The sequence below is a fragment of the Alnus glutinosa genome, chromosome 5 (genome assembly GCF_958979055.1).
Source record: "Alnus glutinosa chromosome 5, dhAlnGlut1.1, whole genome shotgun sequence".
In the NCBI taxonomy this organism is placed as follows: Eukaryota; Viridiplantae; Streptophyta; class Magnoliopsida; order Fagales; family Betulaceae; genus Alnus; species Alnus glutinosa.
In genome coordinates, this window is record NC_084890.1 from 30,585,816 (window position 1) to 30,657,904 (window position 72,089).

General features: G+C 35.4%; 6 protein-coding genes across 6 annotated transcripts; 3 read left to right on the top strand and 3 right to left on the bottom strand.

Moving 5' to 3' along the window:
* Positions 1-1,560: 1,560 nt before the first annotated feature.
* On the top strand, positions 1,561-18,475 carry LOC133868439 (uncharacterized). The gene is made up of 8 exons (XM_062305338.1): positions 1,561-1,565; positions 1,750-1,813; positions 1,975-2,040; positions 3,351-3,437; positions 3,759-3,927; positions 4,188-4,301; positions 8,925-9,074; positions 16,031-18,475. Exons 5-8 carry the CDS (start codon positions 3,762-3,764, stop codon positions 16,222-16,224), a joined length of 624 nt encoding a protein of 207 aa, XP_062161322.1. The 5' UTR covers positions 1,561-1,565; positions 1,750-1,813; positions 1,975-2,040; positions 3,351-3,437; positions 3,759-3,761; the 3' UTR covers positions 16,225-18,475.
* Positions 18,476-23,248: 4,773 nt separating this feature from the next.
* Positions 23,249-28,175, bottom strand: LOC133869302 (uncharacterized). The gene is made up of 5 exons (XM_062306257.1): positions 27,797-28,175; positions 26,243-26,636; positions 25,714-25,942; positions 24,251-24,766; positions 23,249-23,598 (listed from the first exon to the last, which is right to left on the bottom strand). Exons 1-5 carry the CDS (start codon positions 28,062-28,064, stop codon positions 23,461-23,463), a joined length of 1,545 nt encoding a protein of 514 aa, XP_062162241.1. The 5' UTR covers positions 28,065-28,175; the 3' UTR covers positions 23,249-23,460.
* A 3,915-nt stretch (positions 28,176-32,090) lies between these two features.
* LOC133869664 (transcription repressor OFP5) lies at positions 32,091-33,655 on the top strand. The gene has a single exon (XM_062306722.1). The coding sequence runs from the start codon at positions 32,161-32,163 to the stop codon at positions 33,493-33,495; it is 1,335 nt and encodes a 444-aa protein (XP_062162706.1). The 5' UTR covers positions 32,091-32,160; the 3' UTR covers positions 33,496-33,655.
* Positions 33,656-41,738: 8,083 nt separating this feature from the next.
* LOC133868066 (heat stress transcription factor A-4a-like) lies at positions 41,739-43,946 on the bottom strand. The gene is given in 3 exon segments (XM_062304868.1): positions 41,739-41,958; positions 41,961-42,852; positions 42,970-43,946. Coding segments are annotated over 3 exon segments (1,158 nt in total). The 5' UTR covers positions 43,186-43,946; the 3' UTR covers positions 41,739-41,908.
* An 11,619-nt stretch (positions 43,947-55,565) lies between these two features.
* LOC133868398 (BES1/BZR1 homolog protein 4) lies at positions 55,566-60,290 on the top strand. The gene is made up of 3 exons (XM_062305286.1): positions 55,566-55,959; positions 59,175-59,938; positions 60,044-60,290. The coding sequence occupies exons 1-3, from the start codon at positions 55,744-55,746 to the stop codon at positions 60,045-60,047; spliced, it is 984 nt and encodes a 327-aa protein (XP_062161270.1). The 5' UTR covers positions 55,566-55,743; the 3' UTR covers positions 60,048-60,290.
* Positions 60,291-63,740: 3,450 nt separating this feature from the next.
* On the bottom strand, positions 63,741-67,695 carry LOC133868618 (uncharacterized). Its single transcript, XM_062305550.1, has 5 exons — positions 67,435-67,695; positions 65,914-66,834; positions 65,328-65,516; positions 64,383-64,578; positions 63,741-64,260 (listed from the first exon to the last, which is right to left on the bottom strand). The coding sequence occupies exons 1-5, from the start codon at positions 67,570-67,572 to the stop codon at positions 64,061-64,063; spliced, it is 1,644 nt and encodes a 547-aa protein (XP_062161534.1). The 5' UTR covers positions 67,573-67,695; the 3' UTR covers positions 63,741-64,060.
* Positions 67,696-72,089: the final 4,394 nt, after the last annotated feature.

Here is a 72,089-nt window from a genome sequence, read left to right on the forward strand (position 1 = left end):
GGCGTTAGGCTACGTAATCTGATGGAGTTGGCATTTTGTTGTTTTGCTTCGCTACTTTAACTAAAAGGAGGAAATGGCTCATCTGCTGGGAGTGCTCTGAGGAGAGTAGTAAATTCACTTGGAATTAAATACATCTTGTTCTTCTTTTCTTTTCTTCCCAACCGAGAGAGAGAGATTAGAGAGAGACCGAGAGAATCAGAGAGAACTTGAGGTAGGCGTGCGGTGGGCTAACCACCGTTTGGGGCGGGCGACGGCGCCGGGGCCGGTGGGTCACGGCCCAACGCCAGTGAGGCCAAAAAGTTTGAGTTCTGGCATTTTCTCGGTACCCAAACAGTAGAAAATCCTTTTTTTTTTTGGTAAGTAAAATTTTTAGGCTTGATTTCTTGATTTTTGTTTTGATTTGGGTTGTTTTGTGAAGATTTTCGGTAGAGAATCTGAATGGGTATTGTAATTTTTTTTTGGATCGTTTTCGTTCTTGGACAACTATTCCAGTTTCATCGATAAGCCCCTCTCCTCATGGTCCGCTTCCGATGTCGATGAGTTCGTTGCTTCGGACCCTGTTCACGGCCCCACTGTAACTCTCTCTCTCTCTCTCTCTCTCTCTCTCTCTATTACTCTTTTCTATTTTGGGATTTTACATTTCGGCGTGTCTTTGATTTGGCGTTTTGTTTCACTTTGTGGATCCGTTTTGTTTTGTTTCTTGCGCTATTAATCTTTTTTGTTGGTTTTTCTAGATTGTTTTTGCCTTTTGTTTAGGGTGTTCATCTGGATATTGCTTATTTGATTCTGGGTTTGATTTATTTTTCACATTCTTAATCCATTTTCTATTCTGTTCTTTTCTAATTATTTCTGATTGATTTTGGCTCTGAGTAGAGAATATTCTTGTGGCTAGGTCTTATTTTTGGTTTTTTCCTCTTCATTTTATGCTTTACATTTTGTTTTGTTTTTTGTTTTTTTGTTTTTTTTTGTTTTCATGTTATACGTCCTTTTCCATAACTGATGGTGATGGATACATTTTTGTATATTTAGTGATTTTTGTTGGGTATTTTGTGGGAAGAGAAGAATATATTTTAAATGAGACTGCTAAGATTTGTTCTTAATAAATTATTGCATGCTCTGAAATTTTTTATCAATAAACTTTAGTGATATATAATCATCGGTAATCTTCGCCAACTAATAATTCATGCAGTGTTTCTTTTATTTTTGTTACTTTTTTTATAATCTGCTTGTAAGGCTGCCCATTTATAGCCTTTCCCCTTTCTGTTTCAGTGAATGTCTATGATCCCAAGGATAGAGTGACAAACCTGGATCAAGGATATGGATTTGTGGAGTTCTGGAGTGAAGAAGATGCTGACTATGTTAGTGTTGATCACGTACTCTGGTCATGCTATCTGTAAAACTTTAGAGTATGTTAAGATTATGGCTTAACTGCGAAGTTTTACTTTCAGCTTCATTCGTTGGTTCTTTACTTTTGACTAATGATTTTGTCCCCTTTGATAACTATGCAGGCCATCAAGGTGCTAAACATGATTAAACTGTATGGAAAGCCAATTCGTGTAAATAAGGTATGTTTTCTTTTATCTAATTGTTTTACTGCTTTTTTATGTTTTGTGCTGCATACAATTTATGAAGCATTATTATATTTGGAAAGGTTTATTGGCCATTATGTCCTGATGTTTTGTATCTGTTCTATGAGATTTGATGAATTACTAAGATGTGATTTTTTTTTTTTTTTTTTTTTTTTTCCAGGAATCCCAAGATAAAAAAAAGTCTGGATGTGGGAGCAAACCTTTTCATTGGGAACATTGACCCTGTAAGTTAAAATCTATCAGAGTTATGCTTGCTAGCGCAAGCTAGATCATTGATTTTAACTTTGTCATTATCTTGATAGGTTAAATTCTATCAGAGTTATGCTTGCTAACGCAATCTAGATCACTGATTTTAACCTTTTCATTATCTTGATATTCTTTGCAGGATGTGGATGAGAAGATTCTATACGATACTTTCAGGGCATTTGGAGTCATTGTTACAAATCCTAAGGTTAAATTTTTGGCTTTTCTGTAGAAAGATTTTGTGCAAACTTCCAACTTGCTAATATGGATGTTGGTGTTCTTATTTTAAAGTTAAATAGGAAGCTGCTAATGATCTTTCAGCCGTTAGAGTTTCTATGACATCATTTATGCATATAATTTTTTCCTTTGTTTAATTGTTTGGCATCGAACTGTAATATTTATCTTTGCTTGCCTATGCATAGAGGGTGTGTTTCTTGGCAATATGTAGTAATTTTGCTTATCATTTCTGAAACTGCTCTCTCTCTCTCTCTCTCTCTCTCTCTCTCTCTCTCTCTCAGTTATTTTTAGTAGAGGAATTATGGAAGTTCTGTGAACTCTAGGTGTATTTGTTATACTACCTTTGTGACTTCATACATCTTATTATAGCAGGTTGCAGGGTGGCTTTGAAAGTTTGCTTTGTCTAGGAAGGGGAACTGAATCTATGAGTTTTATTTGATATAGTTTTTTTTTTTTTGATAAGTAAATTTTATTTGATATAGTTAATCCATCAAAGGGAAAATCATTGGAGTAAGCGAGTATTTTTGGTTAGATCCTGCTTTCTTCTACTCATGGGGGCAATCCTCTAATCCTTGAAAGATTGAAGGCCAGCTTTGTCTTCTTAACTCGCTTTCGTATGCATGTGCTTCATGTTCCGCTCCTTGCATTGACATAGAAACTGGTTTCGATAGATGCTCCTTTAATAGCTTTAGCTAAATTGGTATTGGCGGTTTCCTTATTTAGACTTTTTGAAAGGGCATATAGATAGTAATCACAAAATGGTATGTTTAGTTAAGGTTTTTTGCAAGACCAAACTACAATTTAAATTGTAACTTAAAGGCTACCTTATCACATTCTAACTTCTAACAAAGCCGCCTGTAATGTGGTATATTAGCCTATCCCCTTTGTTCCATTTTATGGGGTGAGGTAGCACGTTCTGTTTCAGTACTACATAACGTTATGATATACATTCTAGATGGGACAGACCGCGATCTTCCTTAGGTTAAATGTAATGGTACTTTGATATTGGAAAATCTTAGAGCTACTTGATGAGCGTTTTTACATGGCCTTCAACTCTTCATGTTGGTTTTCTTGTAAGATTTTAATTTTGTTTTAGGAGAACTGGATGTAAATACCTCGTTAGTGGATTCTGATCTCTTCTTGCCTGTCTCTGCATGGGACAAGTTGTGGGCTCAAACATTTGTACTGAATGCATAAAAATTCATTTTAGAATGTATGTTTTCTACCTATTAAGAATTTGATGCTTCTGTTAGCTGGATTCTGATCACTTCTCTTGTCCAGATCATTAGAGATCCAGAATCTGGAAATTCACGTGGTTTAGGATTTATTAGCTATGATTCTTTCGAGGCATTTGATGTTGCTAGTGAGGTATGTGTCTTTTGCTTATACTTTCATATTCTCCAAATATGCTAGAGAAACATGAGGTTCAAGTATACAAGAATTAGATGACTTATCAGTTTTGTTATTTGGTCATAGCTTAATGCCAAGTCTACACATGATCATTGAGTCCATATTATTCATTTTGGAACTTAGTTGTGCCTCTAGGCTCTTATTTTGATTACATTGTAAAAGATATAATAGTAACTTCTAAATTGTTGTAACATGTAAGACATGAGCTACCCCATGACACTAGCATTATATTTTGATTATACATGGAGTTGATCTGCTAGTGATCTTTTGAATTTACAGGCAATGAATGGCCAATATCTTTGCAACCGTCAAATTACAGTGTCATATGTAAAGGGGAGCGCCATGGTACTCCAGCAGGTTAGACTTTTAAGTTGTCGTTTGGACATTTGGACAGGAAGTTGCAAACCACTAGATGCAACTTTACAGGCTGGACACCTTGGCTGCGCAGGTATTACCCAAAAAAAAAGAAGAAAGAAAATTAATGATATATTTTAAATTTTGTTTATTTAGAGTCGTTTTAGGGACTTAGGGTCTAAAACAACTAAAAAAAAATAATAATGATTTTTATTATTTAATTTTTTTATTTTTTTTTTCCTTTCTTAATTTTGAGCCGTTTTAGTGCTAAAATAGCTCAAACCAGGTTTTAATACGCTATTATGTTGAGCCGTTTTCAAAACAATGATTTTTTTTTTTTTTTGGTTGTTGTAGTGGCTTCAGCTATCTTCGGGTGGTGGTTACCAAGTGGGGGTACAGATGGGCTTGCCTTACTTTGTACCCCTTTATCTTTTTTAACCGTCTTGTGCGGCCTTTTGAGAGGATCGGGTCACTTGTTTGACCTATTTTTTACCTTTTATAATTATTTCAGCATTGTTTTAGTCTATTGTTGGGAAACCTATCCCTTTTTCATTTGTAGGATAGTCCACTTTTTCTTCCTTTTGGATCAGAAGTGGGAAGGATCCTCTCTTGTAACCCTTTCCCGTATTCAATTAAAAAAAAAAAAAGAAAAAAAAAATTTAGCATGACCATATAAATAAACAGAATTTTCTTACAAATTGGCCTTTAAAAGTGACATGTCTTTAATATGTGAGAAACACATGTTTTTTTAATAGCATGTGCTTTCGGTTTATAGGAGTTTCTTATAAATCAGTTCGTAGAAAATTTGTGTCCATATAAATTCAATTATATACCTTGAAAAAATAGAGTTACCTTTAAAGACATGTTACACCTCCATCTCTTAACCATCTTATATCCGTCTCTTTTTCAAATTTACCATTGCATCCATAGGACCAACATATGGATCTTACATATTGATTTAAAAAAGGGGTGGAGGTAGAAAATTAGCATTTCTATTTTCAAATTTTATAGCTAGCTCATGACATTATTTTGGGTCTAATTTATAACAGTTTAACTAGTGTGACCATACATGAATTCAATCATATGACTAGTTAGAAATAACATTAACATGAATTCAATCATATACTACTACATGAAAAACGGGCTTTAATAATAATGAAATTAATAGCGATGTAAAAAAATAAAATTAAAATGGTCGCAAAAAGCAATCAAATTGCGATGACATTTTTCCCGTCGATGCTATAATGCTATTGTTGTGCAAAATATAACAATTGCGAGAAATAAGACAAAACAATCACACAATGCAAGTTATGTTCATAGGCGAAGGCGATCAATAATAAATTTATTATCAAAAGATGGAATATAAAATAGTGAAAAGAAAACCACTGTTAAATTAACACTTTTCTTAAGAACATGAATTGATAGGAAGATGTAAATTTAATTATTAAATCAACACTTCAACACTCTCTCATGTGTGGGCTCAAACTTATTTAATAAAAATTATTCATTAACATGATTCGAACTTGGGACCTTTGCTCTGATACCACTTTTTCTTAAAGTTTTAAGCTGATAGGAATAAATAAATTTAATTAATACATTTTTTTTTTTATTATTTTTATAGGTAAGAAGCAACTTTATTAAGAAAGCGTTAGGTGTCTCTACGTATATAGGCTGTATACAATATAGCTCTTACAATACCCAAAATCCAAGAATAGAGCCCGAAAACTGCAACGATCCCAACTATCAGTGGGATATTAGCTTCTTCCGAGCGGCCCACGATTGGGAGGTGGATGTTTTGGCTTCTTTTTTCTCTTTGCTGTATTCAACTAGAGTGAATTGTGATGGGGAAGATCAGCTCCGGTGGTATCCTTCTCACAAAGGGAAATTTGATGTTAGATCTTTCTACAAGGCTCTTGTTTGCAAAGAGGCTATCCAGTTTCCTTGGAAAAGTATTTGGCGGACCAAGGTTCCCTTGAAAGTGGCTTTCTTTGCTTGGACGGCAGCGCAAGGGAAGATCCTCACCTTGGACAACCTCAGGAAGAAGCGTGTCATAGTGATTGATAGATGTTGCATGTGCAATACGAATGGGGAAACGGTGGATCACCTTCTTCTCCATTGCGAGGTTGCACGCGCTCTATGGAATGCCTTTTTTAGTCGCTTCAGTTTGTCTTGGGTTATGCCTCTGCGAGTGGTAGATTTATTCGCTTGTTGGTGGACGGGTGGACGTTCTCAGAGTGCAGCTGCGTGGAAGATGGTCCCTTGTTGCATTCTGTGGTGCTTGTGGAGGGAACGCAATGACAGGCAGTTTGAGGACAAAGAAAGATCCATTGAGGAACTCATTTCCTTTTTCTTTCATTCCTTGTATTCTTGGGTGGCGGCGTTCCTCGCACCTTTACCTCTTAGTTTTAATGATTTCCTTGTTCTGTTTTCTTTTTCTTCCTAGCTGCTTTTCTTGTATACTTCCTGTGTACTTGATTGCGCTTTGCGCTTTTTAATGATATCTCTCTTACTTATCAAAAAAAAAAAAAAACAATTACTCGAAACACCCAAAGAGCACCCACAAGAACCAAAACCTAGACAACACCCACAACAAAACCCAAAGCAAACCCAAAATACAAATCAAATTCAAAATACAACGGAAAGGCCAGAGTTGCAAGGAAAAAAAAAATTGTAGTGGAGTCGGTGCGTGACAGCCACGTGTTCTGGCGGTGCAGCTCGGAATCAGCCGGAGAAGCCAACGAAGCGGTGCATTTGTGGAGTAAATGTCCCAAACATCATAGATCTAACACCCAATCTTTCGGATCTCACTCGGCCACACGCGGCAGCGTCGACGGCGGGGAAGAGTCGTACGATGACGGAGATTCCACCAGTGAGGTGCGTGCACGGAGAGGACCCAAACATCGTATTTCTACACCCCAAGAAGCAAAAGCCACATACGTTGGTGCGGCAGCCAACCACAAAAACATCGATGACGGAACAAACCAGAGTAAGCCGGTGAAGCCTTGGAGGGGACGCGTGAGCGCAGACGAAGACCCAGCTGTCGCAGATCTACACCCAAAAGCATAGGAAAAAGGACCAAAAGGAAGAAGAGAAATTACTAGATCTAAATAGGAAGAGAATCGGATGAGAAGGATAGAGGACCCTAGACAAAATTAGAGAAGAGACCTAGGGGTTTTTGGTAGAGAGGGAGGCGAGGGAGAGATACATTGTGTGCTATTGTTCAAGCAGATATATTGTATTATTTAATCAATACCTTAACACTCATAACTCAAACGTTTCAATATACCCAAATTTCGCTTTCACAAAAAATAGTTTTTTTTCTTAATAAAGAAAACAAAAGTACAAATTTCTATTTTGTTGAGATAAATGGTGGCTGATCTCTCTCACTAACACGACGAGGCCTTCTTTTTCTTTCTCTTACGGTGCGACGCCAAGAAGAAAGAAAAATATGCAAGCTTTCTTGACTTTGTCATGTGTTACTCTCTTTCTCGTTTAGTGGATTTATTCCATATTAATGCTCCGTTTGTTTGGGCATAAATTTTATTTTATTTTTAGTGTTTAGTGCAATTGAAAATGATGGTCAACGAAAATTATTTTCAGTATGACTGTAGAAATTTCTTTAATTTTTGAAAAATGATTCTAATAGAACTTAGGAATAATTGGACCTGAAACTATGCTCATTAAGGTGAGCTTTCATTGATATTTATAGAGGCTTAAAAGTGTTCATGATAAACATTAATTCCCAGAATATAGCCCAGGGTTTCTACCTTTACATAGCTGAATTAGAACTCTTTTTGACTTGATTTCTTATCTATCTATCACAGAACTGAACTAGGACTCTCCTTAGTACAATAGTTCTTCGGATGGGAATATAGTTCTTTTAACTAGAGTCCAGATTGGACTGTGCCTTGGATTGTGCAATACAAGACTCATGCCGGGACTATTGAGTCTTGTGCGGGAGTTTCGTTAATAGATTCACAGTTTTAAAAATTATAAATCATTTTCTGGATTTAAATTCTTCATTCTTGTAGCCCTGTTTGTGGGAATCCGCCACCGTCGAGTATTGGAGTTTGTTAGTAGCTACTAGTCCGAATCTATCGTCGAAGGTCCTCGAATTTTGGTATCTGTTCGTCAAATTCTGGTGCCGGCGACCAAGTTCCACCTAAATTGGCTGGAATCTGTCCAGTATGGCCAGAATCCAGCTATACTATGCCAGATTTCGGCCACTTTGGCTGAAATCCGGCCAATTCAAATTCCTGCGAAACTGAATTTGATGCCTTTTTCATAACTCAACTCATTTAATCAAACATGTCAAACTCCTAAATCTTAACTTGTTAGATTCACAAATTGTATAAAAAATTGCCTACGTGCTACCCACAAGAATTACGACCTTTCCACTTCTACGATTCCTTAAATTCACATGTAAATTTTTAAGAAAACAAAACTCTGTTTTTGTGAACACTATAATTTTCGAACGGGCTTCCATTTCTCATCATTTGTAAAACTCAAAGTCAATATCGAGCTTCTTTACATTGGTTCTGTAAGTCCTTTAGTAGTATCACATATCCATTTTTGCAAACTGCATGCATTCCTGCCTCTGCTTAAATGAGCTATGCATTCAAAAGCTCTGTTTTTCCATTTATAGTCATCGTTGTTAGAGGATGGTGTTTGTTAGAGTAAGACTGCCTTGGACCATTATTGCTGTAAAATCCTCTAGAAATTTGTGATTGAAATAGTTAGTGCACTAGGTCGTATGCATTACAATTTTTATAGAAATTAAGGAGATTAGTTGACATGTGAAATTAAACCACTACTTTTGCCTTAGAGAAACTCTATGGGTTAGTTGCATGGTTTTATCTTTTTTGTAACACAAATTTCTTATAACTTTTTTGTAAGGATAAGAAATTCAAGCTTGTGTGCTGACTTATATGTCTTACATCTCACTGAATGTGGGTTTTAGACAATTAACGCATTGAAATTTCATAAAGTTACTTAATCATTCTACATTGTGGCTCAACTTTGATGATGAGTTTTAAGAAATACTTCTTAATATCGACACTAATCATCAAATTGTGCTGTTTTGGTGAACAGATATAGAAAAGGCAATTTTGACAAAGGCTTCAACTTTAGCAATAGTCAAGGATGAAAATGGGCGTATAGCATTGGAACAGTTCGCAAGGAAATCTTTTTCAATTAGCAGTGGAAGTCAAATGCCAGTATGGGAAAGATGCATAGGCTCCTGTTAGTTTTTCTCCAATCCAAAATCTCTTTCCTTGCATAATCAAATATATCTCTCCATATTTCTCTCTCTCTCTCTTTCTTAGTAATGTTAGGGGACTATATTTTTATTCTTTAAAGTTTGATGTGCTTTTTAAAATTATCGTTGGATTTGAAATTGATCATTATTGTATTTTGATATAATGGTGATTTTAAAAGGTACATCAACTTTAGGAAGATAAAAAGATGGTTACTAGAATTACTCACTCTAAATCTAAATTAGTCGTTTTTTTTTTGATAAGTAAGAGAATTTTATTAAAAAACGCAAAGCGCAATCAAGTATACAGGGGGTATACAAGAGAGACAATTAAGAAGAAGAAGAAAGCAATACAAGGAAATCGTTATAACTAATCCCTAGAGGTGCGAGATACGCAGCCGTCCGGGAGTACAAAGAATGAATAAAAAAGGAAATGAGCTTCTCTATGGTTCTTTCTTTGTCCTCAAACTGTCTATCGTTGCGTTCCGTCCACAAGCACCACATAAGACAACAAGGAGCCATTTTCCACACGACCGCGCTTCGGGAGTGTCCCCCCGGCCACCAACAGGCAAATAAGTCTATCACCGGAAAAGGCATCACCCAAGACAGACCGAAGCGACTGAGAATGACATACCAAAGAGCGCGTGCAACCTCGCAATGAAGAAGAAGGTGATCCATAGTCTCCCCGGTCATTTTACACATGCAGCATCTATCAATCACAATGACACGCTTCTTTCTGAGATTGTCCAAGGTGAGGATTTTCCCTAGCGCTGCCGTCCAAGCGAAGAAGGCCACTTTCAATGGAGCCTTGGTCCGCCAAATGCTTTTCCAGGGAAATAAAATAGCTCCTTTGCAAGCAAGAGCCTTATAGAAAGATCTAACATCAAAAGACCCTTTGTGAGAAAGGGACCACCAGAGCCGGTCTCCCCCATCTTGAGCAACCTTGGAGGAATACAGTAAGGAGAAAAAGGAAGCCATGACGTCCACCTCCCAATCGTGTACGTCACGAAAAAATTTGACATCCCACTGATAGGATCCACTTACCACTACCAAGTGGTCTGCTACCAAAGTATCCTTGGCACAAGCTATATCATACAGAACTGGAAAAGCTTCCTTGAGGGACATCTCTCCACACCATACATCATCCCAAAAACGTATCCTGGACCCATTACCCAAGATAAGTCTGGTATAGCTACAAAACAAGCTCCACCCCTTCCTAATGTTCTTCCAAATCCCCACACCGTGAGACCCAGGGGGATCTAAGGAACACCAACTAGCCCTAGTAGAACCATACTTTGCATCCACCACAGATTTCCACAAAGCCTCTCTCTCATAAGCATAACGCCACAACCACTTCCCTAAAAGCGCCTTATTGAAAATTCTCAAGTTCCGGATGCCCAAACCACCTTCGGAAATAGGATAACAAACCTTGGACCAACTAACCAAGTGATATTTGAATTCATCGCCTATGCCACCTCACAAGAAGTCTCGATGCAACTTCTCAATACGACTAGCAACACTAGATGGAATAGGGAAAAGAGAGAGAAAATACGTAGGAAGGTTGGAGAGAGTACTCTTTATAAGGGTAACCCTGCCCCCCTTCGACAGGTACAACCGCTTCCAGCTAGCCAACCGCCTCTCAATCTTCCGTACAACTTCATCCCAACAAGACTTAGCCTTGAAAGGAGCTCCCAACGGAAGACCAAGATACTTTATAGGAAGAGAGGAAACTCCACAGCCCAATATGCTAGCCAGACCGTCCATATTAGCCACATCACCGACAGGAACCATAACAGATTTAGACAGATTAATCTTCAGTCCTGACACAGCTTCAAAAGATATAAGAAGCATACAAAGATAATGAAGATGATCAGAATTAGCCCCGCAAAAGACTAAAGTATCGTCTGCGAACAATAGATGAGAAATGTTAATCGCTTCACTGTTGCCAGAACCCACAGAAAACCCTGATAGGTAGCCCTTTTGGGCAGTAGCGAAGAATAACTTACTAAGAGCCTCCATCACAATAACAAACCAGAGGGGTGACAGTGGATCACCCTGTCTAAGGCCACGAGAGCTGCTGAAAAAACCAGTTGGGGAGCCATTCACCAACACAGAGAACCGCACCGTAGAAATACAATGCGCTATCCAGGAACACCATCTCTCTCCAAAGCCACATCTTCTCAACATATACAATAAGAAATCCCAGTTGACATGATCGTAGGCCTTCTCAACATCCAACTTACAAAGTAACCCTGGTTTACCGGATTTGATTCGACTATCCAAGCACTCATTGGCTATAAGAACTGAATCAAGAATTTGCCTACCTTTCACAAAAGCATTTTGAGGGGACGATATAATCTTCTCCACAACCTTTTTAAGTCTATTTGCAAGGACTTTTGCAATGATCTTGTACACACCACTTACAAGACTGATAGGACAAAAGTCCTTTAGATCCACAGCCCCAGACTTCTTCGGAATTAAGGCAATAAAAGTGGCGTTAACACTTTTGACAAACTTGCTTTGAGAGTGAAAGTCCCAGAATACCCTTATAAGATCTGTCTTGATCACATCCCAGCAGTCTTGGAAAAATGCAAGAGAAAACCCATCAGGACTAGGTGCCTTGTCTCGATTCATGCATTTCACCACTTCTAAGACCTCCATTTCCTCGAAAGGAAGTTCTAAGGAAGAGGCCTCAGCTGCATCCAAGGTGTCGAAAGCAATATTATCCATTCTAGGTCTCCATGGGAGAGGTTCTGTAAAGAGAGACTCATAGAATTGAGCAACATGTTCCCTGATAACCTGCTGGTCGGAAGAAATAGAGCCATTGATAGAGAGCGACTATGGAATTAGACCTCCTGTTCGAGTTAGCAATTTGATGAAAAAATTTAGTGCATTTATCACCCTCCTTCAGCCAAAGAACCCTAGACTTCTGTCTCCAACTAATTTCTTCCTGTAAGATAGAGTTCTCCAAGTCTCTGATGACCACACATTTCCTCTCCTTTTCTTCGGAAGATAAACCTTGTTGTTCCTCCAACCTATCAAGAGTACATAACTCTTCCATGTGCATTTTTTTGCGAAACTCCACATTACCAAACTCCTGTTCGTTCCATCTCTTGAGATCAGCCTTTAAGGCCTTAAGCTTTTGAGTGAAGATGAAGCTAGGAGAACCCTGAAAGCGATAAGACGCCCACCAAAGCCGAACCCTATCCACAAACCCTTCAGCCTTCAACCACATATTCTCAAACTTGAACGGTCTGGAACCCCATTGAATGCCACCACAATCCAGGAGGATAGGAAAATTATCAGAACACAATCTAGGAAGCCTTTTCTGAATAGACCCTGGAAACTTGACCTCCCAATCTGGAGAAACAAGAAATCTGTCAAGACGAGACCAAGAAGGATTCTCCTGATTATTGGACCACGTGAAAGTCCCTCCAGCAAGAGGAAAGTCCATGAGGCCCTGCTCAAAAATAAAGTCTGAGAACTCCATCATAGCAGCGTTAAGACGAACTTTCCTAGACCTTTCAGCAGGAAAGCGAGTGACATTGAAGTCACCTCCAATACACCAAGGCATCTCCCACCAAGAAGCAAGGCCAGCCAGCTCGTCCCAGAGCGAGCTTCTTAAAAAATAAAAGTTAGGACCGTATACCCCAGCAAAGGCCCAAGTAAAGTCATCGGCAACGCTCCTGAAGGAACAAGCAACAACAAACTCCCCCACATACAAATCTAATTTCTCAACAACCCTTCTATCCCACATGATTAGGATACCACCAGAGGCCCCGCATGAGGGTAAGTAGCACCAATCAACGAAGTGACATCCCCAAAGGCTCCTCACTAAGCTGTTGGAGATAAACTCCAATTTGGTTTCTTGCAAGCAAATAATGTCTGCCTTTCATTGTCTAATTAAGTTTCTGACTTTCAACTGTTTGCCACCCTCGTTTAATCCTCTGACATTCCACGTAAGAATTTTTGGCTTCATAAAAAACCTCCAAGCGCCCTCCCTTTGCACCTACTCTGAGAGGTGCTTCCTCTTCGCGCATCATAATTAATAGAACATGATAATCTATTTAGTTCCCTATTGAACTTGTTGCCCACTTTCAAACAAGAACCCGTCTCCTTCTTGTCATTTTCAGCAAGGATAGCCTCAAACACGGCTGAAAGCTGACCTTCATAGCCATCACACGTGACCCCCACCGAATGGCTATACTCTAGAATCGCCTTCAAAAAGTCCTTTGAAGATTTTTTACCGGAAAAACCCCTGAGATTATCACAAGGACAGCAACACAAGGGAAGCCAGCTCTTCCTCCGGGAGCTCAACAAGCTCCAATCCATTCGTGGGCCCCAAACCGGAGGGGGGAAAGAGAGTAATAGAGGCATTGTCAATTTCTGAAACCGAGGGAGAAATGCCCGAAGGAACCGGAGAGTCCGACGAACTCCGACCAGCCCAGACAACCAGCACGTTATCTGAATCCATCCGGGCTCTGGCAGGAGCAAACGGAACTTTGGGTAAAGCCTTCAAAATAGAGACGGATAGCTCAGACCCATCACTAGAAACCGGTTGGGAGGTTACGCTTTCCGGGGCAGGGACTACAGGCGGTCCTCCGGCGAAGAATAGAGGTGGGCTAATGACAGTGTCCACTACGTTGATGACTGGCCCAGTACCTAACTCCAATAGAGTGGTGTTGCTTATCGGTGCTTGGATTTCGAGAGGAGAAGAAACACCACCGACAGCTACTGTGCTTCCCACAATCTGATCCATACTCCTGGCTAAACCCATTTCTTCCTTTTCTTCCCTCACATCCACAGCTGTGATTTCTGGTCGAGACCCCCACTCGGTTCTGGAAACAGACTCACCGAGCACGTTCTCCGAAGATGTGATCGTCGGAGGTGGGTGACAAGTCCCGTCGGAACTCACAGCTCTATCCGGAACATTCTCTTGTCCACCGGAACCCAACTCCGACATCGGTCCTACTGCTGGGAGCGCTACCAGATCGGCCGTTGAACCACTTGGATTGGGCTTAGGAGTTTTCGGAACCCATCGGGTCCTCCGATTTTTCTTCTTCCTATTCTTCTTTCTCTTCCGCCTATCACCATTGGGCTTGAAGCCCGGCCCAACCAAAAGTAACCCTTCACGAACACTACTCAGTGCTCGGTCCACATCAATTTTCAACTTCTCCAGCTGGCTTTGCCAGAGTAGCAGGGAGGGTAACGTGTCTTTCCCTCCAATTAGCTGAAACCCAGCGCTAGTTTCACCAAAAGAGCAATCTGACTTGCCTCGGAAAACAGCATGGAACTGTGCTTCCGATTTAGGTAATCTTCTTACACCCTTCACATTCTCAGAGACATAACGGTCATGATGGTCTTTACCCAAAGGGTGCACCGGCTGATCCTGCTTCAACCTTTCCTTCTCCGGTCGGCGAGAACCTGTGCACAGAACTTCTGCGTAAGAAGGTGCACTGTCTGAGCCGTTTGAATCAGTAGCAGCATCTGTGATGGCTCCATTTCCATCAACCCGCTCCTTCGCTGGCAGAGGTCCAAGCCGAACCAAATCTTTCCCTGCTGACTCTATGAGGAAATCCTTTACCTTACCCAACTCTGCTAGGAACCTACTCCAACCCCACCCATTCCGACCTTCAGGAATGTATATAATCCCTCTCAGACCACCCAAGGCATAGGCTGCTACTTCAATGAATCTTCCAGCTACGTTACCTCCTCGCCTAACAATGATAACCTTGGACCCCTCCCTGAAAGACCTTACAAAATCCTTCCCTGAAAACCGCAGCACACTCTCCAGGGTCGAAAACAACCACCCAATGCTCTGAGCACCAAGCAGTACCAGCCCTGAAAATTTCCTCCTCCTTTCCTCCACTCTCACCACCGAAGCACCTTCTACCACCGTAAACACAAACGTCTTAGATTCCACACAACACCACCTCTCCATTTCTTCCCCTCTCGAAATATCAATCTCAATGACTAGAATAATCCTAAGAACAAAGATCTTAGGAAACTACTACCCAGTGTTGATCCCACCATACAATAACAGTCAAGAAACTACCTTCCAGATAATCAAGTTCACATAATCTTGAAAATGGAAATAAAATTTCTTCTTCAAGCCCTGGACCCTCTGTGGAAGCCAAAAGATTAAATTAGTCGTTTAACAGTAAACAATTCTAAATTTTGAGTCATTTACTGTTCAAATGACTCAACCTAAATTAGAGTCGTTTTTGTAAAATCCACTATCAAGGGCCAATGGAAAAAATAAATCACTATCCATATCAAAATCATATAGAATTCATTACAAAGCCTATAGGTCTCTGTCAGGATTAAAAAAAGAAAAAAAAATAGAATGATAGAAAAATCAATATGTTGATCCCAAGAAATATTCTAGTGGAAGAAATGAACATAAAATCTAAATCAACATGGCATTCTCAAAATGTAAGATGTGGAGGAAAGAGGCTAAACTCATTATATGGTTACGAACTTGTCTAGTCACTATATATAACAATTAAGTCAGGTCATTGATGCTCAGGAAAAAACCTAAAAAAATAAAAAAAAAAACGATTTGTTGATATTTCTGATTGAACCAAAATTTTGCTTCATCTTAAAAATCAAAATCAAAATAGTACTTTTTCCCTAACGTATTAAAAATATTTTGAAATAGAGTCAAAATCATGAGCAATATGACTAGAACTTGTAGCATTTGATATACTTCAAAAGATAAGAGATTAAAATGTATGGATTATGCCAAGGACTGCAAGACAAAACATATCCAAAGAAGTTCACAACTAAGACATAAATAACTGCATTTCATACATTACATTATCTTTATTTTTTCAATGAAAATTTCAATCTCATTTTTTATTGTTGATCTTGTTAAAATAATGTATATAGAATAAACAAAATTTCTCCAATTTTTTTGAATAGATTCTTTTCCTATTTTTAGGTTTTAAGGGGGTCTATCACAAAGCATTGATGCGGAAGTTAGCCTATCAATTAATTAAAGACATTTGGAAAAAGATTCGAAAGTTGCCGCTGAAGCAATTTCAGAAATATTCATCTATAATTTTTCTTACTGCAGAGTTGGGGAATGTTGAATTTCTAACTATACTTATACACTTTGATCCTGACTTCATATAGATGGTTGATGAAAAAAAACGAAATATATTTCACATTTCTATTTGATATCGGCAAGATAGGATATTCAACCTAATACATGAGACATGCGTTTTTAAGGATATGATTACAACCAATTGTGACAAAAAGGGGAACAACATGCTGCACTTAGCTGGAAAATTACCTCATGTGGATAAGCTAAATATCGTATTAGGTGCATCCCTTCATATGTAAGGGGAGTATTATAGTTTAAGGTGTGTTAAAATTATTGTAGCTTTCTTTATTCTAATTCCATATATATTGGTTACAATTTTATAGTTCAATTTATACATCCATCATTGTAGGAGGTTGAAAAGATTGTACAAACACCAAAGGATTTATTTACAAAAACACATGAAAAGTTACATAGAGATGTTGAATAGTGGATGAGGGGCGTTGCATGCTTGTGGCAATGTTGATTGCCACTGTGGTTTTCGCTGCAACCTTCACTAGAGCAGGTGGCAATGATCAAGGAAAGGGAACTCCTATCTTTCTCGAACGTAATCGGTTTTTGGTATTCTTCATATTAGATTTAATATCATTGTTATCCTCTTTAATTTTGATATTAATTTTCTTGTTAATTCTCACATCTCGCTACATAGAAAATGATTTTCTCAGTTCATTACTTAGAAGGTGTTTGGACTAACTGCGCTCTTCATTTTCGTAGTAGGCATGGTTGTTGCCCTTGGTGCAACTTGTTTTTTGGTCTATCAACGCAAAATGACAAAGGTTCTAACTGTTATAATTGTTTTAGTTGCTATTCAGATTTCCTTTTATGTTTTGCTACATTATGTACTTTTGGTCGACATAATCAGCTCAACATATTTGTCTAGATTTTTTTTTCGGTCCGGAAAGTCTATGTTTTGTTAGAAAGTGAAAGATGACTTCTGACAATTCCTTGATTGCCTCGTACAATTCTTTCTACAAACCAATTGTTGGAGTGGACATCTGAAATTGATCTTATAAGATGTTATAAAATGTCCTCTCCCATAATTGTTTTGTAGAAAGAATTGTCAGAGGCAATCAAGGGATTGTTAGAGGCCATCTTTCACTTTCTAATAAAACTTACGTTTATGAGACCGAAAAAGAAATCTAGACAAGTATGTTGAGCTGATTATATCGATCAAAAGTTCATAATGTAGCAGAACATAAGAGGAAATTGGAACAGCAGCTAAAACAATTATAACAGTTAGAACCTTTGTCATTTTGCGTTGATAGACCAAAAAGCAAGTTGCACCAAAGGCTACAACCATGCCTACTATGGAGATTGAGAGCGTAGTAAGTCCAAATATTAATCTTCTAGGTAATAAATTGAGAAAAAAAATTTCTATGTAACGAGATGTGAGAATCGACAAGAAAATTAATATCAAAGTTGAAGAGGATAACAATGCTATTGAATCTGATATGAAGAATACCAAAAACCAATTACATTTGAGAAAGATAAGAGTTCCCTTTCCTTGATCATTTGCCACCTGGTATAGTGAAGGTTGCAGTGAAAACCACAGTGACAATCAGCATTGCCACAAGTATGCATTGCGGTGCCCCTCATTTACTATTCACCATCTTTTTGTAACTTTTCATGTGTTTTTGTAAATAAATCCTTTGGTGGAATTGTTTGCCTTCAAGAATTCAAGGGGTACAATCTTTTCATCCTCCTACAATAATGGATGTGTAAATTGAACTGTAAAATTGTGACCAATATTTATGTAATTAGAATCAAGGAAGCTGCAATTTTCACACACCTTAAACCATGAATACTCCCTTTGCATACGAAGAGATGCACCCAATATGATATTTAGCCTATCCACAGGAGGCAATTTTCTAGCTAAGGGCAGCATGTTGTTCCCCTTTTTGTCAATTGATTGCAATCATATCTTTAAGAACGCTTATTTCATGTATTAAGTTGAATATACTCTCTTGCCGATATCGAATAGAAATGTAGAATATATTTTGTATTTTTTCATCAACCATCCATATAAGGTTAGGATCAGAGCGTAGAAGTGATTCTCTTATACGCTCTCTTTACTCTTTATTTTTTTAATTTTTTATTATTATTGTTATTGATTTATTTTGCATATTTAGATTTTTTTTTCTTCTTCTTCTTTTTAGGGTATTTAAGATTGTGAATTTTTAGATATTTCTAGACAAAATAAAAAAACAGAAAAAAGACATTTTAAACAGCTTTATTCTACTTAATTTTAGATTATATTACTTAATAATATTGCGTGTTTTTCAATATTTGTAGACAAAAAGGAAAAAAAATAAAAAATTAACATTCTACTTGTCTTGATTCAACCTTAACTTTACATTCTTTTAATTGTTTGCAATTTCCTAATCCATTTCAAAAGCATTAATGCACAATTGCAATCATATTGTCACGGCTATTGGGCTTAGTCAAAAGTTAAGAATCAATGTTAATTTGAATTGGTTTGTAGACTGTATGAGTGTCAGATTGTCATAGTAACATTACAGAATAATCCCATCTATTTGTAAATTATATTTTGAAAAGGACTTCACATGTACATACTTTCCACACCTGTGTTGACTGCGTTGTACCTAATAGCTAGCTAGATCATAACAATTTAATTAGCATGGCCATATATAAATAAACAAAATTTTCTTACAAATTGGCTTCTAAAAGTTATACGTGTCATTAACAAGTGAAAAACACTTTTTTTTTTTTTTTTTTTTAAATAACATATGCTTTTAGTCCATTTGAGTTTTTTTCCAAACCATTTGGTAGGAATTTTGTGCCCATATAAATTTAATAAAGAATTGCTAGACATCTCAATTTTTTTTTTTTAGAAGTTGGTTCCCAAATGATATGCGACATATTTTTCAAAATGATAAATCATATAAGATTGTAACACATCATTTGAAAACTAACTTACATACCTTGAAAAAACAAAGTTACCTTTTAAGACATGTTACACCTCTGTCAATCATCTTCTATTCATCTCTTTTTCAATTTTACCGTTGCATTTATAGGATCCACATAAGGGTTCTACATATTCAATGGTAAATTTAAAAAATGGGTGGAGATGGAAAAGAGATATGATACGTCTATATACAACTTTAATAATTTTTTTAAAATCAAACATTGGATATATATGACCTACCTCTAAGAAAATAGATCCAATAATTAGTTTGAAAAAAAAGTTGTTGGAGTTGTGTGTCAAGAGTTGTACAATAATAATTTCTTGATGAAAAATTAGCATTCTTTTTGTCAAATTGTACTATTAGATCTATAAGATTCATATGTAATTTTTACATATTCAATGATAGATTTTTTTTTTTTTTTTTAATATGAATAGAAATTTATAAAAATAAAATAAAATGAATGGAAGATGAAAAATTATCATTTCTCTTACCTTTTTTGGTACAATAGCATGGTAAAAAGTGTGGAATTAGTAGCCACATAAGCCTTAGCAGCTTTCCGTGCTTCTTTTTTTTGGCAAAGAATTGGGCATACGTAATATTATTTTGGAAGGTGATGTACTTTAAGGGGTTAAAGTGGTGAGCTCTAATGATTGTAATTGGAGTAGATATGGGCAATTAGTGGATGACATTCGAATTAATTATGCTAAATTCTTTTACTAGTTGGCATATTTATCATATTAGTAGAATCGCTAATAAAGCAGCTCATGGCTTAGTTCAAGTGGCTGTTAAACAGTTTATAGATCAGGTTTGAATGAAATAAATTTCTGAATGCATTTTTGATTTGTTCTGTTAGAGCAATATGTTCTATTTCAATGATTGATTTATAAAAAGGTTACTGTATTATTAAAAAAAAAAAAAAAAAAAAAAAAAAAGAAAAAAAGAAACTAAAAACAGATACCGAATTAAAGCAACAGAAAAGCTTATAGGGGTGGAACCAATAGCTAGCTTATGACATTATTTTGGCTCTAATTTATAACAATTTAACTAGCGTCATGAATTCAATCATATGACTAGTTAGAAATAACATTCCCATAGTCGCTATAATACTATTGTTGTGCAAAATATAACAATTGTGACAGAAGACAAAATAATCACACAATGCAAGATACATTCATAGGCCAACGCGATCAAGAATAAATTCATTAGCAAAGATGGAATATAAAATAGTGAAAAAAAAAAAAATCACTCAGTGTTAAATTACCACTTTTCTTAAGAACTTAAGAAGATAGGAAGATGTAAATTTAATTATTTAATCAATACCTTAACACTCCCTCTCACGAGTGAGCCCAAGACGTAAAATATTTAATTGAAATAGGAGATAAATAAAGGAGACAAGATTTGAATTTAGGACCTCTGCTCTGATACAATGTTAAATTACCACTTTTTCTAAAAGCTTAAACTGGTAGGAAGATGTAAATTTAATAATTTAATCAATACCTTAATATTCAGAACCCAAAAGCTTCAATATATTCAAATTTCACTTTCACACAAAAGAAACTTTTTCTTAAAAGAGAAAACAAAAGTACAAATTTCTATTTTGTTGGTGAGAACTTAAGTTAAAGGTATTGAATTATTGCCCTTTTTGACTCAAAGGTGCCGAACTTCAAAACGTGTCAATAACAAGTATTCCGTTAGGATTTACTGTTAAATCATGACAAAATTCTCAAAATACCTCTCATTTTTTTTAGAAAAAATAAATAAATAAAAAAAAATTGTTAGGATTTAGGTGTTGGTCAGAATTTAACAAAATTTTCAAATATACCCCTGTTTGAATCTTTGAAAATTTTTATAATTTTTTTTAAAAAAATAAATACACAAGTATTTTGAGAATTTTGACAGGATTTAACGGCAAATCTTAACGGAATATCTGTTATTGAGGCGTTTCGAAAATTAGATACTTTGTTTGAGACATTTTAAAGTTCGATATCTTAAGTAAAAAAATATGATAGTCCAATTCCTTAAGTGAAGTTATTCCATTTTGTTGAGATAAACGGTGGCTGTCTCTCTCACTAACACGACGCCTTCTTTTTCTTTCTCTTGCGGTGCGGCGCCAAGAAGAAAGAAAAATATGCAAGCTCTCTTGGCTCTTTGTCATGCGTCACTCTCTCTTTCTCGTTTAGTGGATTTATTCCATATTAAGTTGTTTTATTTTCCTTGTAAAATTATTTCTCATTTATTATAATCAAATCTCTTTATATTAAGGCTTTATTCTATTTTCTTATACGTTTATTCTCTTCCTCATTTAATTTAGGTTTTCTTGTTTCCCACTTCTTAACCTCTCTATAAATAGAGAGCATTGTAATACGAGACATATTATATGTACGAATAATGATTCATTGCCACATTTTAAAAGGCTGAAAAACAAAAATAAGGCTAAATGGGCTTTAATGATAAATTTATATTTGCATGGTGCCTGGACAAAAGCCATCATCGATCGTCCGTTGGCTAGAGTTCAATTGAATGTTTGATGGTAACGACAAACATTCGGTGCTGCGAAGAAATTCAAAAAATTTCAAATCCTTTCTGGTACATTGGGAATGGAGGTAATTGCGTTCAAAAGTTTATTCACTTAAATATTTTGCAAAAATATTTAATAGTTCTTGTGAGTTGTAAGTTGGTATATAAATGTCTATAAACAAATAGTTTATTACATAATTAGGCAGGGTGCTATAATTAGGTAAGCCCCATAAGGAGCCCTCTCACAATTGTCCGCCAGAAGGTATGCAGATGAGATAGCACAAAAAAATAGCTTATGCAAATGAGAAGTGTAAACTAATTTACATCTCATAAATTTTATTTTTCTTAGCTAATTAACTGAAAATATTTTCAAATTAACAAATATTTTACGCCGCGACAAACACTAAAAAATAATAAAAGTTTTTTTAGAAAATAATTTATGCCGAACAAATGGTTCCTAAGCTCGGAAAATGTTTGATTACCATACATTTTACTACAATTTCCTTACAAATTTACCTACTAGTTCATAATTGGTGAAATGATTAAAAGTACATAATTGACAAGTTTTCCTAACTAATTTAATTAAAATTTTAATTTTTTTTGTTTAATCATTTTACCAATTATGAATATCACATTAGCTTACACTAAAAATTATAATTCTCCCAACAACAACGTTGTTTTTGTTTTCTTTTGGAATATATATAAATATATTGTTCAACTTTGGATCTAATACTTCTATCCACACCTACAAAAACTCAAAAAGTCCAATGGAGGGCTAGCATTTTCTTTTTATCATATATTTGTTTATCTATGACTATGTGTCTCTCTTAAATTATGTACCTTAAACCATGTACCTTTTATTTTTTAATTTGAGCAATAAAAGATGTACCTTTTATTTAGAGATCAGCGTGGATTGAGATCACAAGGTATTGCATGGGGTATTCCGGTATTGTCGTATTGCACATTAGGGGACATGGAATTATTTATTTTTTTATTTATTTATTTTATCCCTCCTTTCTTTCTTGCTATAGAGTATGTAGACGTTTGGCTATTGATTTGAATGGTGCATTTAATATTACGATTTTATAGATAAAATATGTGATTTTAAATCAAATTACAGAAAATGAATCGTTTAGAATTGTGATTTTAAAACGTAAAAAATGTCTTTTCAAATAACAGGCATTGTTGGAGAAATAATTAGCTCCAAAGACACGTGGGCCTAAGGCAGCGTTATCAAATTGACTTTTGTCTTTCAAATAGACTTTTGCACAAAGACAAGAGGGTGCAGTTTTTAAAAATGCACAATTTTAACGGTTGAATCGTGTCCGCTTTTATAGATTTTACCAAACATTTAATTACATTATTAAAAATCATATTTTCATTAACTATATTTTGAAATCGCTATTTTTGCCCCCGTTTTGAGCCCAAACGGGTTGAAGTCCGAGGTACTTTAGTATGTTAGGAAGATTAGAAGAAATTAATAGTTCATTGGGATGTAAAATAGGTATAGATTACGAGAATATTCATATATGTGTATATAGGGAAAATTCTGAATTTAAATTATGCATCACTACTTACTTTGATTAATGGAACAAGAACCCAGTTTAGGTCATTGCTAAAACCAAGAAAAATTATATTCACTGGAGTAGTCGAGCTCTGTATCTCAAGCTCTTCGGCTCTGACAAAAATAAAAAGAAAAAAAAAAAAAATCCAAGCTTTGAATTTTGCTGGATGGCCAAAAAAAAAATGACAATAATATAAAGAATCCTATCTGAAAATTCTACCCTTTGGGTAAAAGTTTCTCTATCCCTATAATCTTCATTTTCAATGCCTTGATTGCTTAGGTACGACGATGTCGAAGTCAGTAACGGTCCATTCAGCGACTTGGTCAGGGTCCTTAAATATTTCAGTTCCCAAATCAATAGACATCCACTGCCTTCTTGCTGCTGTAGTTCCTGGATCCTGCAATCAAGTTTTTTCTAGCTATTCTCAGCATCAATCCTCAATTACCGCAGAGAGAATTCAACATTTAAACAATGAAACATATTATCTCTGCCCTTTTTTTTTTTTTCATAATTTGTGAGAGGGACTCTCCTACCCGAGCAGAAGGCCCATTCGGACAAGAAATCTCCTCTCTTCAATCCACTCAGAACAATATACTTAAAGTTTTGGTGCCAAATTTATTTATATCCTTTTTTTTTTTCTTCTTTTTAAGAGTGTTGCTATAAGTCCTATAACTTTTATTGTAAGTCTTTTATAAATTGATATATATGATAGTCATCATATTACTTGTCACGTTAGCCACTAAAATATACATTGTCACGTGACAGTTCACATGACATTTACCTCGTTTATAAATTGACATGGGAGTCCACATGACACTTACCACGTCAACTAATAAAATATGAACTGCCATGTGGTAATTCACATAACACCAATCATAAAATATGAACCGTCACCTAAGTTTATAAGGGAGTTAAATGGCAAATTTCTACTATGTATTTCCTCCAAAGTTACTTAATATATTTTTCTCCTCTTGTTTTATTGTGAAAGAGGTTCGCTATTTATTACCATTTAGTCCAAAGAACAGAGGAGGACAGAGAGAAAATCAAACCTGGTAGAAGTAAAGTGATTGAGACAGCCTCCCAACATCAAGCTCCCATGTCCTCGGATCCCCAATCCAACCCTCCCCCTGCTTTGTCGGGTACCCGTAGTCTCCCCAAACTGGGTGTGGCAAAATCTGGAGTATCTCCTGAGGCTGAGGATTGCTATATGGATCACACAAACTGAAAGGCACCTCAAGCTGCTCTGCATTCCCCGGGGAGCAATACAAGTGATAGGCGGCGTAAGGGAAGCGGGCAGTGTCGTTGCGGTGGACGCGAGTCCCATTGGGAAATGTGTGGTAAGGCGGGCAGACCTTGAGGTTGCCTGCATTGCAGTATGCACTTGTGTTTGGATTGATGATCATTTCGCTGTATCTGGTGACATCTGAAGTCACACTGCCATCACAAGGCTGCCCATTGTTCTTCCAGCAGCTTCCCATGTCCATTAGGTAGAATTGGCTGCTAGGACCACCACCTCTGATCACATTCAGAGTGAACTTCACTTTGAAGTTTGGTGATTCTGGGATCTGCACGCATGTGTTAGAATATTAATTAAATGATTAAGTTTTTTCTTTTATTTTTTATCAGTTTAAAATTTTAAGACAATTGATGTGGGTGTTTTGCTTGGAAGGGAAGCTGATAGAAGCTAAGGGCATAATGTAGATGGTTTATGAAAAGGCCTACACAAGACGTGTCAGAAAATTTACTTTCTTTTGGGAAGTTCTACCTGGAAAGTTTAGGTGAACCATATTCTTGAGTATTGATGCCATATTTTCTACATTTTCTGCTAAGCACCAATATATGGTCATTCATCATTAATTCAGGGAACGACCTTGGGACTCAATGGGGAAAACAGAATTGGATTACTAATTGTTGGGTAATGGGCTGATAAGCCCACATAATCCAAATCTTAAGCCCAAAATTAGCTCGTTATGCATAATAGGGAATCAATTCCCAAGCCACTATGGTACTACTCAAATATCAAACTACTATGGTACTACTCAAATATCAAACTACTGAATTGAATTAACCATTGTATGTTATATGCCCCTAATTATAAGGGCAAGAAGTGCTTTAATCAAGACGAACGTGAGAAGGGCTCTACACGGAATACAGATCATGATACAGAAACTAGCATGAAATAGTTGCATACATGCTACTATATATAAATGGTAACTCACACTTCAGGTAAAAGGGAATTTTGGCCCTTGCTCGAAACTCTGCCTCTAAGCATTCTTTTACTTTCATTCTCCAAACACTTTATTGACTTAAGCATCGAAGGAAATTTTCTTATCTCTCACGGACAGGCTCCATTGCTTATCTTTTCTTCTTCTTGTTTCTTTTGTAGGTGTGAATATATTGGTTGTTGTTTGACACAAGGAAAACTGTTCTAATACTAATATACCTACCAAAGAATAATTTAAAGAGAGTGATAGCTCCAATTACATTGTAGTAGAAGAGAAGAATTACTTACAATTTTAGACATCCCTCGAGTTGGGTAATGGTAACCCCCTGAAAATCCAAAGGTGGCATCCGATCTAAAGTAAAGCATCAACCAAGGATACTTTGTTGAAGTCCTCAAGACATGATGGAAAACCCAACTTCCCTTGCCAACTTCCTTTTCCCAAGTCACTGAATGGTAAGATATATTCCCCACCATACCTTTACTCAAATCTGCATCCAAGTCCCATGACCCATAAAACCTTCCCCCCAAAAAATTTAAAAAAAAATAAAAATTAGAATATTTAATTAAATAATTAAGAGAACTGTTATTTAGTAGATTGTCATACTATTAAGATGTGTAAATCAACCTTTAGATCATTCGTTTTAAATATATATTCACCACCATACCTTGTTGGTCGGATCATTCTTTTTACAGGTTCTTATTGATCTAAACACTGATTTTAATTTTCACTAACACGTCATCTCAGTTATATAATAGTCGTATAACAGTTTATTCAATAATTTAATTTATTATTTCCTATCAAGTTAATCTTACGTACCTTCCTTTAAGAGTGGTCCTATTATTCCCCTGCAATGTGGTATAATCATGATAAATCCTTGGCTGGTTCATGCACCCTTTTCCAAAGCAAGGGAACCCTTTGTCAGGGCCAAAAGGTCCAACTTTATGGCCATTTTTAGGGCATTTTGCTGCAAAAGTATCCATGTTGCCACTCTTGAGCATGATCATCCAGAACTGCCATGGCTTCGGGGTGTCTTCAACTTGACATTTAGAACCCAAATAGACTTCTTTCTCTGCAGCGTAAAGGTCTGCATTGGAAAGGGCCTTTGGTTGCACTCCAAGAAACGATTCTCCCACCCCTAGCTTGTTGTCTTTGTCCGTCACTCTGTGGACCAATACGTAGGGAAGAAACTTGCAGAGCGAGCAGTCGTTTTCTATTATGATAAAATATAAATTAACTTCAAAAAATCAACTGTAAATATATCAGTAATTACTTGTTCTGGACTAACAAGAAAATAAAAAATAACAATTTTGTGAAATTTAACTAAAATTAGCAATGCAAAATGTTGGGAAGTGGACTGGCAGGCCCAAACGGCCTGCGCCTTAAGGCCCAAGATTAGCCTGATCGATAATCTGGGTTCGGGCAACTTGCATGTGTACGTTTAATTGATTGTACATGATGGAATATAGATCATAATACAAAAACCAACGGGAAGCAATTGCGTACAAGCTACTATAAAAGGTAATTCACAATTAAGTGAAATGAATTTTTGGCCATTGTTTACTCTAAGCACCTTTAAATTCCTATCTTCTAAATATGTACTGACTTAAGCATCAGAGTTATTCCTTACATGTACTCCCGACAAGTTCCATTGCTTACATTTTCTCTCTTTTACAGATGCTAATTAATTGGTGTTCAATACAACAAAGAGATATGATGAATTGCTACTCCAAGATATAACTCTTTATCACCTTTGTCCACGTGGCAACATTCACTTTTATTATTATTATTTTTTATAAAAATAACTCTAAAGCTAGATAGAGAACCACCTTGACACATTGGCAAGGTGGTCAAAAATTGTGTTTTAGAGTGGCAAAAGATCATATCTCTAATACATAACACCATTTTTTTTACTAATACCCAACGTATATATGGATATTATATTTTCCATATATTCCATATTATGTTAATATAGAAATATTTTATCAATGCTTAAATAGAGAATATTTATATATGGACCTAATTATATGGAATATATGAAAAATATATATATTATATATTATATTTTTTATATATATTCTAACAAAAAAAAAAACCTTATTCTTAGACAGCCACCAGGATCAACAAAAGAGCCATAATGTAAAGAAAAGAAAAAATCAATGTAACTTACAATCTCAAAACGAAAGAACTTTCGGATGTCTTAACAATAGAGAAATGAGATGGAAAAAAAATAAAAAGACAATTTTCTTATACATCAATAAGAAAGAAAAATACGATTAGAAAATAAATAAATAAATAAGAAAGAAAAATAGCAGAGGAAACAGAGAGATGAAGAAAGAGAAAAGCAAAGACAGAGATAAATGGGAAGTTCACCTTTTGCCTGAGGTGTAGAGGCCTTGTATATGTCAAAGCAATCGGCAGCTCTTGGGCTGCCCATTTGAGGAACTTCTTCACCAACCTCATTGCACTGGTTCCATGACTCGATTGCCAAGCGCAGCCCATCCCTTCTCATTCCCGGATCACCCACCGCCGATACATACTCATGATCATCACTTTCTGCACCCGAAAGGAAAACCAGTAGTACTACTTCCAGAACAAAAGCAAACAGAAAAGCAAATGGGTTTTTCCTGTGTTTAGCCATTGATGACCCAATCAAGAAAGCTTGAGGTTTGCTATATATGCAAGCATGGGCATTGGAAAGGTTGATGAACTTGAATGGAAATCTGACAACTTTAACTTTTTATAACAACTTTTTGTTTTGTTCTTCTTATTCTTAGAATTGCTTTGTACGTAATTCATACTTCGCCATTGCATGGAACGTACTCTTCCTTTTATATGCTTAATTACTTTTGAGCTAATTAATATATATATTAGGAGGCATATAATTAATGTGCAGCATTCAGCTTATATATATATATATATATATATATACACACACGCCAATTTAATAGACTAGATCGATAAATAAATAAATAAAAATTTAAGATTTTCCACAAACGAGTAATGATATACAACTGTGATGATATAGCGGTGAAAATTAGCTTTTGGATCAACAAGCGCTTATAAAAAGGAAAAATCAAAAGGTAATTTTCATTGTCGCATTATTTTAGTTATATGGCAATCGTATAACAGTCTATTATGTACGTACATAGCATTTCTCCCCACAAAATACTTCAGTGTCCTTGAAAAAAGAATCCCTTATTTTTTTGTATAAATGTAATGGATATGCTGTGGAAAAGATTTTAGCACACCTCCGCAAGGATTTATTATTCCAATGTAGTACTGATTAATATAGTGCTAGGAAGAACATATTCATTCATTAAAATTATAGGAACTTTCACCATTGTCAATGAGGTTTATTCTTTTCTTAGGTCTTTAAGTACCTTTTACTTTAGGTATCATATGCACGTACGTACCCTTAATTAATCACTAGACTACAAGGTAATAGGCCGGGACGGAATCAGGGGCCGGCTGGCCAGCCGGCCATGACCCTCCGATTTTTATTTTTATTTTTATTTTTTAAAATAATATTTGTATATATTCTGTATTTTGGTGTTGCAAAAGATCGAAAAAGTAAATAGAATTTGAATACCGGAAGTACACGCATAAGTATTAGTTGGTATTGTCTATATATTGTGGTTAGCGTAAAGAACTAGTGCAATTAAGCTTTAATAGATTTGGATTAGATAGGAGATCAAGAAGCATGACCACTTCAATAATAAACGTATACGCATGCTTGCTAATTAATCATATTAGTTTCTGCTAATTAAGATGATCGACTGACTGATATAGCTACGTTACCTATTTCTGTTTTTGTGGGTCAATAACTAATAGAAGATAACTTGATAAGCAAGGTAGCTAGCTAGGTTTAGTCAAAGCAGGAGGAAGAGCACCATCCATGTTAGGAGGATCGGTCGTCCACACCTTCTGCAGGCAGATGTAACTGAAAATGGACCCATTAATTGCATGCCTTCAATGGTCATATAATTAATATAGGTTGGGCTACAAATTGGGGAAACTTACGGCTTGCCTAATCAAAGACGTGGACTTTCACCGCTGGCCTACCCACTACCAAGCTCTATCGGCATGGGTTAAGTAGTGAGCCAGCCTGGTTGATATCTCTTAATCAGTAATAGTTCTAGGATTTTTTTTTTTTTTTTTTTTCAATATCACTTGGAAAAGAATGTTTTTCATCCTAATGGATTTGGATCCATAATAGTAGACCATTCATTAAATGATTAAATTTTTTTATTTTTTATTAATTTCAACTTTTGGGGATAATTGGTAATTTAATATGGTATTAGATAGCAAAAGTTTCGAGTTCGCCCATTGTCTCCGTAGTTCGCATCTCATTTCAATTAAATATTTCTCGTGTTAAGCTTCACTCATTGAAGGAGAATGTTAAAATATTGATTATATGATTAAATTTAGGGGTGGCAATTCGTGTTTACGCATTGAGTTCAGACCACATTAAAGTATATATATAAGACTATATAAGTCAACTCCAACTTAACCCATGTAATTAATTAAATGGGAATTTCCGGCCCCACCAAACTATCACGTGTTAGGTTCACAGGTCTTATAAAAAAATTATCAACTCTAAATATTGTGTGTCGAGTTATGTCAAAGCATATATATAAGACTATATAAGTTAACCCTAACGCAATTCATTTAATTAAAAATAAGTTAGACCCTCAACCCTAACCTGCTAATTTCGTATTAAGTTTGTAAGTCATATAAAACATTATCACTTCTAATTAAATTCACAAATTTCTACCGGTTTAAACATTTAGGACAATTGCTGATTTACACATAGCCATGGGTTCCAAAATTTTGGTGTCATTGGTTCAAATCCTGCTGCTATTTTTTTTTTTTTTTTTTTTAACAAAAAAAATATTGTTTTCATTTTTGGCAATTAATAATTAAGAGTGCATTTTTTCTAAGAGAAAGTATCAAATTATTCCCCATGAGTTCTAGGTCTATATCAAATCTTTTTCAAGTTTCTAAGTTTTGCAATCAACTTTTTTTAAAAAAAAAAAAAAAAAAATTACAGTGCAACCCAACTCCTCTAAATTAAGAGTCCATTTGACCCTTCAATTTTGAAAGTAAAAAGTATATTTTTAAACACAATCGCGAAAAGTGTCTCGTTTGACATTTCATTTTAAAAAAATTGCAGTTTGATTTAGAAAGAAAAAAAAAAGTTTTCAAATTACAGATAATTGAGTATTTTTTTTAAAAAAAAAAAAATTACACAATTTTAAAAGACAAACTACAATTTTACCAAACCCTTAACTACCTTTTTATAACTCACATTTTTTTAATCACACGTTTTCAATCAGAAAAACTAAACAAACCGTAAATTCCTACCTTTATCCCTAATCCAGTAATCCTACCAACTAATCGCACCCTAAATTCCTACATTTACCCCTACCCTAATTTGCTCCATAGTTCAATTGTAGGATTTCGGTCATGGGCTAAGTGAAGTTCAACTGAGCCCAGCCCAATCACTATATTCCATTCAACCACTCTGGCCCACTGTACTAGTCTTTGTCTCAAAAAGAAAAAGTTAGATAATCTAGAACCAACAAGAAAGCTAAGAAAAGCAAAAGAAGGAACCCCCCACAGATTTTCTCCACAAAAGAAGACGACCAAAGACACAACTCCTCCTAAACAGTCAGACCCAGAAATCGATTTCCTAGTTCTACTAATTCTCTTTAAATCTACCAAGAAAAGAAGAAAATTGTGTGCTGCTAAATTCTAATTGTCTAAGGGTAAGGATAAAGTTTTCTTCTGGACGAGGCAAGTCTGTTAAATTGACATACGTGCTTAGAGCATGTGATTCTCACGTGCATTCTACTTTTCTCTTCTTCTTCTTCTCATCTCAATATATTTTGTTTTCATAATAAAAATAAGGAGAAATTTCACTTAACCCGCCTGAACTTCCATCACTTTTGTAATTATCTTTTTAAAATTCAAAAACTCTCAATTTAGTGTATCTAACTTTCATTTTTTTGCAATGTCGTCCCTCCTGTGAGGGTTTGAGGTTAAATCAAATGATCAAGTGGCAAAATGACCCTTATACTCATGTAAACTTTATAAAATTACAAAATTAACTTATTAAATAATTAAAAAAATAATTGACCGTGGATCACAGTGACCAACGGATCTTGGTAGTAGGTTTTAGTGACCCACGATCAAGCTAGGTTGTGGGTCGTAGAAACCTACGGATCTTGGTCGTGGGTCTCAACGCGTTTTTTTTTCTAAAAAAAAAAATAAGTATAGGGTATTTCGAGAATTTCACCGCCTCCGGCCCTCGGTTAGGATTTTTTGGGTGACATTGCAAAATATTGGAAATTTAATATACTAAATTAAGAGTTTTTAAAGTTTATAGAAATAATTGTAAAAGTAATGAAAATTCAAGGGATTTAAAGCCAAGTTTTCTCTAAAAATAATTTATTTCAAAGTTGTGGGAATGGAAAAGGGGTCCCCTCATTGGCATAACCTTTTTACAAGCCATAAAGTAGAAAATGGTGGGCAAGTGGTCACAGGCAGGGCGGGCCTTTCTTTTGAAAAAAACAGCAGACATCCAATAGGAAACCCACGTTCCTATTTATAACAGCTTAACCGTTCCTTTCTAACTGCTACAACCCTCTCTCCATTACCATCTACTTTCACTTCTTCTACAAACTCCAAAACCTTAACAAATCAAAAGAAGAACACATTTTCAGCTGCAAACTATGAAGTTGGGAAGAAAGAAACCTCCTCCTTCGCCTTCTTCCTCCTCGTCTCGGCCTTCGCTCATCTCTCATGTATTCCCCACTTCATGGCTGTCCAAGTTCAAGCACATGAGCATCAACTCTAAACCGGACCCCAAAAAAGTAAAGCAAAAGGGTAAGCAGAATTCTCCTTCTATGGGTTCACTGCAGTGTGCTGGTGGGAATGGTGCTCGGTTTTATGGCGGGGATGATGATGGCGCTTTTTGGAGACTGTCGTTTGGAGAAGAGGGTGCTGATGGGGAGAAGGTTGATAGAGGGGTCTCCAAATCAGTGTGGTATGAATCAGATAATGAGCTGGATGTTCCGTCTTCAAGGGGCTGTAGATCAAGTTTTCCTGATGTGGGGGAAGGAGAAGACGCTAAGAAGTTCAACAAGATGGTCTTGGGTTTAAATAAAGTGAGAGAACTGCCCAGAGATGTGGAGTTTTCACTGGAAATGGAAGCAGAATCCAGAACTCCAAGGAGGAGGGTTGGCAGAGATTGGAAATTGAGGAAAATGGATCAGCGGGCGATGGAAGAGAAGCTGTTGGAATTAGGAGGAGGATCATATGAAGCAGAATGGGAGTCTGCAAAATCAGTAGAGAAAGAAGCATTGAAATGGGAACAACCAAGAACAATTTGGAAAACTAAGAGGGATAAGTGCAAATTAGTAGCTTCTGGCTCAAGGAAACATTCTTCTGCCTCTTCCTTGAATTGTAAGAATGCTAGCCTAAGAACTAATGCAGATGATGGTGTTTTTGCTAATCGGAACTGGGAAGAAACTGAGGGACTTTCAACAGAAAATCTACATTCGGGGTGGCAGAAGTTGAAAGAAACGAGAATTGAAGAGCTGAAGTCAAAGAGTGGGAAAGAGAGGAAATCTCTTCATGTAAGCAAGGACTCACAGAGAAGAAGAGCAAAGCAGCATTCCAAAGTCAGAGTTAATTCTCCAAGAACGCCTTCCAAAGTTGAAATATGCAAAATAAAAGCGCTAGAAGACATTAGGAAATCAAAATTGAAGATGAAAAAGAAGGCAGAGGAGAGAACTGCAGAGGAAACAGCAAGCTTGGATAGTTTCGCTATGGTGAAATGCTCGTTCAACCCGCAGCAGGACTTCAGAGATTCAATGCTTGAGATGATTATGGAGAAGAGGATCAGACGGCCAGAAGAGCTTGAAGAACTCCTGGCTTGTTATCTGACATTGAATTCTGACGTATATCATGACCTCATCATCAAGGCATTTCGGCAGGTGTGGTTCGACTTGAGCCAGTCCTGTCTTAATACTGAATTACAAAGTGAAGATTGTTGCTATGACTAACTACTGTTTAGCTAATGATAGACAGACCTCTAATCATTTTGTAAGTAGTTAACACTATGACTGCTATAACATTATGTTCCTAATTTGCAGAAGCTTGCCGTTTTAGCTTCAATCAGTTGCCTAAAAGTATAAAAAAATTAAGTTGCATCAAAATTTATGTGTAAGCAACTCCAAGCAAGAATTTCTACAATGTGCCTTTGTATGCATGATACATATCTGGAAGAAATTTGAAAGATAAGGTATTGTGTTTAGTTGAAGTCATGTGCCCTCCATCAGCAGAACTGATTGAAGTGAATTTTGTTCACCGACCACAAAGTTTGCAGATCTTTCTGCGCTGTTATGGATGCTAAAGTCCACTGTTGCTTCCAATTAGGCCTTTGCAGCAGAAACTTAACCAGTAAAGTGAGCTGCTACTAGCTACTTCAAAACCTAAAGCCCTCACCCAATCTAAACTTCTTAGTCTCCTGGATTTACTATGAAGAGTTAAAAGATGTGATTTATCTTATTTATCCGGTCTAAATGTGTAGTTTTCTCAAGATTTCATTCCTTCGCTAGCTAAGAACTAATAAACCTTAGCGTGCACTTGAATAGTGTTGCAGGCAGGCTTCTCCTTTACTCTCGGTGCCTTCATTTTCTCCTTCCATTCGTAACATCATTTTCTAGTCTTATGGATGCATATCCATTTCTAACAAGAACTGCCTTGAGAATACCAACTCTTAAGAGCTTCCTATCAAGGTTGCTCTGCCAATGTTCCTCTGCCTCTTCAAAGGAGCCATAGTTTCAATTACATATTTGGTTTGTCAATGCAAGCGAAAATGGAATGAGCATACGACAATATGAGAGTCACGAGGATTTTTCATATGAGAACTTCACTTATAACCTCTAATGAAAAAATGTACACAAATTTTAAAAAATGTCAATTTTGGGTATTCATCTTTTAATTTTTTTTCAATTTCAACTATCTGTTAGAATTTTCTGTTAAATTCTATCAAAATTTTCAAAATACCCATTTTTTTAAGAGGAAAAAAAAACAAAAATTATTAGGATTTAAGTGTTGGTTAGAATTTAACAGAATTTACAAAAATACTCATGCTTAAATCTTGAAAGAAATTTATAATTTTTTTAAAAAAATAAAAAATAAACGCATAGGTATTTTAATAATTTTGATAGGATTTAACGGAAAATTCTAACGGATGGTTGAAATTGAAAAAATTGATAAATGAATACTTTAAATTGACATTTTTTAAAGTTTAGGTACCTTTTCAAAAGTGATGAAAGATTAAGAGTTACAAATGAAATTTCCCTTATTCATTTCCAACCTCAATTCAATTGGGACCAATGACGAATCCAATTATACAACCAGAACAGCAATTCTGTAACTACAGCAAAGAGTAGTTTCTCCAAGAGGTAACTACACCAAAGAATACTTTCTCCAATACATGGGCCCTCAGGCTCTGAAAAATGGAAAAGGCAATTATTCAGCCACTTGCAGAATGGGTTCTGTTTTTAATATATAATAATATTAACCTTTACCATTAAGAACTAAGCTTCGTCTGCACTCTGCAGATTCACTCCTTGCCAACTTTGATGAACATCAGTCATATGTCTAACATCTTCTCAATATACATAATTGGGAAGAAAAAAAACAGTAAAGAGCGCAACAGCAGTATCTATTCAAATTAACCTAACCAGATTTTCAGGTGCCAAATATGCTTTCCATCCTTCCATCAACATGGTAACAGATGTTATAAAAACTTTTACAGACATTGCTCTTTCAGCAGGGCCTTTGGAGCTCTGTGAAAGGGACTAAAACTGGTCAGAAAGAGTTCTGCATCTGCTACTCTGACTGAAATTGAGCTGGACTCTGCAAAAGAGTACATAACAGATTCAAACCTAAGTACTTTGGTTCCCTGTAGCGAAATGTGAGGAACACAAAAGTACAAGCTAAAATCATATATAACGCAAACAAATGCCTGTATATAGCAGATAATTAGCAAGAAAATGCCTGGTACGGCAAATCGATTTATAAACGTAAAATAATATGCAAGTGCAAAGAAAACTGCGGCAAACAATCCTGAAGAATGCAAGGACCTTATTCTAGATAATATTTGGACATGCAGCTGGGGGGGAGAGAGAGCAATTTCACACATCATGAAGACACTTCTCAGACCCTGTAGCAGTAATCTCAGATGTTCTATCATTTGGTAAAAGACAAAGGAAATGTTTAGTTTAACAAAAATTTATCTCAACGTTTTCCAAGCATGTATTATCTTATTTGCATTAGCCAATCTCCTAATTTGAACTTTTGCACATTGAGTACTGTTTATAGAACTCATCTGCACATTGCTAATTCTTGAAGTTCACTAATAGAGGCATACAAAAAATCAAACATCAATTCCCATCAATTTAAGAAGACATCCATATCTTCCTACAGCAAGTGGGCATTTGGAAGCCCCACAAGAAACTAATGTGGTAGTCTTGTTCAGCCATAGACACTGACATGGTTCCATTGGGTTTCCAAGTGGATATTCCTGTCTTAACACTAGGTCAAAGAACAAACGTTTAGGAATTTCATTTTTCCCCCTCAGAAATTGTTTATTTGAATGTAAATGTAATACACTCTGCTCCCACCAATTTCTTTTTTGTGTACGTCTTTTTCCTTGTTTGCGGCAGGAGCAGAGGACTTAAGAGAAGATGGGAGGCATCATTGCTTCTTGCGTAGCAGCCCCCTGAGAAACTCAAACATGGTAATGATTTTCTAATTATTCTACTTCTACAGTTCCTATGCCTGCATACAAACTCACGCTTAGATATATGTATATACAATCAGTATCATAAATCCACAAATACACATATATAGCCTCACATTTTCCCCACATCAGAAACACTCGTATTTATCTCACAAGTCAAAGACCATATTCAACAGCACCCCACTGATAGAATATAGCCAGTGCAGTTAGAAGGATACCAGGAAAAAAAAAATATTGAACCTTTCAATAGCACAAATCAATACTGCCTATAGAATTAAACCCTTGGTAGAATTTGAGAAAGTTTATTAGATCATATAAATTTTGATAATATGGTCTCAATCAATTATCTCTAAGTGATAATAAACCCAGAAAATTTTCCCTCGTCTAGCTCTTTCGACCTATAGTTTCAGGCAGAAAACACTCATATGTGAATTTCTGCAATTTTCAAACGGAAAGAAAAGGTCAGAGAGCAGTTGAATTATAAGGAAATTAGTTAATCACTCAGCATCATCAAACATGAAAAAGATGCACTGCTGCTTAGTCACCAATCTCTGTACAGAGTTCTCTATTGTAATGGGTATGAATTTGCTCTCCTGACACTGAACAAGTTTTGCAAACTGGTTGGTAAACCAAACACTTTTCTACAGAGTGGGCACCAGCTTAAGCATTAGCTGGCAGACAAACAGAAGAACACATATACAATAATACAAATAAAGAGAAATAGATCAATATGTCACTGCCTACAGAAAACACACTATGACCTATCTTCCTTTGTAAGTGGCAGATAAAACATAATATAAAGAGACAGACAACCAAATCTTCACCACATTTGCTCACAGCAATAACACCCACTGAAGGTACAAGATAAATTACAAATTTAATGGGCAGTACAAGAGATGGACCCACATAATAGGTGATAAAGTTAACTAACAAAGCAGAGAGAAAGAGAGAGAGAGAAGAGAGAGAATTTGCATTCATACCTACTTGTTAATAAAAAGGTATAATTTTTGGGGTGTATCTCCCTACTAACATCTGGTCTGCAGACATTTCAAAACAATACCTACATTGATCCACATCCAATATCTGTTTGGATGCTTATAGTTCAAATATGTTAATTAGGATAAATTCACGGCAGTAGAACCTGTCACATCGCTTTCACTATCTCCAATCTCTTATTTGTTACACTTTTCTTCTGAATCCACTCGTGTGTGAATTTTGCTAAAAATGGTAAATTTGGAAGACATGTACAAGAGCTTTTCCCATGTCTAGATGTCAGCTGTGTTTGAAAACTCAAATCTACATGCTACACAACTCCATGTCAGTGCCTACTTACAAGAGCAAATAAGACACTCTGGTGACAATTAATGTCACAGATATGTGATCATACTGTAAGCTTGAAAAGTCACATAAGAACCCCCTATAACCCAGTTCTATATTTCATACCTCAGAATCTTCTAGAACCTTAAAGTGGCAACTCCTATTACAGACAAAAAGCTTTCAGAACATCAATCCTTCCAGCTATCCATTTCAAACTAATTATTTGAATCTATCAAATTATAAATCTGTAAAAAATTGTCAGACTGAAAGGACAGACCTCATGATGTTTGGTCGCCAGCCATTTTTCTGCCAAGAATCAAGGGCTGAACCCTTTAGACCTTAGGTAATGCCAAAAGCAGCACTTTAATGAGGCATGACAAGGTCATCCTCTAATATACCAAAAATAAAAGAAACAGAGGAACAAGTTACATACACGTGTCTCATCTTGCTCAATCTATTAACATGATTCAGCTCTAAAACTTGGACCAAATGTTCTCAGCAAACATTTTACTCAATACAGTCAAGAACGCTTTTTATCAATCAACTACTACTAGGAGAAATAATCAAAACCTAAACTCACCAATTTGCAATTTATGTACAACTTATTTTCTCTGGTGATCTTGAGTTCACTGGTTATGGAGCTTACCTTATTGTTAGAGAAAGGAGAAAGGGGTGGTGGTTAACAGTTTACTCTCAATGGGACCGCCCCGGCTTCACTCTCATCAGCTGTACGATTTACATTGTGAAATTAGATAGTGAATGTAAGCAAGTCTTTTCTTTGGCTGCACCACACTGCTTACTGATTCAGTTGCAGCTAGTAAGCAAGTCAAGTAAGACAGCTATTATTAAGTCGAGCTGCGGTACAGTCAAGTGCGTCACTGGTTACTTTGCTGTCAAAAGAAAGAACTAAACTTTAAAAACATTTTGGATCAATAGGAAGAAGAGTTGGCTAGCAATCTATTGGCAAAGTTCACGTCATGACAACTGATATGACGCAGAAAAATCCAACCCTGGAAAGGAGAAGGGCTGGTGGTGAGCATTGTGAAAGTCAGGCCGATTGGTTGTCTTCATTCAGCAATGATGCAGAAGACGAACAAAACAAAGTGAGAGGCCAGGGGCAGGGAAAATCAGGCTCGATTCCTGCTGGATGCACTTGGAATGTTCAGTTCAATTTCTGCTCATGGAGTTTATACACATAGCTCAACCTTATAGCTCATGGGGCGCTTCACTTGCTCACCACTAATTCAAAACATTCACTCATTCCACAGCCCATACTCCAAATTAAGCCTTCTACAAACATAATAAATACACATGAAATTGCTCAAAAACAAGTAATCTTAGAAAGCCTGACAAGAACAGAAACACATGACATGCCATCAGTACATGAAATTTTTTGTGTAGCTGAATTGTTATGCCACTGAATTGAGTTGGAAGGCTTATGACTATTTAGGTCAATATGATTTTTTTCAGAATATAAACCATCTTGTTGGTTACCAACTAACACACTAAAACTTAAGCCAACATTCAGCAATGAGCAAGCTAATCCTATCACACATTGTCTCCCAGGCCCCGAGAGGAAAAAAAAAATCACAACCATCTTACACATGATAATTTGATACCAACATGTGGTGGAATTCCCAACTGCAAATTATAGGCATTTAAATGGGCTAGTGGTTCTCTTAAAAGATTCAACTAATGTAGGTTTACAACGGTGCAAATGTCTTTTCAAATGAAGTGCTCAATATATAATGGAAACTCTCGAAACCTAGTCAAGCAAAGCCTAGTCAAAATTATCTCGGTCCTTCCCTAATTACCACCATCAAACTAAGCTCAACAGATATGTATGCCAAAATATCCGTCATATTTTTGTTAATGATTTCATTCCATTTCACTTGGCCAAAAAAAAAAAAGCTTTCATTTTGGTCATAATTCTTGTTGCCATATATCCAGAAGACGAAAGACAAGACCATGTTAAAAGAATTAGCATTACATGCATGATTTAACATAATGAATTTTAGTACTAAGTTTAGTTGGTCATACCGGTATCCCTATTAACATTTAGACTATGGCTAGTGTTTTAACTATAATAACAATGTTTTAGAATTAATTATAAGGATTGTTTTTTTACATGTTTCTTCAAGACAATGTAATCCTAGTTTCCCCCATATGCCTCTTCTATCTGTATGAGAATCTAACTTTTAGATGAATATATAATACAGTATTTATTCATTATATATAGAGTAGTTCTTGGAAAGTAAAACATATTTAGTCCCATCTTGAAAGTACAACAATTTCTCTCTCCTTACCGGCCAGTGGACTTAAAAAGTGACTTTCTGTGAGAAATTTGAAAGTTAGATGGGAAAATTATTTAATGATCTTCAGTTCCAGCCACTTATCCTGCGAGCAAGCACTAAGCAGACAATGTAAAGTACATATCTATTGCAACTTACTCATTTCAAGATGGTTAACATAAATTCCACAACAATTTCTTAGCATCTTCATTTCCAAGGGGGAGGAACGCTCCCAATCAATAAAAATTGCAACAAATGACACATAAAAGCTGATGAGAGCTAATAAGTCGACCACATATCATTGTGACCAATTCCTTTTCCATCCACCCCGTGTATGACAAATTTACTTCATTAATAAAGAAGGTACCCATAGGCTTAGTGCCACTGGCCTACACCAACTAAATCTAAAACAAACATCAGATGTATTAAGTATTATCGTTCTTGCTAACGATACTTCTCTAGATAATGTATAACAAAAAAAAAAGCTTAGATAAAGTCACGTAAACACACACATCTGATTCTATGACTAATATAAATGTATCTCATGTGTAACATTTCAATCAAACTTCTCACTGAAGCAACAAATTTCAAATTAAACTAAGCTTCAGTTTAGCTATCAGTAAGCATAACAGTGGTGACTTCCATATAGCCATCTTAAACTAACTTAACTCTAGTCCTAAAGACCCCCAGCCAGCAGAACCTTTTCAGATTAAGAATTGAAACTGGGTAGAGAGCGTCACCATCCTTCACTCAAGCAACTGCAACACCATTCTTCCAAACATCCTCATGTCATATGCCAATTCCATATCTAATGGCTATTTGTTTCAAACAATTAAACAAGGAAGTCCAAATAGTGAATTAAATTTGATTATCCGATATTTTAAAGAAACTTTATTCAGGTTGACAAACACTTTTTGGTAAGAACTCTTCTTTTAAATTTGTATTGTTATTTGTTCTTAATCATTATCATGCATAATATCTCGATTGAATTGTATGATAAATAGGTTCTCACCTTGTCAAGAAAAGTTAAGAGGAAACAAATTAACATTTCAACGTGGACAGGCAGCATCAAATTTTGATAGTCAAATTGTACGAAACTTATCATGCAAGGGTATGTCAAGATTGCAGTAAATAGTTTTTGCACTGATAAAAAAAAACTGTCACTAGCTGGCTATATTAAAAACAAAATAAACATACATGAGAGACAACTTTCAAACTTAAAGAGTAAAAGAGTATTGGTCAAATTTCAGAACTGAAAGGCATTGGGAATGGACAGGGCAATGAACGGGAAGGCGGATGTTTTGAGTAGAAGAATAGTTGACCAAGTATCACAAAGTAATTAAGATGATGGATGAGACAAGCACACATACACAATACACCTGGCATACTGGACATCAAATTGGATGGCCTCCATTATTCTTACCAAATTAACAACATTGCTAGTTAACTGAAGAGTTTGTCACATCAAGAATCAAGACCAAATATGTCCAGGAGCAATCCAATAACCAACAGTAGGAAAGATTTGATGGAACTGTGGGTGCACAAAACAAAAATGAGCATGGGGCAATAGAGGCGCGAAATTGAGAGGAAATCCCATAGCAAAGCAATGATTACTTAAAGCTTGTCTGATCACAACATCAATGTCTTGTGTTTTTGTGCATGGATTGTAAAGTAACATATGCAGCCTTCACATATTGATGAGGTCAAGAAGAAATGTTTGAGCACATACTAAAATTAATTGAATGCCAATATCAGATTATGTCTAATTGAATTGAAAAATCTGCAGAAGCTGTGGGACTTGAATGAAGTCAATATAGTCAATATAAGACAAACAAAAAAAAACAGTAAAGAAAAAAAGAAAAAAAAAAAAAAAAAAAAAAAAAAAAAAAAAAAAACAGAAATCTATTTATAACCAGAACAAACCGTTTCATACCTAAATTTATTACATGTAAGCCACTGGGGCATGTATCAAGGAATCCACTGATATCAAGTTCTCTCAGCTGAAGTACGATGCCCCATCTGCTCAGCAAGGTTATTTACATTCCTTATCTACCACTAAAATTTGCCATTATCGCCAGGTTTGGTTTCATTCTTTCTGCCATCGATTCCTTTCTTTCTGACTGAATTTCCTGAGTGTCTGATGAACCAGGGTTCTCAGTCAAGAACTGTTCCCAGAATACATCATTGACCCCAGTTGGCATAGGAGTAGAAGTCCCAACTGCTTGTTCTTTAGAGGCAACAGGCTCAACAGGCTCCAGAGCAGCAGCTGTAGCAGGTTCAGAGTTCATGTCAATTCCAGGGGATTTAGGCCGACTGTCAACATTAAGCTGTATGCAAGATATACCCGGGCTACCAGAACAACTTGTAGATTCATCTAATTCCCCATTGGAGTTTTTACTGTAAGTTTGACCAATATCATTTACAATATTCTCCCAAAATGAAAATGATGACTCCAATTGCTCCAAGGGCTCCATGTTTGATGTCAAAGCAGAAGCACTGGCCCCACTTTCTCTAGGTACAATTTGGGAAGTTCCCATCTGATTATCTTCAATGCTGGCTTCATCATAGAAGTAACCGATTCTTGGCAATCTTCTCTTTCTATCATGATTTTCCAATTGGGTCAGAAGATTCAAAGCAAGCCCCGGTTTCCGCAAGACTCGAGCCACAGAAGACATCATAGTTTCCTGCCGCCGCTCTATTTGCTGCAAACGATCCCTTAATACCTGGACTTGCAGATCGAAACCTCGCCGCTCCTCTTCATGTCTCTGTAACTCCAAAAAAAGCTGCTCTTTCTCATGTTTAAGCCTCTCAATCTCCTCCTTCAAACTCTGTCTTTCGGATTCACTTAAAGGAGATGCATTTCCTTGTCCTTGTAGATTCTGCAATGAATGGCTATGAACAGGTTTACGTCTGTGTATGTTTTTTAAAAGGTGTGGCTGACCTCTTATAAATTCCTCATTTGCAAATTCCCATTGTTCCGGATCAACTTTTCTAAACCCCTATCAAACGGATAATATAAATCAATCAATTCAGTTCAACACAATTCAACTCAAATCAAGAAAATGAAATCATACAACAATTTATTAGACAAAGCTAATAAAAGTGAATTGGCTTACATATGTATTGAGCTGTCTAATGAAGCTTGAGAAGTTATTGTGCTTGAAGAACCTGGGCAGCAAATCCTTCGCGAACTCCGGTGGATTCCACACGACAAAGCTCTTATTACTCGGGCCCCATGAAACAACTGAGTTCGTCGAGGGATCATCCACCATCTCATACGTCTTTACAAGGAACGGAGGCAGAGAATTCGAACCACCCTGAGCTTCATCCATCCTTAATCCCCGATTCCTAGTCACAAACCTTAAACCCCCAATACCCAAATATCCCCAAAATCACACAGAGAAAAGATAAATCAATCAAGCTCTCAATTTCCTAGTATACCCAGAACCAAGAATTTCATTTGCAAAAAACCCTTTTATCTTAACCCCAAGCTTCAAATTCAACCAAAGCAAGAACCTTAAACCCCCAAATACCCCAATATCCACGAAATCACATAGAGAAAAGAAAAAACAATCAAACTCTCAATTTCCTTGTATACCCAGAACCCCAAGCTTCAAATTCAAACAGAACAAAACATTAAGCTTCAAATTCAATCAAAGCGAGAACCTTTCTTTACCCACAGCAATGGAATCCAAAAACTCAATCAAATCCAAACAAAACAAAACCCCAATAAAACCCACTATTTCGAATCCACCAGAAACACCCCCCCAAGTCTTGTTGAGCTCATATTACCTGGAAATTCCACAGACCCTTGAATCCCACCACGAGTTCTCGAACTTTACCGGATCAAAAGTCACAGAACCTCCAGGAAATGAAGTCCTACGAAGTCAACTCATCTTAGAATGCCAATTAGACCCGCCAAATCCCAAAGAATTCGCGAATCGACAGGCAAGCTTTTCCCTTTACCCCTAATGCAAAAATCCGGAATCTGAGAGAGAACAGTTGGCTGTATATATTTGATATTTCTATATATACACCAAAACCCAGCAGTTCATTTCTGTTATTAGTTGGAAAAAAACCCAACCATTTGACCAGCCCTTTACTGTACCATTAACGTTAATTAATCCAAAATATATATATATATATATATATATATTTTTTGAAGGAAATGAAAACTTGTAGCGAAAGTAACAACAACGTCAACTTAATAACCAAAATTTGACTTTTAAAAAAAGTTTTTTAAAAAATTAATTTGATTTGATGTAACATATATTTCTCTATTATTTAAAGTATATATATTTTTCAGTATTAGGTTTTGGAAATAAGACAGGGCAGAGCAGGTATTGACTTGGCTCAAACGCGTAAAACCCACGAACGAATTCACTGTCGCTATGTTAATATGGCTGATCAACACTAAGCCTCAATTAGTGATTTATTTGGGTTTCATGCAAGAGGAGATGCAGCATGCAACCCGAATTGAGAACCAGGCTTTAGGTTTAGCTCACCCTTACGTGATCACGACCCTTTGTCCTGCCCATTGTAGCAAGTGTGTCGCCTAGGGTATTATATGGGTAACATCATCCTCACCTTTTTCTGTTTTAGGGTTCCAAATTGAATGATGGCAACTAAACATCTTGATGAACTTTAATTTTGTAGATGAGGAGTACGATTTTAAATCAAATTGTAAAAATTATATTGTTTGAGAATACATTTTTTAAAATTTACGGTTTTAAAAAAAAAAAAAAATTGTATTTTCAAATCGCATGTAACGGGTGCTTTTTCTTAAAGACTAAACTATAATTCTATAACTAAATACTTAATTATATTTTTAAATATCGCATTTTCAAATTACATTTTTTGAAATCACTATTTTTAGATTGAATGTTTGAAAATCTCAAACCCCAACAGACCCTTAAGAAATAGTTTAGCTCTACGATTTCGTATGCTAAAAATATGTTTTTAAACGAAGAAAAATAAAATAAATAATTGTGTTTTTAAAAATACATAATTTTAAATATCAAACTACAATTTTATTAAATATTTAACTAGATTTTCAAATAACACTTTGAAACCGTTACTTTAAATCACAAGTTTTTAGATTACAAACCTGCATAACGACTTAATCCAATATCTTATGACACAAGCCGACAATAACGGTACACCAACTGTTTGTGTTCTGGAAGTCATCCCAATTGAATATACATTTTTACTAGGTAATCAAATTATTTTGTTTAATTAATAATTTTTTTTTTTAAGTGCATTCTGTGTAACATTAAAGAATAAATAGATATTTAGAAACTAAATAAATAAATAAAAATCAAGCAACTATTTATCTTAAAATTAAAAGACATAAAATATATATATGAAAGGACCAGCCAAGTTGAAGCTGCATGAGTTCAAGTGGTTTGAATTTCATTTGCTTGCGTGTGGCGGTGCTAATTTATTACACTCATGTTATATGAGTTGATATAATCTATTTCAAATGGCATGCCCTTTTATTTTTTAAATAATTAATATTATAAGCCAATTAAAACCCGTTATGGGACATGAATATAAAAAGTAGCATATTCTTCAGAAATTGTAGATTCTCTATTCTCAAAAAATAATACTACATATCACATAAATATCTCATAAAATTGACGTGATAATATCTAATAGCCTTTCATTTAAACAATAGTTAATCCAATGGCTATTAGACCTTATCACGTCAACTTTATAAAAAATTTGTGTGGTACGTAACATTACGCATTCTTAAACTCTCAGGATTTTCTTGGATTTTATTTGTATTATGAAATGTAATGTGAACTTAGGAAAATGGTTTTTACTTAGAAAGATACTCAACATTTATTTATTTATTTATTTTATAACTTATTGACACGCGTTAGCATGTGATTGAAATGTGTTAAATTTTGTTTAGTGATCGGCGGGACTCAAATCACATGCTGACATATGTCAACAAATTATGAAAAAAGTAGTAGATTTAGAATTACTCTTTTATTTATAGGGTTGATAATTGATTGAAATTTTTTTTCCTTTAAATTAGTCTATAAAATTGTCATATATACATTAAATATGTGAGAATCATATATTTTTAATATTATGAAAGAACTTCTTCTAATTTAGTTTGGAAAAAAAAAACTCTTTTTATCATTTGAAAAAAATAATATTTATTAGCACTTGTTAACATGTAATTAGCGAAGCCACGTCCATGCACTACAAAAATTTAACATCGTCCTGGTGCTGGCATTAATAAATTGTAAAAAAAAAAAAAAAATTGTAAATCTAATTAGAATTTTCTTGAAATTTGGTTGATTAGTAGAGATAACTAGAAGATCAATGAATGAAAGGCATTGACTATTACACAGCGTAGGTTTAGCTTGATTGGGCGGGTGACACATGGCGCTCTCTGTCTCTCCGTATGATTTGGATGACTTGGGTAGAAATGTTTGACTTTTATCCTCAATGTTTTGTCTTTTATGTGGGTGTGGGTGTCTCCCTCTATCTCTATATACGTGTCAGTGTGTGACGTGTGTGCTTTCGTGGCTATCTCTACTCCACGGGATTTACCCCCGCTCCAAGAAAGTGATATCGTCAGGGATTATGGTTTTTTTTTTTTTTTTTTTTTTTTTTTTTAATTATTATTATTTATTTATTTAATAAAATTTAGAGTTAAATATATTATAGCCCCAAACTACTACTCTTTTTCTGGATGACCCCCAAACTATTAATGCTTAGATTCTGGCCCTCCAAATTATCACTCTCTGATTTATTGGCTTCATCCGTCTATTTATGCCGTCAATTCTAACAGAAATTTGTCAAAAATTTGAAAATACCTCTCCCTTAATCGTAGAAATTTCAAAGTGTAGGAGGGGTATTTTCAGATTTATGTTTATAATTTACGGCATAAATGGACGGATGAGGCTAAAAAATCAAAAAGTGATAGTTTGGAAAGTCAAAATCTAAGCATTGATAGTTTAAAGGGCCATCAAAAAAATAGCGATAGTTCGAAGGGTTAAAATATATATATTCCTAAAATTTAAATGTAGGCATCTCCCTACGTCCGCCGTACGCGTGCTTTGAACTTGGCTCCCTTACTTTTGAAGGAAGAACTTATTACTTATTATAATGGTGGCTCCTTGTCTTTAAAGGGAATAAATTATGGGGCTATTCATAATGGTTGAAAAAGATGTTAAGGTGCCCTTATTTTCAAATCATCGTGGAATTGTTTTTATTTCATCCTCTTTTGTAAGATATTTTCTAAATCGTTTGAATTGGCAAACTATATACATATTGAGGTTTGAATTTTTTTTATTAAAAATAATATTATTTAATAAACTGTTATATATATAATTAAAATAACATAACAGTAAAAATCAGCATTTAAATCAACAAAAAATAAAAAAAATAAATAACTGATTTTTACTGTCATATCACCATAGTCATATGACAATATAATAGTCTACTAAATAATCTTTATATGTTATTAACGAAGTATTTGGTAAGAAACCATTTAAAAGCTCACCGCTTATACATGTGTTAATAAAGTATAATTTTCAGTTTAATCTACTAAAGTGACATATGAGTAAAATACGTATGAAAATTGTATACTCTATTAAAAATTAATATATATTTTAAACATATATTAATTTATTAGACTGAAATGAAAGAAATTTCTTCCACCATATTTGAAAGAAAAATTTGTCTTAATTGTTATTAAAGAAAAATATGGAGTTTGTTTTCTTATTTTAATCACCTTCTAGAAAATTAGTCTTATTATAAATTTGATTATGTCCGACACTATGATGAAAGAAGAGTGGTGACACGAATGAGAACAGGGCACAACAAGGAAATATTAATTTCTGAAAATGCAAATTAATATGTATGAAGTCACTTTCGTATTAAATCAGGGTAATTTTATATTGGGCTAATTTGTCGTTGAATATTATTATTATGTCTTTGCAAATTGCTGTGAACCACTTCAGCTTCAGTTGTCACTTTCTGGTAGTTAAATGTTTTAACAATGTCTGCATCAGCCGTCAGAGATCGGATTGGGCCTCGGTCCATTAGATTGGGCTGCCCGAACTTCAGAAAAGGACACACCTGATGCCAATGGTTGCCCACAAGTCACGACATTATTATGTCTGTTTGACCAATTGTTTGCCTGTTCGGTTGATTTGATCAGCTCAATGTAACAACCACATATGCAGCCAATCCTATGGTTTTTTGGTTTTGGGCCAAAACATAGCAAAATCCTTAATCCCATGTCCACTTATTTATTATAATCTAATTAAAGAAATGTTAAAAACTACTCTCTCATCTTATTCTTGTCTTACTGGGTTACCGTCGTAATGTTCATTAATCCTTAAATTCAGCCATTATTTAAAAAAAAAAAAAAAAAGTTTATAGATATTGTCACGTCAATCCAATAAAATAGAAGTTTAGTTTTTAGGATTACTCTTCCAATTAACGTTATTTTTTGAATTCAGAAAATCTTTAACTATAGGGGAGTGATCCTTACACTCACACTACACAACAATGACACAACACTAAGGCACAATAGAGTGGGGTCCATGTGTGGGCCCCACTCCATTGTGTCTTAGTGTTGTACCATTGTTGTGTAGTGTGAGTGTTTTAATCATTTCTCTTAACTATAAGTTATTAAAATAAAATAAATCAAAGAATATTTAAGGACACTCTAAAAAAAGTATTTGTTAAAATGATAAATTCTAAAATATTTAATCAAAATTAGTGTTTAAAATTGTAGAAACTTCATTGATAAAAAGAGGAAAAAAAAATAAAATCAACCTACCTAGTTTTACCGAGTTACAATTAGCCTCTTGAGGCTGAACACTATTTAGGATAAGTAGAAAACACAAATGGCTCTCTAGACCCAAATTATGTCCAAAGTTTTGACGAAAATCATTAGAGTATCACATCAGTATTGATTATTGTGACGGATGTAATGTACAATAAATAAATAAAAAATGACCAAAAAAATAATAATAGAAGGAGTGGCCAAACAACACCCTCAAAATCTTTTCTTTTTTATTTTTATAATTTTAATTTGTGGATAATTTGTATAATTTTTTTAGTATAAATGACATGTGGCATGATATAATTGATGCTGAAGTGACACTTTCAATGGTTTCCATCAAAATTTTATAAGAAAGTTTAGTGTAAAAATTTATGTGTTTTTTTTGCTTATCTTGCCAAGTGTCCGGTCGTTTTTTAAATCCTATGAAATTTAGAAAATTATTTTGACCGATTTTTTATTTTTTTTAAAGAAAAAAGAAAAGCTTGAAAGCCCTATATCCGTTACAGTGGGATGCAAGTGCAATGCCTCGTGGGTGGCGGGCATATCGGGCATCACGTGACCCCACCGGTTTAACGGATATGATTAGAACAGAAGGAGGTCCCCACCACATCCAACCAACTCCCGCAATCGGTGCCACGCACAAAGAGCCAAAAGCCAAAAGCCAAAAAGCAATGAGCGGACCCAACGGCCAGATCCCAATCCAGTTAATTTATGACCCGTTGGAGTCCGCGGCGCACGTGCGCAAGGTGGTTGAATTTTTGTACGAATTTACTTGCTGTATTATTCTTGGGCCTTACGTCTCACGATTTTGCCCAAAAGGGTAGGCGGCTATTGAATTTTCAGTGAATAAAATATTCTACACTTTTTTTTATTATAATTTATTTGCATGAATTTAGTGATGGTCCATATTTTTATAAAAATAAAAAAGTGTGGCGTAAACTTTAATTTAACCTTATTTTTACACTGATGTGATAAATATTATGTAGATTGATAATTATTGTAAACATTATATAAACCATATTTTAACCTTAATGTGATAAATATTATATAGATTGTCACATTAATATGTAAATATAGTAAACATTATATAAACCTAATAATTAACATTTTAAAAATTAACATGACAAAATATAATAAATGACATGCAAAATTGCAAACTGTCACATGATCAGAGGCTTAACTAGGTAGGGCCTTGGGGGTTAATGCCCTAATGCCCCCAAAATTTTAAAATTATCCTTAATTTTTTTTTAATTTTTTTTATATGTAATATCCCATCAAAAATTAACTTTTTACCCTCAAAAGTCTTTTTTTTTTTTTTTTTTTTTTTGAGTTTTGTCCCTCCACATTTAAATGTGTGTAAGACATAATAATGCTTTTGATAAAACAAATAAAAAATGCAGAGATATAAAAGAAAATTTTCAAGTATGAATAAATTTTGCAAATGAGTGGCATATTTATTGATGAAGAAGTGTCTTTTTAAAACCAGAATGCAGCGGTGGGCACTAGTAATAGGCAGTTGGGTATAGGCATTGTGGTGTGGAACTTTGAGGGACACTTAATTGTAGTCAGTTGTTTGATAAAGAAGGCAAATCTCGAGCTAGTTACAGCATATGCATTGGTAACTTCCCAAATAGTTGGTTTTAGCGAAGAATTGGGTTTTCGTCATATAATCTTGGAAGAAGACGCCCTCCAGATGATGAAAGCGCTACAAGCTACAGTTATTAATTGGAGCAGATTTTGTTAGCTATTGGAAGATTTTCAGACAGTTTTGTTTTCTCTTCCTATCTTGCAGATAAACCATGTTCGCCGTGAGACAAATTGTGAGGCACACGAGAAGTCATGAAAGATACGGAGGCCATGGTTTAGGTTTTGAATGGAAGAAATTTCTATATGTATATGTGACATATTTTTTTATTTTTTAAAGCAAACTGCTCTAATTTATTGATTAATGAATGAGATCCAAAATTTTATTTATTTATTTTTTTAAAAAAAAACCTATATTATACATAGACAGTTTTCTTTGTCAATTATTTAACATACAATTTTCAAAATAATTTTTTTAAACAATCATGGAATTTTGACAGCTCAATCGCACTTTTTACTAACACACACTTAATCTTAAGCGTTTGATTGTAATTATGAATAATGGTTATAGAATTATACTCGTCTCTCAAGTATTATTTAAACTAATAATTTGACGTGAGTTGGCATTATTAATTTTTATATAGTTTAAACTATATATATAATTTTGATTTTTTCTTTTTTAACAAAGTATGATATCAAAAACAGTAATTCTAATTAGTAATTCATGTACAATTATCAAACAACTAATTATATGAGAATTAAACAAAAGTCTATTAAATAATATTATTTGGCCTAATTTTTTTTTTTTTTTTGAAACGAATTGTGGTGAAAGAAAAAGGGACGATGAATTCAGGTGACCAAGTTGGGCCCCACGATGCCGCCCCTGGTGTTGAAAGTAGTGGGGCCCGCAACACCAACCGTGAGAGTCCTAAACACCTGGATGGTGTCTTATTGGTCACGCAAAAGAGATCGGAGGGTTGTGGTCACGTGGAAGGGGAGCGAGGGGAGAAGAAGCATGAGAGAGAGGATTCGATGATAGTGCGCCAACTACGCACGCACAACACTGACTGACAAAAGTGACAGAGAGTTTTGGTCTCCGCAGGCCGGCATGCAACGGGGCCCCGCCGCATTTGTACGTGTCCTCCCCCATCAATTAGGCCCCCTATTGGTTGACTCCTCATTCCTCCTTTACTGCCACCCTTGGCCTACCCCCTCCCCACCTCCTTATAATGGAGGAATAATTTATATATCTTGTCACAGCCAATCAACTCTTAGAAACGCCTAATTCAAAGGGTTTAGACGGTGAGAAAAATGTAGGCTACCTCTGTATTGATATTTCAATAAGTGTCTTGTATTTTCAATTATTTGAATTTTTTTAAATGTAAGAAGCATTTTCAGAAGTGTATTTTGATGGAGTTTGCAATTTGAAAAATATTTTTTAATAGAGTACATTTGCATATGTCGAGAAACCTCACAAATATAGAGCCTTACTTATATATATATATATAAAATAAAAAAAAAATAATTGATAGCATGGTCACCCTCTTTGTATTATATATATATATATATATTGTATTTTAAGAAGTATCTTGTGTTTTGAGTTGTTTGATAAAGTACTTGAAATATTTTGTATTCCATCCTTCTACCTTCGTGTTGTGCCGTTCATATTCTTCCTAGTCGATACTGATGTTTACTGGTTGTGTTTTTGCTTTGAATAAGAGTTTTATTCTCTTTAAATCTGTCATCATGGGCGATCTATAGGATGAAGGTTAGTCAGGTGTAAGAGATTATCTCTCATGGCTTAGATAGTTCGGTGTGAGGGATTATTTCTCACGGCCGGTTTAAATAAATTTTTAAGATATTTGGCTACAATTGTTTTAGATCTAATTGCTAGGAGCAAATCTGTTTTTTAACTATTTTTGTACATAGGTTAGCGGAAGATGAAAGTCATAGATAACACTTTATTGTAAGAATTTTGTATGTATCTATGATTATGTAACCTCATAGCATGTGACTACGATTTTGCAGAGCTTTATGTTTTGTGATGTAAGAATTTTTATGCTCGTGATCGTTGATCAATAAAATACTTAAATATTTCGTTAAAAAAAAAAAAAAGTGTTCTTTAAGACGAGACGAGCCCTAACTTTTCCCACTAAGGGCATTCTTAGTGAGCTTCTCATAGTTTAGCTAAAAATATCTACTTTTATTATTTTAACCAGCCACTTTTCAAGAGTACCGCTAATCAAACTTTCTACATATTTATCTACTTAGAAAAAATATATTTCTTTATTGATTTGGTATATTTCAGTTGGTGATAAGAATGAAGGAGAGATGAGACAGAGGAGAAAAATGAATATAAAAATGTGTGAAAAATGAGATAGGGTGGAAGATTGTTTCTCCAAATATAGAGTAGAAATCTGACAAGAATTAGACAACTAGTGGAAGACATTCGTACAGTTTTAAACTCGTTTTCTAATTGGCAGATTTACCATATTAGTTAAATCGTTAATAATGCGTCGCATGGTTTACCTAAGACTGTCGTTTAACATATCATAGACCAGGTTTGGAAGAAAATAATAAAAAATAATAATAAAAAAAAAAAAAAAAAAACTTTGACTGTATATGTGAAATTGTTTTGTTAAAGTAATTTGTTCTATTTCTCTGATTAAGTATTACAAGTATGATAAATTTATTAAAAAACAAAAAAAAAGTTCAGAGCTTGATACATGAAGGTTTTTGTGAATTTTAGTTGATCAATATTTCTGTCATTTGAAAGTCTCAAAGTTTATAAGTTTATTTAACAATAATACCTAGAACTTATTTTATTTACTGGGGTTTAAATATCTTATAATTTTTATGACCACGTACACATTTTACATATGTCGCTGTTAAGCCGATGTATGAAAATGAATGATCATTGGCGGTCACTCTTGTACGATTATTGCATATATATACTTTTCCAATTACTTCTATTTTGGTCAGCCTTATCTCAAAAACATTTATTGCTCTTCCTCCTTGTGAGATGCATACGTGGCATTGGTCATCATAATTTAGGGCATAAATCCGGCCGGTTATAATCGGTTAATGAATAGTAATTGAATACTAATTGATAATTGAAAAATCGGTTTGATATTCGGTTGAAAATAACCAGTAACTGACTCTATCAATTAATTATGTATACTCAGTTATAACCGGTTTTGGCAATCAAGATTCAAAGAAAAATAAAGTTGAAAAGAGTATTTTTAGAAATAAGAATGAAAATGAGTCTTTAATTAGACTGTGACAGAAAAGTTGTGATATTTTGAAATGTTTTTTTTTGGGGCCAAAATAGACTTAATTTTTCTTTCTTCTTCTTCTTCTTCTTTTTTTTTTTTTTTTTTTTTTTTTTTTTTTTTAAATAAATTTATGGCTAAAACCGTTTAAATTAAGCCTAAAAAATAGGCCAAATACCAAAAATACGCATAAAACTCAATTTTTTTAATTTTCAGTACCCAGTCCGATTAATCGGATATCGCCGGTTATTACAAACTCGATTAACTAGCTACTTGGTTACCGGAGCCGATTACCCCTAATCATAATAAAGTAGAGCTCATTTTCATCTCTCTACGTTTGAATATTAGTTTTATAATCTCCCATGAATTTGGTAGGAAATTATTCTTTTAATAATTAATCAATAGAGAGAAAAATCTTGGCCCTTATAGATTATTAAGCTCGTGTTGATACCTCTGATTTCTTGTATTTGGATAATGTTGATGTGAATTTTTATATAGTCGGATTGAACTTGAATTTTTGCACTACCGAACTGTGTGTGAGCACATGCAAAACAAGGAGAATGAAAATGGGAGTGACACTAATGCGAGAGCCTCTATTTGATGTCATTATTTTTTAAGTTTTGTGAGTCTGTGACCCTTCTTATGAAAGAATTTTTTGAAAGTAGTCAGAAATCGTGTACGGGAGTGACACTGATGTGAGAGTCTCTATTCGATGTCATTATTTTAAAAGCTTTGTGAGTCCGTAACCCTTTTAAGAAAGAATTTTTTTGAAAGTAGTCAAAAATTGTGTTTCTTGATTTTTTGTAATGTAATGGGGACATAACTATGCAAGATATGCAACTGACTAATAGGCAAATAGCTCTAGACTTTAACAACTCTTTAATTGTGTGAGCCCTTAGTTATTTGTTTGGTGGAATAAGATGAAAATGATTAAAACCTTTTGAAATGAACAAAAAAGACATGTAATTAATTCTTTAGATTATTATGTCTTGTGTCAAATTTAGGTTATCTTACTTCGAACCAACAAGAGTATGCTACTTATGAGAGATTGGCCCTTGTTATTTTTTGTTCAAAAAACCTGGTTTGAATTTAGTTTCAACTCAATTTATTTAAATATTTATATTTTATCTTTGGTTTTTTTTGAGACTAATTGCCTCTTGTAGGTCTTTTTTTTTTTTGTGGGGTAATAAAAACCAATTATTCAACTACACGTATTAACAAATGCCTCGTGTGTGGCTTCGAATCTCTTTTAATTGAAATGTGAAATATTTAATTGAAATAAGAATTAAAATAGCGGAAATAAGGTTTCAACGGCTTTATTTTGGTTTAATATCATATTAAATCACAACTTATTTCAAAATATAGAAAATAATTGAGTTAATAATTTAATTAATATTAGTTAGAAGGAAAAAAAAAATCATAATGCTGAAGAAAATAGTTAATTTAATAATTTAGTTAATATTAGTAAAGGAAGAGAAAAATTACAAAGCTTTAATCAACTGGACCGTTTAATTCGAATAAAAATGACCATTTCTGATAATTAATATTCTATTTTGTTGCATGCACATTATTCCATGTTTATTAAACAATAAACATGAATTTATATATATAAAAAAAAAAACACAATAAACATGAATGATTATATTCCGTTTAATTCTTAATAAATTTGAAAATTTTAGGAGGGGTAAAATTGACCGTTTGAATCTTAGTGGTGTACACAAACTCAAAAGAAATCTTCCTTTGATTTTCCACTATGCGAAGACTAATCATAGCCTTATCCCCTTAAAACCAATTTCCCACACTGCCCTCACTAGTCACTAATCAGTAATCACCCACACGACACACGGGAACGACGTCGTCCCCCTTCGTGCTAGTTCTCCGAAGGCCGCTTTGCCTTTTATTTTTTTGTTTGAAAAAGCCCAAACACGTGTTAGTCCCGTGATTCCGGAACAAAAGCTTGTAGTGGCATTCTCGTAATTTTAACGGTCAACCATGACCAATTACAATCATTCCCTCTTATTTAGCTCACCTGCCTCAAACCCCTACTTTCTTTAGTCTTCATTTAACTACTCTCTCTGACCAAAAAAACCGCCACCCGGATCACGGCCATTTCCTGTTTGTTTCCCGAGGATTGCAAAAAGATTTTCCGAGGAAATTATTCTACATGTGAAGCGCCTCTGTTCCAGGTAGAGTTTTTCGGCGAAGAGAAGTAGCTGAGAATGACGACGGGGTCCAGAATGCCGACATGGAAGGAAAGGGAGAACAACAAGCGGAGGGAGCGGAGGCGGCGAGCGATCGCGGCGAAGATCTACGCCGGCCTGAGAATGTACGGGAACTACAAGCTCCCGAAGCACTGCGACAACAACGAGGTCCTCAAGGCTCTCTGCAACGAGGCCGGTTGGACCGTCGAAGAAGACGGCACCACCTACAGAAAGGTACACCTCGATTTCCACTTCGCTTCACTTTTTCTTTTCTCCGAGCTATTGTGTGTGCGCACTTTAGCAAATCCCTGCGGAGCTGGGATAAGATGCTCCGGTGGTTGATCTGATTTAATTTTTGTGAAAATTTTGGGGTTTTTAAGGTGCGATCTGTGAGGTAATACCGTGATGGGCTTTTTTTTTGGGTGGTTGTTTTGCTAACGTGCGCTGGGTCCGTAGGGGGTTTGCTGTTGCAGATCGACGGCTGAGATTGATTTATGTTGTACTGGGTCTGTTTTATTTTTCTTGTTTAGCGCACGGAACACGAAGCTTTGATTTTTAAGATTCGCTCTCTGCTTCGATGAGCAAAACTGCAAAATACCCTGAGACTCGCAGAGACGGGGCAGAAACCTTTTCACAGGACGAATATGCCACGGTCAAAGAATAAAATGACCCTCTAGCTCTCACACTTTTTGAGCTCTGAAGGGTAGTCTCGTCATTAGGAACACAGATCCATGTCCTTGATTTGAACTTCCACTTCGCTTTAATGCAAAACTGAATCGGTTTCCTTTTCCTTTTTCGGAGATTTTTGATTTCCGAGCAGTTTGCAATTCCCGTGAAAACCTGTTTCCTCAACTCTGTATTTTACCGTTTCCCCTTCCGAAACTGCTGTACTACCCTCCGTGCGAGGTCTGCTTTCAGGGCATTCTGGTCAATTTGTTACGCAAATGGGTTAACTAGTTTTCCGAGATTCCCGGGGCAATTGGTACTAGGAAATACTTTTCCCGCAGGTGATTGAGAGCATGGCATTTCGATGGTGTGTGGGCCGGTGTTGTTGTTTATTAATTGATTAATTAAATGAAAAAGTCTGATTAGTGATTAGTTAATTGGGAAAGAAAGATTTCCGAATCCTTGGATACTGTCAATTGCGATTTTTCTAAGCAGTGAAGCGTGTGGGGGCGTTTGTTTTTAGATTAAGGAACAACAAATGCTGAGGGGATAGGATAGGTTGTCCATTATGTGCACACAATTGTTGACATTAATTTCTCTTTATGAAGAGAGGTTTTGGTCTGGTTGCAATTACATGATTGCCATCATGTTTTATTGAAAGGATATTTTTAATTAACTCACTGTTTAGGGTTTTAATTTTTCGTTCATTTTTTGTATCTCGTTAATAGTGAGAGGAGTAATGTTGAATAGAAGAGCATCCATGTGGGTGGTAAAGGGTAGGCTTTTGGTGGTGGAAAAGGCAAGCGATTAAAGATTTTGTCTGGAAGAATGGGAGAACAAAGTTACTGTTTGAACTGTTTATGTATTAATGATATGAAGGTCAATACCATAATGAGACAACAGGTGATCGAAATGTGATATTTTTTTAACTGTTTCTCGAATTATACTTTGTTCTAGGACTTGGGCAATCTGCCCTTTTGAACCCTTTAGGTGCCTTATATTGAATGATCCTATTTTGGGTGGTGTGGCATTTTAGGATGCAATTGCATTCTCTTGAAAGTAAATTTTGGAGTATTGCCCTTATTAATACAGTCAGGACCGAAAATAGGAGTTCAATTTCTGGTTGTAAAATTAAATGTTGTCGTACAAATTCTGTTGACAGCTACCATTCACTATAATAGCCCCATTCCTTTTTTTGGTTGGAGGGATAGCCCAATTTACAAAGATAAATTTGTTCATCCAAGTACATATAAATACATTGGTGATCAAATTACTATGGAATTTTGAAATCATTTTGGTCCTCCTGACGGTTTGATTATGCTGCAGCCAAACATTTTATGAGGTATATTGATAGTGTTTTGGTCATTGTTGTGTTCGGTTCATTCTTGATTTTGTTTTTGTTGTGGAGCTGAGCTTTCAATCCATCAAAACCCGTTTCAATTTAAGCATCAGAATGGGGAATATTATTTGATGGTAAAAGTTTAATTCCCTAAGAAGTGATGTGAAGTTTTGTGATGAAATAGAAAATAGGAGAAAATAGCGGAAGCGGAGAGAAAAGGTACATAAAAGATTTTCGGGTGGTTCGACGATAGAACTTAGAAGCCTATGTTGACTCCTAGGGAAGAGACCCATAGGGTTACATTTTGCTCTTATTCCTTGTTAATTTGTTTACGATACAAAGTATGTGATTTGATTAATCAAACCTAAATGGTGAATATTCTAAAAAGGAAAATAAATCAAACTAATATAAAAAATCCTATATTCTAACTTCTCCTCAAAGTCAGGGTGGAACTTTTAGTTTGGAAAGAAAAGGATTTGACTTTCTTTTATAGATTTTTTATTTTTGGCTGAAATGGATTAGGTGCGACAAGAACCAAATTTTGAACATGAGCTTGGCCTTCAGATTCGTTGATCAAAGTGATAAGAATCCTCCGTGGCAGCAACAATAAATTGGACATGAGCTTGGAAAGGGCCAGAATCTGGTGCAATGCGAAGCCAAATATGGGTGTGAGCTCCATAAGTTAAAGTGGGCAGGAGAGGGGGCTGCTGCCGTGTATGCCGGCGGCCAGTGGTGGCGGTCGGAGATGGCAGCCGGTTGGTGGCCGAATGTGGCCATTGACAAAGGGCCAAAATTGGGCTGACAATGGGCTGTTGACAAGGCTGATGATGGGCTGACAATAGGCAAAAACAGAGCTGGCTATGGGCCAAAGAATTGGGCCAACTATGGCAATTAAATCTATATTTATATGGAAACTATGGTAAGTGGAGAGAATAGATAATTAAGTCTGAAGGATTTGATTACAATCAAACCTAACTGGTAAATATTCTAATAAATCAAACTAATGTAAAAAATCCTATATTCTAACAGGTAAGTAATGGATGATAATGTTCACCGTAAGGGTAAAAACATTAAGAGTATCATAATCGAAGTTGTAATGAAAAATATACCATCAGTCTTAACATTGTCCTGTCCGCAATGGATGTCTGAACCATGCTTACATAACAGTCAACTAAAAAAAGAACCAAAAGGGAAAAAGAAAAGGAGAATAAAAAAGAAATAAAAATAATGGTGCATTCAAATATTTGTGTTTTTATGTGTGATCTAGCGAAGTCATGGTTGGATCTCTGAAATTTTATTTTTCATATTTTTTAGTTTAAGTGATACCATATATTCTGTTACTTATGTATGTTACCTTTCTCTACCATACTTGTAAACGAAATTCAATTATTTGGCTCAGTAGTAGTCAGCAAAAATCATTTTATTTTTTTTTGCTTTTGTGCAGGGATGCAAACCTGTGGAACGAATGGACATCATGGGTGGATCAGCTTCTGCAAGTCCATGTTCTTCATTCCAACCGAGCCCATGTGCATCTTACAATCCAAGTCCTGCCTCATCTTCCTTCCCAAGCCCGGTGTCGTCTCGTTATGCTGGCAATGCCAATGGTAATGCTGATGCTGATTCTCTCATTCCGTGGTTGAAAAACCTCTCATCAGGCTCATCATCAGCCTCATCCAAGTTCTCCCACCATCTTCTTGTCCATGGAGGTTCCATAAGTGCTCCAGTCACACCACCATTGAGCTCCCCAACGGCCAGAACACCTAGAACCAAAAATGACTGGGATGATGCAGCTGCTGCCCCGTCATGGGCTGGGCAGCACTATCCTTTCCTGCCCTCGTCTACTCCACCAAGTCCTGGGCGTCAGGTCCTGCCTGATTCACGGTGGTTTGCCGGTATCCAAATTCCCCAAAGCGGGCCAACGTCCCCCACATTCAGCCTTGTAGCAAGAAACCCTTTTGGATTTATGGAGGAGGCATTTTCAGGTGGAGGGTCTCGGATGTGGACTCCTGGGCAGAGTGGCACATGCTCTCCTGCAATCGCTGCAGGTGTTGATCACACCTCAGATGTTCCAATGTCAGATGGGATTGCAGCTGAATTTGCATTTGGCAGTAATACGACAGGATTGGTGAAGCCCTGGGAAGGAGAAAGGATCCATGAGGAATGTGTATCTGATGATCTTGAACTTACACTTGGGAACCCTAGAACCAGGTATCTTGGAATATATTTATGGCTCAAGGGATGCAACTGTTGAATAAATATGATTCCTCGTTTACTCCCTGTTTTGTTTACTAATGATGGTTTTGATGGGTGCAGGTAGAGAGGGTCGACAAGAGTTGGTTTGCGTCTTCCTTCCGGTTCAAAAGTTCAACATGATATGTCCCTGGGTGTCTCGGTTGGCCGGCAAGGCATGCCAGTTAGAAGTACAGTGAGTAGGAGCAGTGTCTTTTTTTCTAGTTTTTCTTTTTCTCCTTCCCTTCTCTGTTATTTTTTCCCCATCAAAAGAGAGAACCAAAATTAAATTATAAATAGTTTATGGCGGTGCTTTGCCCCTTCAGTTCAATTATTCATTCTTTTTTTTTTTTGCCTAAAGAGGAAGTAAGTTTTATTATGGATTTGGTATTGGTTGCTGGAGTGATTTCAGGCTTGTGATGATTGAAAGGGATTTTGGATGTCAACATTAACTGAATGGCTATGGAGTTACTGACTACACTGGTGCGATTGATGGTTAATGTTGCTTCTTTCTTTTTTTGCCTTCTTCCACAAACGAATACTGTTTCATCTTTCCATGTCTTTCTGTCTCTCTCTCTGAATCTCACATGGCATTCACACTCACTGCAAAGCATGTAATTACGAAGCTAAAAGAAGACAATTTCACTTTTGCCCAACACTAAATTCCGTCAGGAGTATTATCTTCTAATCTACGTGGTGGCTGCGGTCCTCTATAAGGTGGTAGAAGTACTTGTTAGGAATCCATTTCCGTTGGTGATGAAAAAACATTAGGGCCTCGTTTGGTTTGCAGATTAGACCCATGGAAAGGAATAACTATTCCTACTGAATAGCTATTCCTTTGTTTGGTTGTATATTATTTAAGGGAATAGTTATTCCCACGGAATACCTATTCCCTTACGAAGAGGAATAGGTATTCCACTCAAAAAGGAGTGGAATACCTATTCCTTTCCTGTGGGAATAAATAAAATTCGTCTTTTGCCCAAAAACTCCAACCCTTTCAACATCCAAGTCTCTTATCTCTCTCTCTCTCTGTTTCTTAACTCATGGTGTATTTGGATACGAAATTTTGAAAATAAAATATAATTCTGATTCTACTTTTTTCAAAAATAAATCATATTTTATTCAACTTTTTATAAACAAATCATATTTTATTCATTTTTTTTTCTTCTAAAAAGTCAAATCTCAAAATTCGCAAACAGAATAAGAATTTAATTCTGATTTCAAAAATTCATTACTCAAATGCACCATCAGTATCTCTCTCCATCTCTGCAATTATATTCTCATCTCTGCACCATCGGGAGGACTCCAATTGCCTGGCGGAGGTTTGAGAAAAACTTTGTAAGCAAAGAACGAATGTTTGTTACTGAAAAACAAATAAAAAATAATAAAATAAAAAGGGCTTTGCAGATGATTTATTTTTTTATGATGATTATGTTTTTTTTTTCTTATAAATTATTTTACTTTGTAAGCAAAGAATAAATGTTTGTTGTTGGAAAACAAATAAAATAAAATAAAATAAAAAGGGCTTTGTAGATGATCTATTTTTTTTCATTTTATTTTTTTTATGATGGTGATATGATGATTATGTGTGTGTGTATGTGTGTGTTTTTTTTCCTTACAAATCATTTTGTAGCGTAATTGTATATGAAAAAAAAAGAAAAGAAAAAGCCATGAACTCTATGAAATTTAAAAAAAAAAAAAAAAAAGGTCATAGTATGATTGTTTATGTTTCTAAAATAAAGAAAAAAAATGTCCTTAAGAATATAAATTATATTTTTATAATTTATATAATTTATAAAAATATTTTTATAATTTATTTATTTATTTATTTATTTATTTTTTTTTTTTTTTTACTTATCAAAAAAATAAATTATATTTTTATTATAAGGGTGTTTTAGGAAATTTGATTATAATATGATTCCATTCACCAATGTATTGCACTGTACCAAACAAAAGAATACATATGCAATGTTCTATTCTACAATTCCACCGTTACAACCAAACAAAAGAATAGGAATAGTTATTCCATTCCACCTTCATCTATTCCCAGGAATAGTTATTCCTTTTCCTAATGGAATAGACATTCCGCAAACCAAACGAGGCCTAGGAATTAACTCACGACACAATCCCTTTATTCTCTTTGGCTCTACAAATTTATTAGCCAAAAGTGGTAAAAAAAATTAAGTTTATTTATTTTAGCTTATCACTTTTTTTTACCACCAACATCAGGCTCATCATTTTTTTTTTTTTCTAAATCAGGCTCATCATTTAAACTAGAGAAAAGTACATTCTACATATACTCTTCTTAAACTACTATCTAAATGGCAATGTGTCTCTTAAACTACTAATTGTGTCAATATCTCTTTTAAACTACCAAACAATGTCAATGTCTCCCAATAACAAAAATACCCTTCATAAAATTATAAAAATTATATAAAAACAAAACAAAAAAAAGGAAGAAAAAAAAAACGAAGTTTTTCAAATTTTTTTTTTTTTTTATGTTGTTTTTTTGTTTTATATAATTTTCAGTTCGGGCCAACCTTGGGTTTTGTTATTTTTCTCGAATTCATAAGGATATATCTGTCTTATTGAAGCTTTTTTATGGTCATTTTTTTGTGCTTTTGTTGGCTTTAAGGGGATATTGATTTTTTTTTTTTTTTTTTTTTTTTTGTAGTTTAGGGGTGGGACATTGATGCAATTGATAGTTTGATGAGTATATTGATAATGAAATGATAGTTTGAGAGGGGCGTACTTTTCCCTTTTAACTATCTACTCTTACTATTCCATTTAAATATTATTTTTTTGAAGATTTTTTTTATTCTTTCTACAACAATCATATATTTGAATATTTGTCTTTTCTTAACGGTCATACTTTTTAAAATTTATCTTTTCCTGTCATGTTTTTAAAATATATTTTCTACTACGTGACAAATAATTATTTATCTCATGGTGATAAATATAATAAATAATTTTAAAAAATATAATTAATAAAATATACTAAAAATTTTAGGACAGTTCCCATTCCTTCCATAATACATTACAACGTAGATGTTATAGTCATCATCAAGTTGGTACAAGTTGAAGAGTCACGCTAGGGACCATCTTTTTATCATTCCAAAGTTTATGTGATTTTTTTTTTTTTAAAATTATCATCGGATCAAAATTTAGTATGATTCCTCTTAAATCCAATGATGATTTTAAGAACCATATCAATTTGGGTGGATAAAAAGATGACCCCTAACATTACTCCAAGTTCTCACTTAAATTACTTAATAAAAGAAATAGGCAAAAAAAAGAAAAAAGAAAAGAAAAAGAGAGAATGTTATTATTTTTTTTAACCCCCCCTTTTTTTTTTGAAAAAAAAATAAAAAATTATTGAGTGAACACTGTTCGGCCTCAGCAATGGAGAGGATTTTTGAGCCCTTCCAGAATTTTGCCTCACCAAAACGCTATTTTGGCGAGAGTGCTGTAAATTTTCTTAATACTACTTAAATTGCATATAAGAACCCCAAGAGAGGGGTCTCTTGCACACTACTGAGAAGGTCGCTGAAGCGCCCATCATTGATGATGGCAAACCAGGCCTTGCATTCGTATTGAACATCAAAACAATCGTGGATGAGATCATCAAGAATATATAAAAGATCCTCAGTTTGGTTAAAATCCTCCATCCATCATTTTTCTCTTCTTGTTCTCCTTGAGCTGTACAAGATCTTCCCGTTACATGACAGTGAGGTACATGATAGAGGAATGCAATGAACCCTTCCCTATAGGCAAGTGCTAATTCAAAATGAGCAGTGCTATATACTCTTTCCTTTTTCTTGGAACCGGTTACAATTTCTCCTTTTTGCTATTGTTTTCTTCTTGAAACTTAAGTGGCATATACAATTTGAGTAAGACAGGGCATAGGTGTTCGACCAAGTACTTGTAATTATATACATACATATATGTACACAGAACATTGCTCTTTTTTGCCCTTCTGGCTGATTCTCAATACATCACTTGCGTATTCTTTACATGCACAAAGAATGATAGCAAAGATCCTTTACAAACTGCTTCAGATTGATATCGAGTACCAATGAATGCTCGGAAAGAAGTTGCCACTCACCCCCATCCAATCACCCCTTCGAGCTTCTGATACAAATCTGCAAGAGAACGATAGAGAATGGCAGCAGCAGGCGGCCTCGGCAGGGAGCCGAGAAGTATATCTAATGCAGTCAATGACTGGCTGCCATAGAATCGAGAATTCTCCCTTGTTCGGGTGGTGACAATACTACCTTCAAGTGAACATCCGACGAATGCACCTGCATGTTCACAGATAATCATATTCTGCAAGAAGGAACTACCAACCAAAAAAAAAGAGGAAACAACAGGAACTAGAATTAGCCTTAGACAGACATGTTCATAAATCAAATAAATCATGCACCTTTACTGCAGCTGTATGTATAACAAGCAGCATAACCACCATCACCAGCTCTTACATCAGCTTCAGCTGCCCTTCCTACAATTCCCACTGCTGCACTCAAACCAGCTCCAACTGAAAGATGGATATTACCACTAAATGTCTTGACAGCATCAGTTGTTCTCAACACAATAATGAAATCCGTCAATTCGCCTCCAGCCTGGTAAGGGTATAAAAAAATAAAAAAAGAACAAGAGAAAATAAAGTTTTCAATTTCTAGAAGAATAGAGAACACATTAGATTGGAAATCAGGATTAAGGTTCATTAAGTTTTTTTTTTGATAAGTAAGAAAATTTCATTAAAAAAGCGTAAGGCGCCCTTAAGTACACAGGGAGTTTACACAGGAGCAACTCAGCTAGCCCACATGAAAAACCCAATAAAACCCATAAGAAACTACATACCCACAACACCCAAAACCCACATGAAACCCAAGATACAATAGAAATCCCCCAACAAACACCCAAGATACAAAGTAACCCCCATAATAAAATAAAACCCAAAAGAACCCCCCATCTAACACCCAAGATACAAAGTAATCCCCCATAATACAATAAAACCCAAGATTTAAAAGAAACCCCCCATCAAACACCCAAGATACAAAAGAACCCCCCATGATACAATAAAACCCAAGATACAAAGTAACCCCCTCATTAAGTTGAAACGCATAGATGCATGCAAGATTGAATATTTAAACAGCATAGACATCTATATTAGGTTAAATAATGAATTGAAAAATAAACAGAACGAATATTGAAGCTGTTCAGATTTTAAAAGTGCTTGCCCAGAAGAAAACCGAAAGAGAACATTGACAATTGCTTGTACATGTTGGTAGTCTGTGCTTCAATTTCACAGTACTTGGAATAGATGAAGACAATAAACATGGAAGTTGTCAGAGATGAACTTGCTCACCTGAGCCCCCCACCCCGCACCAAATGTAGAAATGGCAGATGGTGGGGACCATGAACCATCTTCTCTACGTGCAACCACAAGTCCAGTTCCAATATTGTAGGTAACCATCATCCCGACTTTCACGACAGTAATGATTGCAAGGCCTTTTGCTTGTCGTAGAATGGCATCTGGAATTTTTTTCTCAGGTACCTGACAAATTATATAATTTATGATCCACAACACAAAGCAACATGTAAGAATCCAAGAAATTTAGCAGATTATTCAGATGAAGCACATTCAATATCAAAACATGACATAAGAATTTTATGAAGAAACAAATATACATATTCTTGTCGCTATTATCAGTTATGACTTATGAGTTAAGCCAGACTCAAGTTTCACGTGCCATAATTGAAAGAGAAAGACCTCAAAAAGCAAGTAAGAGAGTTGCTAGACTAATATGCTCCCTTTGAAAAAAACCCAGGAATCAGGAATGTACATTCCAAAGGTTAAAATCCAACCCACGAGCAAATAAAGCTCTTAAGGAAAAGTTTGGGCACATAAATCTAATATAATAAACTGGAAGTTTTAGAACTCAAGTTCTTACCTTATTATAAGCCTGGATAGTATTGGCTGCCTTATAGATCTCGTATTCCATGGACTGTCCCCAAGGAAAATTAACCCATGATCTCAAAGTACTGAGGTCTGTCAGGTCATGAGTTGGTGACTGAGCAGCATGACTTACTTGGTCCATCAAGTATGGCTGGACAGAATCAAGGCGTACACAACATACATCACAGACCCGTTGGGGATCCCCAACACGAAACTTTGCAGGCAACAAACTCCTTCCTTTAGAGCATTCACCACAGAATATTCCTCCGCAAAACCGGCAGTGATGCCTGGAGCAAATGATCGGATGAAACCGCACACCACATAGCATACAAGTAGAAGCAGCACTGTCAGCCAACCATTTTGGTGGCTCCGCATCAAGTATTTCCCTCGCATTGCCGAAATTAGCCTCCGTCAGAGTTTGGGCCATCTCTTTCCAAGCTTGCTCAAGTAGAGGGCTTGATACCCATGAGAATGTACACCTGTGGATGTCACCCGAAGCAATCGCACCCACTTTCCCGCGTGCCACAAGTAACATCTCCACCATCACATCCCACATACTCAGCTCCTTTTCTTCTCCAAGGAACTGGTTCCACCCCATGTCTCCTTCAGGGAAGTAACCCCCATTCGAGTGAAAACCTCTGGCCCACTCTTTGTGCTCGCTTTCCAACATAGGTGGAACAGAGACAGGTATCCAAACCCCAGTTTCTTCAGATAGGGGCGAGTCATAAAAAAAGTATCTTCCTTGCTTCTGATGGCTAGCCTCATAGTCTCTTCTCTGATCATTCAGTTCTTCCCTGGAGCCTTGAGGTAACTTGGTCTCACATTCTCGACACACATCCAATCCTTGGATCGCGATACCATCAGCAGACAGCAAATCATTATGCTCTCTGTAATTTTTGAGCCCCTCATCTTCATTCTATTATCATCACCAAAGAAAAGCAACACAACTATCTATCACTTTTTGTTATTTGGACATAGATGCAATTCAAAAATACATTCAGCTTTCTCAATCTATTGTATCATTTGGGACTCACAAATTATTATTTGTCCCGAAAACAAAAATTAAGGGAACGACACCACCAATTTTTGACTCAATGAAAAGACACTTAAAAAATAATCCCATAAAGACCCAGATTCCAAAATTTCCCATATCAACATCCAAAATACTAAAAAATCAAACTATCTCACCAAACAGAAACATATGAGAATCCGAATTCACATCAGAGAGGAAATCATGAAAACCCAGTTTGAGACTCAAAATTTAGATTCTTGCCCTCAATCTTCATAACCTATTAGGACCTTCCCTTAAGAAAGCTAGCTAGCTAGCTATTTTAAAGAATAAAAAAGAAATCCAACAATCAGAAAATACAATCTAAATTAACAATAAGTGATAGCCACAAAAAAGAAAAGTAACACAAGCAAATTGGAACCCCATCAATTACTCTGTATCTATTATCCATACCCACCAAAAAAGAAACAAAATTTATAATTCACCAGACGGAAATAATAATATTACCGGGAGAGAATTGGAATTCTGGCAATCTACATCTTGGGCAAAGGACAAGTTGGAAATCCCAGGCGTCCAAATCTCGGTTTCTTTCTGGGTCTGCATCGAAGAATCAAGGTTGTTGATGTTGCTGTTGTTCTCTTCCATCGTCGATGCCCTTTCCTCAGGCTAAGAGACCTTAGGATTCAGGAAGAAGGACGATGCCGTTTTGGTTACGTAATATTTCTCTTCTTATTTTACTTGTGCCGTGTTGTGTCGCTGTTACGTTACGATTGAAGGTGTGTTCAATATAAGCATATTTTATACGCTGAATTTTGAGTTCGAACGGGTATTTAGGGCATGTTTGGGTAATTTTTTTTTTTTTTTTTAATATTATAATTTAATTATTATTATTTTCAAAAACATGTTCCGGTTGTTTTTAAGAATTCAAATTCTATTTAAATTTTATTAAACCTTTTTTTTTTTTTTTTTTTTTAATGTTGTCTTAAATTTTTTAAACTATCTAAATATAATTTCAAAAAACAAGTTATTTCGGTATTCGCAATTTTGAATATAATACAAAATAGTAGAATATAATAATAAAAAAAAGTTTAGGGTGGACATATAATGAATCATAAGCATTCATGCAAAGATGTGGACTCTTAACTCGAAATTCAATTTAGTGAAATACAAAATAAACTAAATAAAATTAAGGATCATCTAATTTTTTATATAATTTCACAATGTGGTTTTTACATAATTAATTATTAAGGTACTTAAATTTTTTTAGATCAAATTACCTCATCTCACAACTTACTAATATATAATAAATTGAAAAAAATAGTTTTAGAAAATCACAATCCCCTTCAGAAATGATAAAATTTCAAGAACTCCACCTTAAAAAATTTAGCAAATTCTAATTCCCTTTTAAAAAGAGTGATAAATATTTCGTATTTAATCCGTTCAAAGAGGTCCAATGGGCCTGCCGGCTGCCAATGGTGTTACTCAAGGTCAACACGTAAAAAAAGAAGAAGCTAATGCCGTCGTTTTGTATCCAGGTGTTTAAAAAGCTAATAATAACCGTTAAAAAAAAAGAAAAAAAAAAGAAAAAAAAAAGAAGAAAAGATAATAGCACCTCTGATTTTCGAGGTGTGCCTAAATTACAAATCATTTTATGTGATATAAAAAGTTAATGACAAGTCTATGTAGTAAATTATAATTACGAATCACTTTTTGAACCCGTTTTTCATCTACCAAGTTAACAGATTCCGTTAGTTTGCCACGTCATACCTAATAGGAAATTGACATGTGGCCACCCCAGGCCTAAGAGAGGTCTTGCGCCATCCCTAGACGTGGCAGGGCCACCTCTAGTAGCCACTCCTTTGCTATTTTCTATTTTTTTTTAAAAAAAATAAAATGTTTTTTGAGTTTTATTTATTTATTTTTTATTATAATGGACACGTGTCGATTTCTTATTGAGTATGACGTGACAAACTAGCTGAAGTTATTAATTTGGTGGACAGAAAACGGGTTCAGGGAGTGATTCGTAATTGTAATTTACCACAGAGACTCTTCATGAACTTTTTGTACTATAGGAAATGATTTGTAATTTAGACCGACCCAAAGATTAATAGTGCAATTAAAAAAAAAAAAGGGAAAAAAAAGTAAAACAAAAAGAAAAAAAAAAAGAAAAACAGAACCTAAGGCCAAAGCTTGCTCTGATTGGAGCTTTGTTGTCTCTCTCTCTCTCTCTCTCTCTCTCTCTCTCTCTGATGGCAAACTATAATTGTAGCTCAAGCTCAAGCTCTGGGCTTCTCGTCCTCCTTGTTTCCTTCCTTCTCCTCCAAAATCTTCGCGGATCATGCGCATCAAATGGGTCGTCAGCTCGAAACCTCTTAGGGGCCGCTCGGACTCGGATCCCCAACTGCGCCGACTTGGTCTCCGAGTCCCAGTGCTCGCGAAATCCTGAGTGCCGGTGGTGCCAAAGCCAGTCTCTCGACGACACTTGCTTCCCTCGGCTCGAGGCCTGGCGCTTGCCCCAACAGGTCTTCTCCTGCGATTGATTCATCTCTCTTGCTGTTTGTGTGAACCGAAGAGTTTTTGAGTTTTTTGTTTTTGTTTTTGGGTTTATGTGAGATTGATTGGAAATGAAATTGAATTTTGATGAATTTTGAATACCCATTTGTTTGTTTTGTTGAGAGAATGACGGATTGTTTGGTTTATTTGATTCTTTTGGTTGCTTAGTTAAATACCACTTATTCTAAAATCGGTTGATTTAATTAATATTTTAACACTTCTTTCATTAATTCTTTAATAAGTAGGATTTAACACAAAGAATATAGTAATTTAATTAATATTTTAATATCGGAAAATGTGACTGATTTAACTCACAAAAGATACTGCCTTGGGATATGGAAGCTCGGATTTTTATTTGAGAAACTCACTCCATTGTTGTTATGTTTTATATAGAATAAAAAATGCCATAATTTGAGCGATGATTCGGTTATAAAGATAAGGACTTGGGTGTTTGATAGGGCTATCAAAAGACCTAAATATCTTACCACACCGATGTGCCACCGACTTGAATTTCTGACTGTCCAGCAATGTGGTGCGTTTGGAAACTGATGGCCATTGGGTCGATATTCGGTTCTGGGAGTAGTTTGTCGGATGAAACAGTTTGAAAAATAAACTGGTTCAATTGGATGCCAGTGAGATGACTTCATTCCAGTATATATTGACAATTACAAAATGTTTGAAAACAAGATAATTACAGATAAGCTATACATTCAAAAGTATAAAATACAATCTAATCTTCTAGAATACAATAGCAGTTCAAATATTGGTGTCATCTGATTCCCCTCATCTTCGACTCTGCTGTATTTGAGTTTGCTGCATTATATTCGATTGAGGACATTTTAGTTTGTGAAGCTTCTGTTGATGAACAGACAGCAATATCAGTATGGTTAACAGAAATCAAACCCGACTGACTTCATATACAAATGCAATTATGGGTTTGAAATATAAGACCTTTAAGTAAGCTGCATGGTATATGGTGATCACTTGTGAAGAAATTAGCTCAATAAGTGGTTGCCTAAAACAATAAGGAGTAAGATGAAGATCTAGACCAAAACCTTTTGGACTTAATATCATGTCGCCTTAGAACTTTTGCTTAGCAACTCATCATAACATTGTTGAGGTTATACGCGTTCATCTTGTTTTACTTCATACAAGTTCCACTTCAATTGGATCAAGACAAAAACCCAGGTTAGAGTTTATACTTTTCTGCAAAATTTACATAATACATGTAACTTTTGACTTGAATAGAAGCTGGTTTCGAAAAGAAGCAAACCTTAACATGCATAAGTCTTGGAACGAAGTTGCATATGCCATGTAATCTCATAAATTTGAGCTGTTTCTATAATGAGAATTCTCTATCTGCTGTGTTAATGGTCATGATCAGCATACGTTCTGATGGCCTGACTGTTACCACTTTCCCTTTGGTCATTGTATCACTTTGATTGCTAATAAGATGGAATATGTGTGGAGAAAACCACTAGATTTGGTTTATGACTACAGCGGGGAATTATAAAAGATGGAGGAAGATGCCATTCTAGGAATTACAAGAATACAGTGGTCCGGTTCTATTTCCCTAGGCAACCTTTATCTGCAAGGTTGTGCTACCCAAACCAAGGGCTGTACATGTGGTAGTACTAGAAAAGTGGCTGGGAGTGAACAAGGATGGAACAATTGAAAGGCTTAATGCATTTCTCTGTGATGTGGTTTCTCCATTAATGCAATGGCCGGGTTTACGACTGCTTTGTCTCTCTCAATGTTGTCAACCACCTTATTAATTCATGTTGATAAGAAGAATCAATTTCCTCCTTTAATGCCTTACACACTATGTACTATTGCTGCATACTCATCCTGTCCATACTTTTCTGGCACACTTTTGTCCCAAATTTACTCAGGGGCGTCTAATGTCGGAGCCATACCAGCAGTATGCTGCTTTCTCCATCAGCATGTCCCTTTCAACTTGGTCGTTGTCAATTGGTGTATAAACTTAATTTAATAGCATCCTGCAAGTTAAAGTCTAAGCTTAAACTGACTTCTATCATCAGCCCCTAGTTCAATGCCATAAGGGTAATGATAGTCCATTTCTTTGGGACATGCTTTCTGCTTCTACATTCTAGCTTTTCTTCTATTGTTTTGATGTTATTCATCAGTATTATACTGGGTTTGAATTTTGAGGTTTTGACTCTTTAAGCTAGATATGGTTCTGTGAAGATCTCTCTTAAAAACGAGAGGACATTCTAGGGAGTTGGCTTCAGATAAAAGCAATCATCAAGATACTGCATGCTTCACACTATATTTTGCAAACAATTCCCATTTCATAAAGAAAATTAGATTATTGTTCTAAAGTTTGGGGCAGGGTTGGCAGGATTTTAGGCTCTTATGAGACTTTACCTAAGGCTTGCCATACTCAGTTCTGCAATGTTCTGATCAGGCATTATCCTTATGCAGCGGTATTAAAGTGAGGAGGCAGTAGATGCATTAGATAAGGCTTGCATCATAGGCCAAAATAGTACTTCATGAGAGATTCTCTAAATTGGTAGAGAGAAGCATAGAAGCTTTTCCACTGAGGCTTAAATGTCATTTGCCTCAGAGATTGGAAGTCATATTCCACC

Excerpts from the sequence above, each read along its gene's own strand:
- LOC133869302 (XM_062306257.1), bottom strand. The coding sequence starts at position 28,064 with ATGGCTAAACACAGGAAAAACCCATTTGCTTTTCTGTTTGCTTTTGTT. Across the intron at positions 26,637-27,796 it reads CTCTACACCTCAGGCAAAAG|AAAACGACTGCTCGCTCTGC; the intron begins GTGAACTTCCCA and ends TTATCATAATAG. Across the intron at positions 25,943-26,242 it reads AGGACCACTCTTAAAGGAAG|GTTTTATGGGTCATGGGACT; the intron begins GTACGTAAGATT and ends TTTGGGGGGAAG.
- LOC133869664 (XM_062306722.1), top strand. The coding sequence starts at position 32,161 with ATGAAGTTGGGAAGAAAGAAACCTCCTCCTTCGCCTTCTTCCTCCTCG.
- LOC133868439 (XM_062305338.1), top strand. The coding sequence starts at position 3,762 with ATGAATGGCCAATATCTTTGCAACCGTCAAATTACAGTGTCATATGTA. Across the intron at positions 3,928-4,187 it reads TGGACACCTTGGCTGCGCAG|TGGCTTCAGCTATCTTCGGG; the intron begins GTATTACCCAAA and ends TGGTTGTTGTAG. Across the intron at positions 4,302-8,924 it reads CGGCCTTTTGAGAGGATCGG|ATATAGAAAAGGCAATTTTG; the intron begins GTCACTTGTTTG and ends TTTGGTGAACAG.
- LOC133868398 (XM_062305286.1), top strand. The coding sequence starts at position 55,744 with ATGACGACGGGGTCCAGAATGCCGACATGGAAGGAAAGGGAGAACAAC. Across the intron at positions 55,960-59,174 it reads ACGGCACCACCTACAGAAAG|GGATGCAAACCTGTGGAACG; the intron begins GTACACCTCGAT and ends GCTTTTGTGCAG.
- LOC133868618 (XM_062305550.1), bottom strand. The coding sequence starts at position 67,572 with ATGGAAGAGAACAACAGCAACATCAACAACCTTGATTCTTCGATGCAG. Across the intron at positions 64,579-65,327 it reads GTGCGGGGTGGGGGGCTCAG|GCTGGAGGCGAATTGACGGA; the intron begins GTGAGCAAGTTC and ends TACCCTTACCAG. Across the intron at positions 64,261-64,382 it reads TACATACAGCTGCAGTAAAG|GTGCATTCGTCGGATGTTCA; the intron begins GTGCATGATTTA and ends GTGAACATGCAG.